At 40.9% G+C, this 72089-nt stretch overlaps 1 protein-coding gene across 1 annotated transcript; it reads right to left on the minus strand.

The window, feature by feature from the left end:
* Nucleotides 1-4643: 4643 nt before the first annotated feature.
* Dsg1 (desmoglein 1) lies at nucleotides 4644-33740 on the minus strand. The gene is made up of 16 exons (XM_050135024.1): nucleotides 33674-33740; nucleotides 32981-33180; nucleotides 24030-24065; nucleotides 23431-23559; nucleotides 22027-22182; nucleotides 20160-20304; nucleotides 18509-18675; nucleotides 17125-17259; nucleotides 16637-16822; nucleotides 14990-15249; nucleotides 14522-14661; nucleotides 12710-13048; nucleotides 10176-10312; nucleotides 9788-9860; nucleotides 7836-8044; nucleotides 4644-6806 (listed from the first exon to the last, which is right to left on the minus strand). The coding sequence occupies exons 2-16, from the start codon at nucleotides 33026-33028 to the stop codon at nucleotides 5721-5723; spliced, it is 3246 nt and encodes a 1081-aa protein (XP_049990981.1). The 5' UTR covers nucleotides 33029-33180; nucleotides 33674-33740; the 3' UTR covers nucleotides 4644-5720.
* Between the last annotated feature and the right edge of the window lie 38349 nt (nucleotides 33741-72089).

Below are 72089 nucleotides of genomic sequence, written 5' to 3' on the forward strand. Positions count from 1 at the left end.
GGCTAGAGATAATGGGCCAGGCAGTGTTTAAAAGAATACAGCTTTTATTTTAAAAGAATAATATGTGTTATTATTTCTGGGGCTAAGCTAGCTGTTCGGGAGCCGGGCAGGACGAAAAGCAGGCCTGCTCGCCTCATCACTACACTAAAAGGACATGATGAGCCCGTGGAATTATTCTCTACATAACTTGTTCACACCCAGAGGTTAGTGCTGTGATAGCTTTGCTCAGAGAATCTCTTCTCTGCAGTGGTCAGTGGTGGCTGCCAAGATTCAGAGCTGGTGAAAGTACTGGGAATAAGGGACTGATGGAGTCTTAGCCGTAAATGGGATGCCTGTATCACTCCCTTCGAGCTCAGGGAACATCACAGAAGAGATGGAAAACATGGAAGAGCAGGAGGGGGCAGGGGTTGGGGAGTGCTATACAACTTCCAGACACAACATAGCCATTGACCTCTTGAACTCCAGCAGCTGTGATTACACTGACAAGATCTGGACAGGACTGGGTCTGTCAACAATCCATCATGGAAGGGGGAGGGACTCACGAGGTCCCCTCCCTACCTCTCCTGAGGATTTATATACACTTGATAGTTGATGGGGGAAGGGAAGATGTTTTCTTCAGAGGTGTAGTCACTGGTAAAGTGTCCACACTCCTGGAAACAAGCCTCACCTGCGCTCATATAGCCAAGCCTAATGAAACACACTGGGACCTCCTCCCACCACACACACCATGAAGTAGAAAGGAGGCAGAGAAGAGGAAGGAGATTGGTGAGAGTGGAACTGGGGCTAGAGAGGGAAATAGGTGGAGGGCTAAATATGATTGAAAAACATTATATATACATATATATATATATATATGCATGAAAGTATCATAATGAAACCCAATATTATATATAATCAGTATAATTTAATAAGAGACATCAAAACCCAAACCAAGCAAACAGATAAGGACAGGCTATGGAGTGAGGTTGCAATGAAAGCATCCTCCTCTATGAGCTGGCCACCAGTCCACCGGGGCAGGGGCAGAATGGTTTGGTTTGAATGTGAAATGTCCCCAGGGATTCGTCACGTTGAGTAAAGCCTGATCATAATTTGAAGATGAGCCAGTGTGAAGGGGAGCTGCCGTTTATCAAAGGGTGTTTTTCACAGAGCTAAGAACATCTGTTCACAGATGGAGACACTGAGGGAAGGAATGAAGTGAGCCTGAGTGGATGACTGGGTCCTCAAAGGAGAACTGTACTCCATGGTCTTTACAACAGCAATAAGTAGGATTTGGGTCATTTATGACATTATTCTCTTAAATGACTGCTAAGGAATTCCAATGAAATCCCGGGGTGGTTTCTGAGGTCCACCTCACAGGCTTGCAGTTGCTGAGGTGAAAGTGCAGACAGAAGGGTTGTAGGAAGCTAGGGTACCTTCACTGTCCACAAGGCTAATAGTCTCATCTGTGAAACTTCCAGAAAACGCCGGGGAGTAAGGGGAGGGTATCAAATAAACTTTGGCCTTAAGCATGGTTTATTGCTGTCGTAACGCTCTTGTTTACAAAAATATTTCCATATAAAAGAAACACTGCCTCTTAAAAAGTTTAAATGCAAGCCTTATTATTGTACTTCTGAGTGTGGGGAGTGTGCTGGTGACGGCTGCTCTGTGTGGTCACCAGGCAGTGTTGGGAAGAAGACGCCTACCAGTAGACACAGAATGAAAGGAAGCTAAAAAAAGAAGAATGAGAAGATATGTAAATATCGTGACAGTAAAATAATGATCTCCCTGAATATGAAATTAAAATAATAACTGGATTTGATACACTCTAATTATTTTTTCTTATCTAAAATCTCCCCAAACATATAATTTCAGGAAGAAATAGAGGCATATTCATCATTTATTGTTGCAAATACAACTGTTCAGGAATTGCAAACTGTCTTAAAATAGTCAACAGATGATGAAGCAAGGAACTAGCACCCATATAATCCCCAAGTGTTTACAGTGAAAGAAAGCACCTTGTCTCCAAACACTGCAAAAGCTGGGCACGAGAATTTAGAAAGCTTGGGAAACAGTGTAAGAAAAATGTGTTAACGTAAGTACATTTTGGTCAGAATGTGTTTGTGTAAATACAGCTAAAAAAAAGGGAATGTAGAGAATTAAAGAAAACAAATTATTCATCATTTTAAAGTATTTGGTGGATGGTTGGATGATCTCCTTGACCTTTGCCCTAACAAATAATGAGCAATCTGGAGGCAGTGGCAGACTGAGCTTCATGGATGTGAGAGCTGTACTGTGCTACCCCGGGGCAATATGCAGTGGGCCTCCAGACACCAGAACTATCCCAAGGGCTGGGGCTTATTAAACACGTGGGGAAGTGTGCTAAGCACTTGGGAGTTTATCTGGATTTTCAATGTTTTTCCAAAAGAGACTGTAATGTTTTTAAGGTTCTACTAAAGTCATGCAAGTTGTACCTTGGTTGTCAACAAAATCTTGGCACGAATTCAGAAATAAATGGTATAAATGAAAACATCTACTCAATATAGAAGTGTGATTTTTGAAGATATATAATTAAAATTCTGTTAGCACATTACAGTGAGTGAAATAGGACAGTAAAGTCTTTATACATAATGTTTAACAGATGTCCAAATGAACTTATATCAAGAATACCAAGAATACTTTTTCTGTAAAATTTTCTGTGCAAACATAGTGCATCCAACAACGTTCATGGAAGAGGTAAACAGCACACAAGGACACTTCTGGAGGTATGTACCAAAATCAACTGAGCGTGTCATTTGGTTCATATTCAACAATAAGGAATTTGTGGCACACCTTTTTCTGTCCCTAGGGGACCACCTTTTCAGAAAGCCAGATGTTGTAGTATGGTTTATTTTCAAACCACACACGAATAGTATTATGTTTCTATTTGCTTCTTTATCCTTTGGTTGAAAAAAAGCATGTTGGTTTAGGATTCAGCCTGGTTTATGAACCTAAAATTTATCTATTTATTTGTGAGAGGATTCCATGTCGTTCCTTTATTGGTGGAATAACATTTGTGATTCAGATTAAATCACTGAAAGAGAGGAGCAAAATCCTTCCCAAAGGCCATTCATGAACAACTGCCTTTCAAAGATGCAATGATTTAAAAAAAAAAAAACTATTGTAGAATGAGGGGCTAAACAAAACACTTGTACAATCCTGAAAGTAGTTTGATCTGAAGTTAAGTTTCCTAGGAAGATGGGAGATAATTTCTCCATTTAAAATTTTATTTTCCCAGGTCTTATATAACTAATGATAGCTAATCACATTTATTAAAGGTGGCCATATTGTCACTTGTTAGACGCCCCCTCCAAAATCTTTGGAATTCAGCAGATACCTAAGTAACGATAGACAGGTATCTTTAACATAACATTAAGACAATGAATACACTTTCTGTAGCCATAGACCTTTCCTTTGGATGAAGTAAATACGTAAGTAAAAATATATTAGTTTTATCTGTTCAAACTTCCAAAGTGAGGTATCCCAATTATATTTCAGCAAATACCTTTTGAGTTTATTTCTTAAAAATGGCATATTGGGAGGAGGGGAGGAAGTAGAAATTGAGATTGGTATGTAAAATGAAAAAAAGATTGCTTAAGAAAAAGAAAGAAAAAGAAAAAAAAATGCCATATCCTCAGTGTATTAACCTAAATGTTAGAAGAAAACGGAAGACTCCCCCTGAGCGACTTTATTTACACCTTTGCATTTTAGCTTACTTCCAGTTAGCAAAATTTTACATGCATTCTACAGCTGAAATTAGACACACTGTAACATTTACAAAAGTCAGTGCACCTGCTCTTATATAGAACAGAGTAAGCTCATGAACAAGCTGGGCTCATCAATCGCTCCTAGGTCTTTGACACGTGCTGGAAGTTATATACAGATGGTGTGTTCTGTAGCAATGAAGAAATGAGTAGCAAAAGAAAAACAAATCTTTAAAAGTTGCATGTAATTCACTACTCCAGGGCCATCGTTTTCTCTCTCTTTATTTTGCCATATCCCATTTCACTTTAGTGCCCTTATTTTTAACATTGAGTTTAAAAACAAGAAAAGATTCCTCTACCTTGCCATAGTAAATGTACCTGTCTCTTAGAAGGCTTTGGTTCTTCTGAGAGATTTTAACTCAGGTAACACCGCATGTCAAACACACAGAAACAACACATCATAAATAGCACACAACCAAATTTCAAAGCTAGAAAAATATATCATACCATAGCTTGTAAACTGTCTTTAAGTCAGAACACTTAGAAGGCAAGAGATTATTGACAGATCAAATGAAGAATTTCTAAGTCGTGTGCACAAAAATCTTAGCTAAGGAGTGGATTTGTCTAGCCACTTTCACTCTTCCCAAAACAGCATCTGCTCTGGGAAAGGGTCCTGTGTGATCACTCCCCGTAACAGCAGAGGACTATCCGAAGTGAAGCACCAGTCTCAATTCTCTCTAATAGTAGGGTATTCCTTTACTGAACAAACAATTCTGCTCTAACATCCCACTCAAGAAAGCTTTTATGTTCCAAAACCAAACAGGTTTCCCCCCCCCTCAGATCCCCTTAAAATATTACCCTAAAGCTTAGACACACTGCAGGCTCCCCTCCCTCCACCCCACCCACAGCTCAGCCTCAGAAAACTATTTTATCTTTGAAACTGTGCACTAAAGAGCTGCACAGGAGCGAGTGTCACTTCCTGCTTAGACTGAAGGTTTAATACAGCCCCATCTGCTTACTGAGGGGGTGACTCAACACCGGTGATGGCAGCCGCATCATGGTCACTTGCTTTGGTCTAAGGTAAACTTGGCAACTTTCCTTTATTATTAATTCACTACAGCGGCAAAGAGAAAAAAATGAGCATTTGGCCTACAACCTCCCCAGTAAGCAACACTCTTCAAAATCATACCCATGAAACACAACTGGAACCTGAGACACACCTGTGAAACACAACCAGAGCCTGAAACACCACACCGTGAAACACAAACGGAAGCTGGGAAGTCCTTGACACCACAGGAGACTTAATGAACTCACTTTGGGCTAAATAAGTCCTCACCCTATTGCTACTGTCTGTGGATTTCCTTCTAGGACATTATTTCTTAATTTGAAAATTACTCCATTAAGTACAGTTTAGATGTGGTCAAGGTAAGGATAACTGGGGTCTTCTACACTTAACTATGTAGTTACAATTTCATTAGCCTTGGCCTGAATCTGTGGGAGGGTTTTTAATTTGGATTACCCGTGAAACAGACAAGGTATATGGGAAGAAAATGTCAGCCTCTCCTCACCTAAGCGAGCACAGCCACTCAGCGAAATCTTTTCGGTTACTTTCTGAACAGCAAGAAGAATTCCTCCAGTTGCCACTTAAAGTCAATGCTTTTACACAGCCACATTTTATTCATGCAACATGCTGGTGATACCCTACAGGGCACACATATTAAACAAATAAACAAACAAAACCAACCCTGTAGACCACATAGCCACAAATAAGACTGTGCCTCAAGTTCACCGTCATTATTTCATCAGTGTTAATCTAAGAAAAGTTTCCCAATGCGAGGGAGCACTCTGCCCCGTGCAATGTTTCCATTACTGTGGCTCCTCACCTCGCTCCACACGTCTCCTATAACCTTCTCTGCAGCATAAATTGCACTCTTAGATGTGGGGGGCAGGAGTTGAATGTCAGTCACCACGATGGTGGTGAACACTACTCTGGGACCCTGACTACTTGGTATACTGTACTGTACTGTACTTTGTGATTCGACTCCGAGCCATGCTAGGGGAGGCAGACCCAACTGTCTGGCTAAAGTGATGGTCGGAAGAGCTCCTCACGTGGCCAATAGTGGCTGTCCCGCCCATGCTGCTCATGCCCCCGCCTCCACTATAGCTGGTCAGCCCGGTGCCTCCACCACCTACTCCAGCGCCACTCAGACCCCCGCCACCAGCACCCATGGTGCTGCTAACCAGGCCGCTGCTGCCTATGCCTCCAACACCAGCTATTCCAGTGGTGCCGCTAATGCCACTTACACCGGCACCGGAAACCACCCTCTCTGTCACAATCACGTTGTGGGCATTTGATAGCTCAGGGCTCATGCTTAGGTTGCCCACCATGCTGGAGGTTGGTTGGATCACCCTTTCTGTCACAACCACATTTGAAGACTCTCTAGGAGCAGGGAGGGTCAGAGAGGTGGGTAGACTCGAGCCTGGGGCTATTACCCTTTCCGTCACTATAACATTGGATCCATCTCTTAAGTCAGGGATCTCCAACATTCCATGCAAATCAGCACCAGAGATGGGGCCCACTACCCTCTCCGTCACGACCACATTTGAAGCCTGTCGGTTATCATGAAAGTGGACAGAGGGCTTCAGAGTGCCAGAGGTGGTATAGGACTCCATCACAGTGACATTACCATAGCCTAGAGGGTCAGGAATCTGCATAGGGTGCTGTACACCAGGGCCGGAGGGGTAGGTGTTCTCAGAAATTACTGTGGTCGTGCCATAATGTGGGGAGATGGGTGGGTGTCCACTAGTATGGGGCTCTGTTTGCTGGGGGCACATGGGCTCAGTGCTCTGAGGAGGCCAAGAAGGTTCGGGATCTGGATATGAGTCTATTTCTTTTCCCAGGCTGATGTCTGCCAGTTTCTTAAACTTGGGCCCCAGGGTATCCAGGAAGCTTTCATCTAAATCTTCTCCGATGAAGCTGCAACAGCCCACGGAGCCTGCGGGGGAGCCTACACCTTCGATGTCGTAGATGAGTAAACAGTCATTGGACGGGCGTCCTTCATCTTCATCAGCATAAGCGTAAGCTTTCTGAATTTGCACAGGAGAGAGAAAATGAAACAAAGAGTAACAACAATTTTAGAGTTGAATGTATCTAAATTCTAATATTCACTAGAATCACTTTAAACATCATTTCCTGGATGCTTGAAAGAGTTCAGGTGGAAGTTGTTTTAGCTACAATTCCAAGACATTTTGATCTATATAAATTTTTCTGTAGATGAACTTGCCTTAAATAGTGCACTTTGAATACAGAAATCACATTCCAATATCCACATGCTTATTTTTATCAATAACTTAAAAGGAGGGACATAAAAATAGGGTGCACAAAAAGTTAGTGGGAGGGACAGTTTTGGTCTAAAGGAATCCTTATAGTTGACGGGTTCACTCGGGATTGCATATTTTTTTCATTTAGGCAAGATGAATGCAATGATTCTGGATGCTAGTTTTGGTATTTTTTGACAAAATGGAACAATTTGATTCTAGATTCAGGTTTTATTGGCAACATCATGAAAATAATTCTTAGGTTGGAATTATAAAAATAGGGGCCATAAACTAACAAACTGTTAGCAATGATAAATTATAAACTGTGTTAAAAAGAGCACAACAAAGTGTGCAATAAAGGTGGATCCTATTCTGGATGAGAGAGTTTACTGCTCAAGACAACAGCAACAATAGCAAAACAACAACAACAAACAAAACACAATAAAAAACAAAAAAGCTACAACAACAACAACAATAACAGCAAGCCAGCATTGCACAGTGGACCGGAATGACCAGAGGCTCAAGGTGAGCAGTTGGCTGTGAACAAGGCAAGTGAGCAGAAGCTGAGGGGTAGATGCTGTTGTGAGGTGGCTCCTGAATCATGAATTAGAAACTCATACTAGGGACAAAATAGAGCCCTTGGCAGGAGAGTAAAATGCTCCGGCAGAGCTTCAGAAACATTCAGCAACAAGAGGGGCTGTCGGGCATGAAGAATAGACTGCTGCCAGGGCTCTCGGGGGAGTCGGTGGAAGTTTGGAAGATGACGGATGGTGAGAAGCTTGGGATTAAAAGCCTTACCTGACAGAAGTAGCTCTCCATGAAGTTCATGTTGAGACCTCCGTCTCTACATTCTCTCATTGAGTTTCTTCTTAATGTTCCAGAATAGTCTTGGCAGATCTCAGGTGCGGCGGATGTTTTAACTCCATCCATCATTTCAAAGCCTGTCGTTCTTTCTCCTCCTCCCAGATCTTGCATTTCTCTGCCGCAATACTCATTTGTATAAACTCCTAAAAACATTGAAAACATCCAATTCATTTTTTCTAGTGTAATGTAAGCTAAAAACTAACTTACTATCATGGATAGCTTCTTCATTCCAGGCTGTACTTGTGAGTGGAGAGATGCAGTGATGCACGAAGGATAGATAATTGTGACATTTAATTCCAAATAATATTAATAAAACCTTAATAGTAATTGGCTTGCTCATTTTAATTATCTGTTGGCAGACTTTTCTATATGATGTGCTGACAGATGGGCAACGAAGTAATAAACATTTGGGGACTGAATAGTTTGATCTCAAATTGAACTAATTTGAGTTAAGTAGCTCTAAACCTATAGTGAAATAACGACCTCAGTGTCCTCCCAATGGGTCCCTGGATGCACGTGGCATCCTGTAGAAGGCACAAGAGCCACTGGGTTTCCAAAAGAGGTTGTAGTTACGATGAGAAGAAAGATTTCTGGAAGTATCTTGGATAAGCTCTTGGGAGTAGAGGGGAAAAGCGTTACATGCTTGAGGGGTGAAATAAAAGGTAACCAGAACCGGGGATGCACACTAGGATCCACGCCCCATGACACAGTACTCAAACTTGAGTTTGGGGGAGACACACTTTTCATATTTCAATTATCCTGATACCTTCCATGCTACTTTAGGAGCTGTGTGAAAATTCAAAGACTTAATGAAAAATCAGTACATAAATAAATATTTGTGATTTTGGTGAACTGATGGGTCCCGGGAACCAACTGGGGACTGGTGGGGTAGATGTGATCCAGTGAGGACATATTGGCAACACTAACAAAAAATGGAGACATCAGGATGAGAAAATGGGACTGGTGATCTATTGTATAGGAGATATATGGCCTATTGAATCCAATTCTACAAAATAGAATCCTTTCTGGTGACTTTTAGAGTGTTCAAAGAAGAAAAGTAATTTTTTAGGGGCTGAGAGATGACTCATTGGTTAAAATGCACTGGCTGCTCTTGCAGAGGACCTGTGTTTGGTTCCTAGCCCCACATAACAGCTCACAGCTGTCCAACTATAGCTGGCCTCTGAGGGCACTACACACATTGTGCAAAGACACACAAGTAGGCCAGCACTCATGCATATAAAATAAAAATAACAAAATCTTTAAAAAGTAATAATTTCTCGAAAGATTAAAAGAAAACTGGTGGAATAAGTAGCATTTACTGTTAAAAATATAAAATAGTAAGACTATGTCTATTGACAGAAGAAGTTATTTTAATTGTTCTTTTTAATTACAGTAGTAGCTTGCTGGTTTCTCCTTGGGAATTAGTCTATAGATGTTTGGTTCAAGATGAGTTGTAGATACCCAGTATTAACTTCATGTAAAGAGGAACTTGCTCATGAGTGCACAACCTTAGCTGAAGACTTTGGAAGGTTTTGAAAGTGTTTTATCTACTTGCTTTCAGTTTAATAAATGAAAAAATTGTTTTATAGGTTAGTGTTTATACTAATGCCAATAATGGACATATTTTCTCTGTAAAAAAAAAAACGAGTAGGTAGCTGGGCAGTGGTAGCACATGCTTTAATCCCAGAACTTGGGAGGCAGATACAGTCAGCCTTCTGAGTTCGAGGCCAGCCTGGTCTACAAAGCAAATTCCAGGACAGCTAGGACTGTTACACAGAGAAACCCTGTCTTGAAAAATAAGGAAAACAAACAAATAAGCAAAAAAAGAGTAGGTAAAGTAAAACAAAACAAAATAAAACAAAGCTGAACCATCCTCTTTTTCTTACCTGAGTTGTCAATACATTCTATAATATTGGCATTGCCAGGTGGCATTTGTGGCACACAGATGGTAGCTATGCCCTAAAAGACAAGAGGCAACATTTTACTATTAATAATGAGTCTTTTCTTTCTCTACTTATGTATTCTTTATTCTAAAATTGTCACAGAATTCCTAAAAGAACACTATTTGGGAAGCTTTTGAATTCTTCTTAAAAGTCAAATTACTTGTTTCTTCACTGGTGATTTTTGCCGAGTTTTGATGGCTTCTCTTCTTCCTTATTCACTACCCAAGAACCAAGACTCATGTAGACTGAATGATTTCCACCATTTTAGGCCATGTCTGGACATTGGGGTCTAGTGAGTCCCCAAGATCCATTCTTACACATAAGCACTTACATCGTGGGGTTCGGGCTGTGGGCCTTCTACTGCCCATGTGTGAATTGCTCCATCAGAACATTCTGGAACAGGCTCAAAGCCAGCTCCACCACCAGGGGCACCTCCGCAATCACAGCAAAGCAACAAGAATGGGACCACTGTGGAAGAGAGAGAAGTAAGGGGTCAGCAGTGGGCTATGTTGAAAGAGAACAATCTGATTTCCAAGCATTAAATGAGAGTATGAGAAATTAATAATAGTCAGACCCCCAGATAAACATGAGCTTGGAAACACCGGACTACAGTGGATTTTAATTTGTTCTATAGTATTAAAATCATAGATAGAATCATATGATTAAAATAGTTGATACTTTTCCCCACCATCCATCAGGAAAACAAGAGAGACTAAATTAAATTCAGGCAGCGCTTTGGAACCTTTGTGCCTGTACTTACTATTCCAATGCACACATTTTTTTTCTCTTTTTTTTAAAGGGAAAATCTCATTCAATTACTCAGTTATCCTCACGAAGGTTATTGCCCCCCCCATGGAGTCCTCTTTTCTTTAAATATTTCTCGCATAAATAGACACTGTCATACTTTGTTTTCAGGATGATTTTGTTTTCAGGATGATGACACTGTCATACTTTGGCAATGTCTTCTCTTTCTAATCTGTTTGAGGTTTCACTCATGTATTCCCTTCTGCCATAGAACCTTGCTAGATCTTTTCGAATGAATGGATACAAAGGAAAGGTGTACAAATGGTAGAAGGGAATAAAGACGGGCATAGGTAAGAGGAGAGGAGAGGAAGAAAGAGAAGGCAAAGAATTTGATGAGTCTTGCTTGTTTAGGATGCCCGTAAAGCTCGGAGAAGCTTCTCGACTCAAAGGCTTATGTATAACATTGAATGTCTTTATTAGTCACCTTATCTGACGTTGGACAGTGATATTAGGGAAACTGAAACTGAAAGTTAGCTATTATTTAGGGTGTCACCACCAGCTCTTTGGCATTTAGTTTGTTTCAGTAAAACAAAGACTGGACTAGAAATTGTGTGGATTATCTCAACTCTTGTCCACTTCACACTCACTCTGCATTCTTACATCTCCCTTTATTTGTTTCATTTTGATGAAAAAAATGTGTTTTTAAACTCATCATCTTTCTCATAAACCTCTTCCTGGTCCTTATTTTTATTTCTATTTATGATGAGCCAATAGCAATGAATTTCTGTTACTTAACACAGAACGATCATTTTATTTTAAATATATTTCAAATTCTAGGGACAGTGCTCAACTTTAAACTTCTCTCTTGGCATGCCCAAATTTCTCTGTGATTTAGGTGGATCTATGTCAATGAAACATTATTTAAAGGCAGAGAAAACCTAGTATCCATTTATAGCTATTCGCGGCTTAAGAGAAAAGAAGAGCAATTAGGGAGGTGGCTCAGCAGCTAAGAACTCTTGCTCTTGCACAGGACCCAGGTTCTGTTACCAGGTTCTGCTCCTCTCAACAGCTTCAGTTCCAAGAGATTTGTGGCACTCTTTATAGCCTCTGCAGGCACCAGGTTCACGTGCTTTATGTTTGCATACGTGTAGGCAAAACAGCCATATGCATAAAATAAGAACAAATATATCTTTTTGAAAGAGAGAAATGATGGCAGAAAAATATTTTAAAATTTTGTATGTGAGTTATCTCAATGAACATTTTGTGAATAACTAGTTAAATAGGTGTGGCATGTTTTACCACCAGTATTTTATGATTCTACACTTGAAAATGGCAATTTTCACATTTTTGTATTTATTTACTTGGAGTTTTGCTGTATATCTTTCATGCTTGTTTCAAACTCATGATCCTCCTGTCTCCACCTCCCAATCGCCTGAATGGCAGATGTGTGTCAGCTCACACAGTTGCAAATGTCAACATTTGCCTTAACTTATATGACAGTGTGTAGGCTTCAAGATAGTACCCTCCTCCCTTTCTACTCCAGCTCCCATCATAATCCAGGGCAATGGTGAAGTCCACCTGGAACATCCAAAGGACTCTGTGTTTGTATTTCTGTCCATAACTAAAGCTACTGTAGTGGCCCCAGGACGTGCCATGGACTTCATGTGTGCCAGCTTTCCATCATCTAGTGGTGCTGTGAGGGAAGTAGCAGTAATTATTTTGCAAGAACAACATCAAAACTCATAACTGTTAGGTAATCCTTGGAAGACATGCTTGTTAAGTTGAACACCTGCCCTGTTTGGTTCTTTTCATTAAACTTTGCCACCTTGCATTGTATGCGATCCTCCAGGATCCAGCCTGGCTTCCTAGATGATCCCTTACCGGCACAACTTTAAAGTCTTCGCCATGGGACTTCTCTATTTTAATGTGAAGCCTTTCATGCTCTTGGCTTTTTATGTAGACCCTCCTGCCCCCAGTAAATTCAATACCAAGCACAGACATCTCTGGATGATTACATACTGTAGGAGGATGTAAATTATATTTTATCAAAGAATGAAAATCCTATTTCTTTCCCCATCCTTTTTGAGAGGCCCACGCCAAAGGAAGTGTTGGAGCACTTACATCCTAGGATTAAGAACCCCATGACGAGCAGCCCGATGCCTGCAGGACCCAAGTGAACATTGTCTCCAGTGATTTGCCTGTCAGTATCACCATCGTAGCTTTCACCACCGCCATTGTTGTTATTGTTCATTGATCCTGTGGTGACTTGTGTTTCTTCAGTGGAAGTATTTTCATTTGTGCCACCTTCAGAACTGCTACCACTTCCGGAAGAGCTACCACTTTCTGTACTACTTCCTGTATTGCTGCTACCACTTGAATTGTCCTGTGTGCCTGTCTCATCATATCCATCGCCACTAAGTTCAATGATGACTGTTCCAGTGCAGGTCCTTTGAAGATTATCTGTAACAAGGTTCACAATGGAATAGCCATCTGTACACAGCCGAGTAATCGTCGAAACACAGAGCCATTTTCTTTTCCCACCTCAACTTGTTTCTGTCTTTACTCCCATCAACTCAGTAACTTCCCTCAGTCGGTGTGGCTGTCATGCTGGGTGTGGCTGGGGGATAATCTCAGGTGTAGAGCCACAAGTGTTACCCACTTCTTGTTTGATTGTACAGGGGTCCTTAGCAGCCTGAAACTCCTGGAGTAAGGCTAGGCTGACTGACTAGCAAAAGACTCAGCTCAAGGGTCACCTCCCCATTGCCACTGAGATTACGAGTGGCAACAGACATGCCCAGCTTTTTGTCCAGGTTCTGGAGACTTCACCAACCGATCTGTCTCCTTTGTCTTTCTACTCAGATTTTAAACTAGTATCGACTAGTATTACTTTAACTAACTTAGTCATTATTACCAGCGATATTGTTTACTGGGTAGTTTATAGTGGTGCTGGTTAGATATTACATCTAAACTGAATAATGCAAAACCACAAGCAGATGTGAGTCGAAACCCATAGCATCAGTACATAAGGATAACTTTGTAGATGCTGTCATGACCAGTTGTCCTTATGATAAATCTCAAGTTGCTTATTTAAGTACATTGCTTGACTTATGGTCCATTCTACTTTGAATGGGATTTGAAGGTTGTTTTATAAACTTTAAGCTGCACACACTCTTTCATGCTTAAGTACTCATTTGATTAACATAATTTCTGATGGGTGCATAATTTTGTATCAAATGGACGACAGTTTCTTTCCTCAGATACTTGTGCATCTTGCTCTCAATAGCACCTGGGGAAGACAGTGCTGTCAGCATCTCCGTGCAACCAGCCTTCTATATTTAGCTTTCCCCAAAGATTACTGGAAGTGGGATCACCAGAGAGGAATCAGGACATGAGTTGGAGTTGGGGTTGTGCAAGTGCAAGGCTATGATATGAGTCTTACTTTCACTGACAGAGCCCCAGAGCCTGGCCCAAAAGCCGGAATGTATTTAGTTAAGACTCAGTCCTTACTTTCTGAAGAAAAGAATTAAATCTCTGGAGATGTGCAGCAGGCATAGTTCTAAGACGATTTATCTGACCTTGAAGGCTATCCCACGAATTCTATGACATTCATGCTATTGTTACATGCGTTGCTATTTTTTTTTATCATTATCTGCATATATTGTTATTGACCCATTTTATAGAAAGCTGGGTGCAGATGGGTGACATGGCTTTGGTAAGATCTAGGAATCAGTAGGTGATGGGACATGACAGCCACCCAGTCTCATCTCAGACTTCAGTCTTAACCTCACGCTATTGACAGTTTGAATACACGTTGCTCAACATGACAACTTATATTGAAAAGGGGATTTCTTTAAAATACAATAGTAATTTTTAAATCATATGAGAATATTTAAGCCTGGCTTACTCTGGAAGGAAGTTAAATTGATTTCTTACCATCTATTGACAGTATTGTTCCCTCATATCTTCCTTTAAGCATGTCGTATTGTTTCTTAGTAACTCTGTTTCTTAAAGTTATTATGCCTGATCTTGAGCCAATAGCCAGCAGGTCGGCCGGGTTATTTCCCATTACATATCTGTATTCAAAAGAATACAATAGAAATTAAAGCTACCATTTAAAAAGAAACTATGTAAAATTAATTTTTAAGGTTAGTATAAAATAACAGGTTTATTGATTGTGTCTTTTCAGAAGTGTGTGTCACACACTTGGTTCTCCTTCATCCTTCTTTCCGCTCCCACTTCACACCCCGCCATCCTCTGACAGTTCCCCTTCCTTCTCCCAACAGCTCTTGCCTTCGTATCACATGCACTCCGTTACCCACCCTTCCCCGACCCCGTAAGGTTGCTTCTTCCCTTCTCACGGTTCCTTAAGATGATAACTTTAGCTGGAAAACACCAGCTTACCTAACATTTGTAGAAATTTGGTTCGTGTCCAGGTCGGTGGCTACAAACTCTCCCACTTTGTAGTTTGCTCCCATCTGGCTGTTGATTACAAATGTCTTTGAGCCTGGCCGGAACACGGAGCCCTCGACTACGTTCCTTACTGCTACAGTGATCATAGTTGCTGTGATTCTGTACTGAGAAATGATGGACTGGTGGAACTCAGCTACGTTTCGAACACCAATACTAAGTTGCAGCTTCTGCATGGCTTCATAATCTAGTGGCTAGAAAAGACAAAAGGAATTAGTTTTCCTGTAAGAATACCCTTCAGAGGACAGAGAAACCCTCTGAGACTAGTCAGAGTCATTTATTGTGCTCTTCTTTCGGTTATAAAATTGAACATAAATCCATTTGATTTACCTAGTATACGTTATTTGTTGGGTATTAAGATTAAGATAGACACATGCGAATGTAGTAAGGGAAAAACCGAGTTGTCTTGGATCTTTTGTTGAAAAGATTAAAAGCACAGGACATGAATCCTAGTCGCTCAACAAAGCAGTTAAATACTTAAATTCAACCTATGATTGAATCCATATATTTGTAGCACAAAGACAATATATGTGAGCTGACAGCATTGCATGTTTCTGAGAAAGTAGCTCTTTTTATAACAAAATATGAGTCAAATATATCAGAGAACTGATCATTTCACTAGTTTTATCCTTGCAGAGTTATTTTTAAAAATCAACTTCAATGTGACTTCAATATGTGTGGGTATATATACATATATATATGTGAAGAAATATTTATTTTCTTCAATATGTTCTAAAAATTATTTCATACTGTAAAATAATCAAGCAATAAGTTTTCTTATGGAAATTGATACCCAAATTCACAATTCATAAAATTTGCCAAATACCTGATGTGTTCCCCATATACCAAATATATTTTTTGAATGTTTATTTTAAATAAAAATATCCATAAACTGAGCTCTCCTATCTAAAATTTTATGTTAAATAATTAGTTTTATTTACAACTTAAAATACCAATTATAGCACATATGTGTGTTCAGCATGAATGCATATATACACACATATATGCACACCATAATTATATTACCTCTCTATAATTATAATAAAGGATTTAAAATATACTATCATATTTGGGAGAACTATCCTAGTTTTTACATAGAGCTATTAAGAAAAAATAAGGTAAGTAATTTTTAGAGTAATATAAAATTGAAGTGAAATAGATTAGAGATTATTTCCCTAGTATCCAGTCCTAGATAATATGGCTATACTCATGTGCACACACCCCATAGAGATATAGGGACACACACATGTAATTAGAAATGAAAAAAATAAATCTTTAAATAAACACAAATAAAACCTTAACTTTAAAGGTTAATCATACTTGGTTGTTTGAAAGCCCCTTGTTTACAAATCTTTGGAGAACTGTATTGAAAAAAGGGTTTCAGATTTTTAATGTTTGTTTTCCTGAAGCAATATAAGCACATACATTCATATTAAAGATATTTTCATTTTATATAACTTTAAAGCACAGCAAATTTATCATTTCACAGACTCATTAATAAAATGTTGATATCATTTTAACTTTGATATTTTGAACAAGAAAAGACCCCAAAGCAAGTTATTTAGGATAATTATGCCATACCTTGACAACCTTCAGAACTCCTACATTTGTTCTTTCGTTCATTTCTATTTCAAACCAGTTTCCCTCATTTCCAGAGATAAAAAAAATGACTGCCTTCCAGTTGTCTGAGAACTCCTCGTCCAAATCAATGACTCTGATCTGCACTAGTTGCGAGTGCAGCGAGTTTTCTTCAATTTCGATGTCATACTGAAACAAGAGGCAGAATATCAGAAATACCCAAATCTCCAAAGCAGGGGAGAGAACCTGTACCCCGCTGTCCACAGCTTGTTAACTATTCAGAAGCAGCAACCTTGCTTATAAGTGCATACTTCATGGTCCAAACCCACTTTTCCTACTGTTGAAACAATTTAAGGAAAGCGTGTGTCTACACCAGTGCTGTAGACAGCCAATGTAGTGAGCACACCTGAAAAACTGAAGGGGTGTCTATAGGAATTGGAATGCAATGGATGTAGAATCATTAAATTTAATTCCTAAGAGCAAATGCTTACTGATGACTGCTCCAAGTATGGGATGTTGTCATTGACGTCCAGGATTTTGATGACACACTCACATTCTGCAGACATGCCATCTGCCCCACCATCACGGTCTGAGCCTCTCACCGCAAGAGAATACTGGCTGTATTGCTGAAAAAGACACATTACAGGCTATGGCACACTAGGCATTGATAGTCTGTCCTATGCAGGGGTCTTTTGAAACACTGGCTCAACATTTACATACATCCACGATAGAAGACAAGGTAACAGAGACGAAAATTGAGACCTCACATCACTCAGTACAGAATTGGTCCCTTCCATTTCCAGTGATTTATCTAGCATAATCTCAAAGAAGCAACAGTTTTGTTAAAGACTGCTTTTCTTGCTCATGGAATGTCCAGAGGAAGGAGAAAGTTCTGAAGGGTGAGACAGGCCAGAATGTTCAAAACGAGAAAGCTATGATGCATCTAGGATACATGTTATGAAAATTTCGCACTATGAACAAAGATTCACTGAGTGCTCAAGGCAAATACGGAGTATCTAGTGACAGGTGAAGAGGGGGGAGATGGAGTCGCTGATGATGTTTCTAGTTTTGGTTCTATTCAGAGGTGCTTCTACACTTAGAAAGTTATGGAGCCTTCCTTAGAGTTGTGCATAAACATACTAATTCCCATTTATGGGTATAACTTCAGAACATCTCTTCATGATCCCAGAATCCCCTGTGATCGTGGAGGGCCATAAAAATCCCCAAAATCCCAGCACCGAGGAGAAGTGGACACAAAGAAGCTATTTACAACTGGGAAAGGAAAGCAGTTTTCTCAGATGGAATGACACTAGACACATCAACTATACACAAAGACATGTCCAGGACTAGCTGATCAACACAAAACAGACACCTATTTTTGTGTGTGTATGTGAATCTTTTATTTTGATACTTATATCTTATTATTTTGTTTTAATTTGCTTTGATCTTTTTTTTCTTTTGAGAGAGAGAGAAAGAATGAAATTGAGAGGGTAGGGAGGTGAAGAATCTAGGAAGATTTGGAGGAGGGAAAAGAATATGATAAAAACATATTGTGCACAAAAACATTTAAATTTAAAATTTGATATAAAAAATAGGACTAGCGAGATGGCTCAGCAGATAAATGTAGTTTCCACAGTGCCTGACAACTTGAGAGCCATCCCGTATGCTGGAAGGAGAGACACAGCCCTGAGAAGTTGTCCTCTGATCTTGACAAGCATGCCACCGCTGGACATGACCACACTCCCCCCAATAAAGAAATAAATATAATACACATATGCAGTATTTGAACACATTCTTTTAGTTGTTTTCCTTAAGTACTTTTACCTTTATTACCATCACCTTTTGAATAAAAATCTTTTAAAGATGAAGAATTACCTCTCTGTCTAGAAAATTATTCATTGTTCGTATTTCTCCAGTTTTTCTGTTGATGATGAACATTGGTGACTCAGAAGGTTCCTGTCTTATGATCTTGAAAGCTATCTGTGAGTTCAAGTTATTTGGCTCATCTGCATCGGTAGCGTCGAGTTTCATGACCAACGTGTCTAGAAATCAAGGGCAATTGCCACAATTGGACAATGAACATTATTATGGTCCAATATGTTATCTGTGATTAGGCAGTGTGCATTCAACTTTCTTTGATTTGTACAACATCAACATACCAATATATTAACTCCTTTCTTTCTTTATGTCCTGATAAAAAAGACCACATTTGAATAGGAACCTAGACATTACTGAAGGGAAATAGAGTCTTTTATTCCGACTCCATTTCTCATTCTAATATAACTTCTTTGAAACAAAACGCTTATGGTGAAATAAAGTAGCATTAAAACTCAGTTAATGTTTTCCCAACTGTGCTATGTGACCTTATTTCTACTGTGTGGTTCTATGCTTACTTCCCATAGTTATAAATGAGAGTTATTGTAACACCACACTCGTGAGAATTCAATAGCAAATGAAGATACTGACTGATGCGTCTACTGAGTAATGCACTTTTGATGAATATTATTGCCCATTTGGGCATTGTTGTTTAGGTTGGAATCGACTCTTGTGTAGGTGCTGTGTATCTAGGAGCTTACATGAAATAATTGTTTAATCACATACACAGCCCTGTCCTTGTCTTCTTTCTTAATCTAATAAAGGGTTCGATGAATGATATTAGTGGGCATGAAAAACTGCAAGCATTCATTTATTAATTGAAATTCTGCTCCACTTTTTAAATTGTTTCCAAAATAATTGCTAAAATTCTAGGGCATCCATCCCTTCCCTTTTCTCCTCTTTCCCCCTCTCACCTCTCCCTCATAGAGCCACACCTCTTGAATAATCTTCAGTGGTGTGCAAATGGCTAATATCCATTGCAGTCATCTAGAAATAATTTAAAACCTATGGAGGCACGTATGTGAGTTATATGCAAACAAGACATCATTTGTAAAAGGATGCAAACTCCATAGATCTCTTTATGTTTAGGGTTCCTGGAGCCAAACCCAATAGATAAGAAACGAAGACTGCATTCATTATGGCATGCAATTATTTCTTGGTTTTTCTTTGTTGTTAATTAAGAAATGTTCTTAGCATCAAAAGAGATGACTTGGAACAGATGTCTTTGAATGACACATGATCCTTGTCTTTCTGTGCCTGGCTTGGCTTGTGTAAAAACAATGACCATTAAAAAGTTCAGTGGGGTGACCAAAGTTACAATGCATGAGCTCTTTGGGGTTTGTTCTTCTTCAGCGTAATAGGGTAATCTATCATATATATCAGAATGATTATGAAAGATGAGCATGGAATCCCTTGATCGTTATTTGATATTACGGATTTTATTGAATAATGTACTCCCCCAAAGAGGTACATTTCTTATGTCTGAGTAAACAACAAATTTGAAGTAAGGGTGATGACCACATGTGAGTGGGATTGTTTTCTACAGTTTCTCTCCCAGTTCATGTTTACCTGGACACAGCTCAGCCTAGTTCCCTAGCAACAGTAACTTAGTTATCAACACATTGTTTCCTTAGTAGTGCAGGTGACTCACTTGCATTAGAATTTTCTTCTATTTGTCCTGTAAATGTAGTCATGGAAAACACGGGAGGGTTGTCATTTATATCCATAATCCTGACTTTAAGCTCCAGTGGGTTCTCCAAATCTTGGCCTTGGGCATTCAGTGCTCGGCAGTAGATCTAGACGTGGAAGAAAGGGATCTCTGGTGAGGTATTGCATTTGTAAGTTCTTACAGAATGAAGAAACTGCCCTAGTACCACATAGGATTAAGGGGCACCATATTATTATTTCTCACTAAAATATAGACATGAGCAAAACATATAACCCATAAGAAAAGGCAAAGAAGAGCATAAGGTGCCAGTTTAAAAAGGTAACTTGATACATTGGGCAGAGGAAATACTACGGATTCTCTGTTTAAAATCAAGAAAAAGAATAGCAGAGAAGGGCTCTGGAGAGTGTGGTCAGGGAGGGTCAGGGGAGTGCTTCCAAAGCACTGTGGCATTCTCAAGTGATGGGGTAACTGTGTGGCTTTTTATTCATCATTGCTACTTCCCTTGTGAAGACGGATAACGAGCATTAGTTCACAGAGGTCATCTGTTCTGTGTCACAATGCACTGTGCCTTAAGCTGGACTGCTTTACTGATTTGCTGGATTTGTAGGGAGACACAGTGCAGGGAAGAAGTCAAGAATACATATTTGGACATGGAGGCTAAGGAATTAAAGTGATTCTAGAAATGCAGATGAGCAGTGTGAATGAAAACAGCAAGGACTAAGGGATATTTGGAGTTAGTTTGGAATATTATTTTTTTTTCAGGGCTGGGAAATGAACCCAGGTTTTCATAAACAATAAGCAAATGCTTGATACAGAGGCTACTTACGTTGCATTCTCAGACCTTTGATGGGATTTTAATAGAAGAGATTAAGACCATTGAAAAGATTGTTTTTATATTATTATTACTGTTTGTTGCTGTTGTTTTTGAGACAGGGTTTCTCTGTGTAGTTCTGGTTGTCCCGGAACTGGCATTGTAGATCAGGCTGGCTTCCACCTTACAAAGCTCTGCCTGATTCCGTGTCCCAGATGCTGAGATTAAGGGCATACATTACCACTGCCCCGCTTATTTTATTTTTTGATCAAGAAGTGTTAACCATGATGACAGATGGAAATGAAGGCAGCCAATGGCTAAAAAGAACACAAGAAGAAAAGTAGCTGATAGGATAATGCTCTTCAAGACACAAGTAGCAACGGGGAGGCAGACATGTCGTGGAGAAAGAGCCAGGAGAACAGAAAGCTGATCATGCTTTCAAACTCAGCGACGAATATGTCTCAGCCAGAAGACAGAGTGCTATGTGTATGTACGGGAGGTGTTGCAATAGGTGGCTTGGTTTGGGGGTGAGCTGCTTAAAGAGAAATGAGGCAGAGCATTAGTTGCTTAAGCTATGTGACAACTTCTACAAGGAGTGTGTGTGTGAGAGAGATTGAGGATGACTGAGTTTCTGAAGTTTCTTTAGAGCTCAGATGATCTTGACCAGTGTAAAGTTATGATGATTTATATTCATATGGAACCAAGAGCCTCGAGGAGCTCCAGGCTCATAACTTGGCAGTGGAGTAAAAAGGAAGCATCAATTTCCACTGATTTTTTTGTTTTAAGATAGAGTAAAAGTTTGCCCTTCTAAAGAAATACTCTAATTTGTCATGGAGCTGATGCTAACTAGCATTTTTGTGAACATATAAGGGAAAAGTTTCTATATTAATTTTTTCTCATTTATTGGGGTATCTGTGAATAAAGAAAGATCTCAGAAAACCTGATTTGAGGACTCTTGAAATCAAGTCTGTTATGGTCTAAGATTTTTCCAAGAATAATTTACACTCGCATACAAATATTGACACAAAGTCCACTTACAATGAAAAAGGGCGTGACTTCACGATCAACGATGGATGTTATATTGATTTCACCGGTTTTTTGATTAATAATGAAGATTCCATAAGGTGGCTGGTCAATCCCGACTCCAGAGATGCGGTATGTCACTTGCTGGTTTGCGGCACAGTCAGAATGAATCTGTACAGAGACACAGGATAAGTCATTACAGTAGCTACGGGGATTTCTACATGTGCTATATGACAACCGTTTTCCCTGAGAACTGTTGAATGTGCTGTCTGTAACATCACTTGAGAAGTTTCGAAAACAGGGAAATATACTTGTGCTAGGTCCATGGTCAGTGTTGTATTATTAATGGCAATTAGCAATGGAATAAAATAATTCCATTTCTATGTCTTTTTTTTTTTTAATTTTCGTTTTTGTTTTTTCGAGATAGGGTTTCTCTGTGTAACAGTCCTGGCTGTCCTTGAACTTGCTTTGTAGACCAGCTGGCCTTGAACTCACAGAGGTCTGTCTGTCTCTGCCTCAAGAAACAAGTATCAACCTAAGAAGTCTTTATAGGTGTCATGCATAGATGCCATAATCATTAAGCATTTATAGTTTTATTTTTGTGTTAGTTTTGAACTCTATGCTAGCTCTTTGTCTACAGTAGGTTATTTCTTACCTTCTTAGAGAATTTTATAATGCTGTTATCACATAATGTTGATCTTTAAATCAAAAAACTACTTTAAAAATACAATGATTCAGAAAAAATATTTAAACAGATTTTTATAGTAACAAATTATTTGAAGGTTTTAATTCTGAAAGCAGTAAAGAAAAGGGAAGAGCCCACTGCAATAAAGGATCAAAGTCTGGCCTTTTGTCCAGATAAATATTGCATGAGCATAAGCAAATCTTACAAAGGCGTTGCCACATCTCTCTGTATGAATGGCTGTGTTTGCATCTGTGTGTCTCTGTATGTCTATGGCTGTGAATCTGTGTGCATGGAGGAAGTAGTTTCCTGAGTTTGTGCTTTTGTGTACGAAGGAAGGAGGGCAGGGAAAATGCTAGATATTTGAGATTATGAATGAGGCATGCTTTGAAGGCTTACACAGACAAGTAGGAGTTAAGCTCTAATAGGTCACAAAGTAGAGAGCACCCACACGCTGAGCAAGTTGAATTCTAAATCTATCTATCTGTAAACTATGGTCTTATGGGAGTCTAGTATAACAAGTGTTCACGCGCATCACTTCTGTTGATGAGATGAAACAATGTCTCTTTACCCAAGTGCCCAACTTCAGTGGTTTAAACCTTTAGGAATTTTTGTTTTCATAGTTTAAATGGGGAGGAGCTGTTAGGTCATAACTTTTCGGTAGTATGTGTGCCCTTTCAGCACTGTGACCCTATCCATTGGGCTGTTTGGATTCATGATTTGGGGTTCACACTTACTTTGGCAATCGGGTTTCTCTTTGAGTTGTCTTCACCTTCCCGACAAGCTGCAGCGAACTTGATCCATTCACGTTTCTGTCTTTTGATGGAGTACCACTTGGTACCATTTTTGACATTATAGTCTCTTGCCTTGAATAGATAGAGTAAAATAAAGTGTCTATTAACAATGCTTTTTTTTTTAAAATTGATATTCCACTGGAGATTTGAGAGAGAGAGTAATCATGTCAGGAAGAAAAGATGGTTAAATGGAAAATTAAGAATTCTGATGATTTTAACATTTGCAATAGTAACATTGCAGTAATTTTATAATTAGAAGAATGCAGTTTTTCTTGAGTATAAGTTGTCATTGCTAATCTGTCTTTCCCTTTGGTCTATTTCCTCTCTCCCTTTCTTCCTTGCTCCTTTTCCTCTTTCTTGATTTTATTTTGTGCTGTGTGTTTGTGATTTCGAGATAGGGTTTCTTCATGTATCTCAGGCTGGCTTCTAATCCACAATCTTCATGCCTCAGCCTTGGGAATTCAAGCATTAGAGTTAAGCGCTACTATACCTGGCCCTTTATTTTTTAGTTTGGAAAAAAAATCGATTTGTTTTTTTCTTACCTGGATTTGAAATTCACTGTTAACTTCAAGCACCACCTGCAAAAAGCAGTCGCAATAGTTTATTTTTAGTGAATGTGTTCAATTCTAGGTTAACCGATAACTAAAAACACATAACAATAAAACCAAATGGTGCATGTGTGAGCTAAGTTAATGGCAGTAGATGCTCCTTAGCTGTTTTATTCCTGACTAGGGAACTTCTCGCTGCAATAACGCATGTACTTTTGAATAGAGCTCTGCTGAAGTTTCAACTTTTGAGTGTTGCACAGAACTTGTGCTGAAGTATCAGGATATATTAAATTATTTTTAACCTAAAAATTGCAGTGATTTCTTAAAACACCAATATTCACATATCAAAGTAATGTGTCTGTATACTTGTTTAAGACATGGAAAATGTATATTTAAAAGTTGAACTTTTTTTGCATTCATTGTTTTAAATTGCATTGAGGATTATTTAATACCAGTGCATGCCTTTAAATTTTGTAACTATCTTTTTACATAAGAGGTATGGAACTTGTAATTGAATTTGTTCATAACAGCAAAGCCTGAAACCCATGCACATGATCAGATGTTAGCACTGGTATTAAAAGCTACAGTATGCATTAAAATATGAATATTAATAATTTTAAACATGGTAATTAGTTTTTCACACCTGGTTTCAGTTTCATCCTTAAGGAAAATATAAATTTCAGTTTCCAAGAAGAAGTTTTGAAAAAAAATGTCAAAACAAAAAAGTTAAACAAACAAATATATGTTTATGGTCAACATGAGTAGTGTGAAGAGAATTTTTACCCATGATACTCTGTCAGTCACTTCAATTGTTACCATTGCTATTAACCTGATGATAACTAAGTGCAAGGCAATGTGGCCAGAGCACTCTGTCTGTCTATCTTCATCACAAACCCAGTAGTGGCCATTATTATTATTACCTTTCTACAGAGGTAACTGAGGCCTGGCAAGTAACTTATGCCAAAATGCAGTTCAGCCTAAATATGTGTTTATTTTACAATCAAGTATAAGATAGCCTGCTTTCTCAAAAAAATATTAAGTAAAACATTACCAAGAATGGATATTATGTCTTTGAGAACTTCAAAGTTACTGTTTTGATCTGGCCTCACAGTATTCTTATGAGTTCCTTTTTTGCTGTTTTTGCTTTTTGTGTGTATTTGTGTCTGTGTGCGTGCACGTGTGGGTATGTGTGTGCATGTGTGTGTGTTTGTGCGAGAGTGTGTGCTTGTACGTGAGTGTGTGCGCACGCGCACACGTGTATGTGCATGTGTGAGAATGTGTGTATGTGTGAGTGTGAGTGTGTGTGTGTGCCTGTGCATGTATATGTGTGTATTTGTGTATGTGCATGTCTGTGTGTATGTGTGTGTGTGTTTGGTGTTGTGCACATGTGTGCACATGTGCAGAGGACAGAGAATGACACTGAGTATTCTGATCCTAATACTCTCAGCCTTATTCTCTTGAATCAGGGCCTCTCAGTGAACCCGGAGAGAGGCTGGTGGCCATCCAGTACCAGCAATCCTGCTGTCCCCATCCCCACAGCAGTAGGGTCATGGGCATTTGTGGTCATGCCAGCTTTTCATGTAGATGCTGGGACCTCAGATCCTCATGGGTGAGTAGCAGCACTACTCTCTCGCCCCGGACCATCTCTCCAGCCTCAATGGTGCTGCTCATATAGAAAGAGCAGCCACAACAACAGTGATACACAGCCACAAAGGAGTCCACGCAGCCTAGTGGTTAGGGTGTCCAACTGCAGTGTTGTCTATGGAGCCGAGCTTGGTACAGAACTCCCCTATTCCAGTGAGTTCTCGCTGCTGTGGGATTTGGGGGCACTATTCTCGAGCTCTTGCTTGTAGGTGGGACAGGGCTTCAGAGCTGACTTATCTCTCTCTATGGAAGCATTTCTTCATAGCTACGGCTCTTGTTTTCTTGTTTACTCATCTGCTATCTGGTATTGCACTTCTTTTCCCGGAGTGAAGCGTCAGTGCCTACTGCTTTGGGTAACTGGCCAGATGACTAAGAACTCTTCACAACTTTATGAAGCCAGGTCATCCTCTTTCCCATGAGAAGCAGCTTAGGCAAAAGACCAAGTAGGTTTCACCACAGTGTCAGACTCACAATTGAATGGGTAATTAAAAAACCGCCTAGTCTGCTTTTTAAATGTGCTGGGTTGATGAGGGTTTTTTTTTTTAAATCAGTCTAGAATAAATTCTGATACAAAATATCAGGCTTTTACAGACAAAACAATGACATGGAAAAATTATTGGATAATCAGAAAAGGATATATATATAGTAATTCTCTGAGTTTTATCTCATTTGAGATGTGTGTGGACTGACCACACACAAACACTTTTCCAGGTGTAATACCAAATCCTTGGGTGCCGTAGAAGGATGCTGAAGAATTTTGGTCATGGGAAAGGGCATGCTGAAATTATAGGTTAGAAAGATTACTTGGACAATAGTCTGTAGGGGCAATGGGAAGACTTAGAAATTACAGGCTGAAGGCTGTTGGGTCTTCTGCACCAATTAAAGCAGAGGTGAGGAAGAGCTAAGTAGATGCAGAGGCAGTGGGAGCCACAGGGAAAGATCAAGGGGGAGATTCTGGAAAGACAGGATCCACAAGGTGAGAGAACAGATGGGATGAGAGATAAAGAGAAGGAGTGATCCCCAGAGCTAGCAGTCCAAAAGAGGCCAGAGGTAGGACAGTGATTGAGGTGCTGGAGGAACGCCCCCGTTGAGAAAAACCTAGCTTGGCTATAATGTTCAGGTGCATCCACTCTGGTAGAGCTGTTGAAATCATGGAAGAATTCCATGCTCGTAAAGCGCAGGATGCAGCTAAGAAACAACCCGTGGGTGCGGGTGGCACAGGGAACTCCTGCCTTTGTTTAACTGGGAATCAGTGGAAAGTAGGGGTGTGGAGAGGTGGGGCGTGGTATGGTGGTGGTGGTTTTGAAGGGTTAAGAAAAGGGGAGAGAGATACAGAGAGAAAAATAGAAAGGAGAGAGGACAGGAAGAAGGGAGAGAGGAAGGGGTAAGGAAGAAAGGCAGGAACGAAAGTGTGCTGTCCGGATCGGAGGAAGTAAAATGATGCACAGATGGACCAGAAGGGGCACTGAAAGACCGATGCGACGTGAATGTCCTGTGATCTTCAAAAACTGAACTGTGTAAAATTTGAGGAAATCCCAGAGTGTCAAGTCCTTTTAGAGAATATTTTCAGCTAGACAAGGCAAAGACTGGCCCTACCAAAAGAAAACATGGGCTGGGGAGGAAAGGAAGATATACAGCTTCTTTCCTAGGAATTTTGTTGATAAAAAGAGAAGAGGAAGACAAAATGAGTTTTAGGTGTGGGAATTAGTGAAATTTTTCTGTCCTAGCTCTGGCACAGGCATGGCTTTTGTGTGTGTGATGACAGGGTAACTTGAGCTCAGAGACACTCTGGATTTTGTGCAGTGTTCACAGCAATGGCGATTCCCCCTAGAGACAGGGCTTGTCACGGTGTTTAAAAAGACCCTGCTCCCTTGCCCACTGGAAACTTAATCTGTCTGTGCCACAGTATTGTCCCAAACATTGAAAACTAAATTATCTTGAAGCCCAAAAGTTTTGTAACAACAGTAAATAAAACTCATCTCAATGATCCGTTCTAGTTACACCTGCTTCATAGCCAATCAAAATGTTTATTTACAAGCCATAGGATGCACATTCGTGACACTTTCCATGATTAGCCAGCTAAAGTGAATCTCAACAAGTCTTTTTGAAGTTAAAATTTTGTCTTTTTCATATCCTAAATTTTGACTTGGAGGGTAATTTTTATGAGGAAAATTTCTTGTATTTAATAATAGTGAACTAGGGGCAATTTGGGAATAAAATGTCTTTGTTAACTATTAGGTACAACACAGGGATAAGCTATAAAGAACATGTAAAATAGAATTTGCTTCTTTACAAAAATAAGCAAAATGACAACAAAAATTCTGTTTTGTCTTTCTTTTGGATTTCTCTGGCAAAGGATGTGATGTTTGGAATGGCCATACCTTCATGGGTTGATTTCTCATATTTATTCATGAGTTGCTCATTTCTTTGACAAATGTCTATTACAAAGTTCTGAGACAGCATGATGGCATTAAAAAAGTGGTTCTAGACCCCTTGGGGTTGAATGACCCTTGAAATGGTCCGTGAACAGAGTTCACATATCTGATATTTTGCATATAAGATATTTAATCACTCATAACAGTAGCAAAGTTACAGTTATGAAGTATCAGTGAAATAATTTTAAGGTGGGGGTCACAACAACATGAGGAGCTGCATTAAAGGAACGTGGCATTAGGAAGGATGAGACCCTGAAAGTTTTGGTGAGCTTAGAATGGAATGTCAAGTGGCTGCAACACTCTGCCCCAAACCATTAGGGAAAAGGCAACATGGTTATTTCCACACTGATTACCTGGAGAAAATAAATTTCAAGTGTGTATAGGGAAAGAATTTCGAGCTCTCCCCAATTTCCCTTTTGGTGTTTCTGTTCTGTGCAGTGAGACACTGTGGATCTGCCTTGCATTGAGTCTCTTGGTTGAGAGAACCGTGAATGATACAAAGGTTCATCTGACATGGAACTTGCCTTCAAATGGCTTCGTGTCAAAGAGTTGCATAAGCAGCAATCAGCTGTTAATTTGTAGGGATATGATTCTAATTAGACAAGTATAAAAGACTGTACTCCGTGCTCGTAGAGCAATTAAGAGCATGGATCGCCAGTCATTGGCATGAGAAAAGTTGGATCTGTCTAGGTCCATTACAAGAGTTTGCACGCCAAGCATAACTAGGATGGGCAGCATGACCCAGCACCCTGGAGGGTGTTAACTCAGCTGAAGGAGCAGAAGGAACCCAACCACAATGCCCAGCAGGTCAGGCTTCCTGCCTGAACATTAGACAATGTCTCTTGTGACACCAGGATGTTCGTCACAGAGTCCTTGTTGACTGCAGAGTAGAGAAGCATCAGAAAGTAAGAGATGTACACAGGGACCCAAGTGTCCTTTGTCTGCATTCTCCTGCTTCTTCCAAGATGCACGTCTTGATTCATCCCCACAGCATGTATGCTTCGCTTCAGCTTTTCTCGTCACAGAAAGGCCGTCTTTCACACTGTGACAGCCTACTTCAGTGGTGATGGGTGTGACTCCTCACTTGTGCAAAGTTGGAAGACAATTTTACTCCTCAATTTTCAGTGAATAAAGAAAGCTTTCACAAATACCACATCTGTAGAGACGAGCCTGCTTAACTTCAGTTTCTCTCACTACCCAGAGGAATAAACACTGATTTCATTCCCTATAAAATATTGGGTTCAAATGCTATCCTCTGCAATACATGACAATTTAAGATATGTATAGAAAAACATCAAAGTTTCTAATGAATTGTCTTCTGTTTGGTCTATACCACCTGTTTAGTACTTTTTTTGGTGTCAGTGAACTTTAATACTTTCTTTTTTGGTTTCCGTGAATGTAAATTGAATAACTTACATTATCAGGTTCAAATAAGCTCATTAACTATGCCATAAATGAGTACCATTTTAACCCCTGCATGTATTCTTAAAAAGTTTAACAAAGCTCAAATTGTAGGGTTAGTTTATTGGATGTTAGCTAATTGAATGAAATAGTAATCCCATAAAATTCTCATAAAAAGAGTAGACCAGAGGCTGGTCTAGTGGTGCATGCCTATAACCCAAGCATTTAGGAGGTTGAGACAGGGAGACATGAAACTTAAGACCAACTTGGGCTACATAGTGAATATGAGCCTAGCCTGGACTGCAGAGTAAGATCCTGAATCAAAAATTTAAAATCAAGCAAAATCCAAAGCTATGATTAGCATTACTTTTGTTAAAAGATAGAAGGAGATTTTTCTCTGTTTTTTTGAGCTTAATCTGCTTCTGTTGCCTCTATAGAAAAGGATGTCTTCTGATTTGTATTCATGTTTAGCAGAGTAATCAGATGTGGCAAATTTGCAGGTGATTTTTCCCACAGTCTCTAGAGTTCTCAGATCTTACTGTCCTCCTTCTCAAGGAGGCTGTGGGTTCCCTTTCATAATTGTCACAACCATCTGCACAGATCTTTTTCTGTTTGGTGCACAGGTGTCACAGTGTTCTCTGGCAGGAAAGGATTATAACTACTCCCTCTATGTAGATAGATAGACAGACAGACAGAAAGATAAATAGATAGATAGATAGATACATGCATACATAAATACATACATACACACATACAGCTAAATGCATATATGCATACATGGATGATAGATAGATGGATGGATGGATGGACAGATGGATAGATGGACAGATAGTTATCTATCTACATATATACATACATACACAGACAGATAGATAGATAGATTCATACATATACACATGGATGGATGGATAGATAGATAGTAGATAGATAGATAGATAGGAGAAGGAAGAGGATGATGAGAAAGGGGTGGAGAAGGAAAAGAGGAGGGAGAAAATCAACCCATGCCTTCATCTTGTAGTACTGTAAGAGATGTGAGCTACCATCTATCCAGGAGACTTCTGAATTGGTAGAAAACTCACGCAGCAGCCTTGGTTCATTTAGGAACAGTTTCTCTGCCTTAGTCTCTCTGGTCTAACTTACTAATTTGGGCAAGGCTTAAAGCATCAACTTCCACATGTGCTGAGCAAGTCATGCAATATACCACCAACACATAGTTGCCAAGTTCTCTAAGTAGCTTTCTATGAAAAGACTACTAATTTAAACATCTTAAATATATTTGCATTTTTTCTAAATGTACTTTAAATATCTAACATGGATTTTGATCTATTTACTTTGAACAGCGAAGAATACAATGACCTTTTTTTCACCTTTTCCTTTGGTAAATACAAACACACTCAGTGAGGCTAGGAACAGAAAGCTGGAATTGCAAAATCATCTTCTAAAATTAGCAGTGAAAACAAGACCTTCAAAGAGTTCAAAAATGAAACATTTTACCAAAAATATCCTATTAACTTGAAAATAAAGCTTTTTAATTAATTATAGTAAAAGTTTCTAAAGATGGGCTGGCAAGATGGCACAGAGGTAAAGGGCATGTACTGCTCTTCCAGAGGACCTGAGTTCAGTTCCTGGCATGTGTGTTCACTGAGTCACCATCCTAGAGCTCCAGCTCCAAGGTACCCACACACTTCTTGCACACATTTACACAGACTCACAAATGTAAGTGAAAATAAAGATACATGTTGTAAGGCACTTGAGAAATTTGTGTTAGATTCCACAGTAAATATAGTCACAGACTCTCCCTCTTCCCAAAATCAATTCATAGGTGTGCATGCATGTGTACACACACACAATCCAAGCTTAGAGAATAAACCACAAATCCTCATAATTTTCTCTCTCCAGACAGACAATTTCATGAGAACTTTGACAGAATGATATATTTTGTTGATAAATGACTAATCAGGAAATAGGTGTTTGGAGGAATTTCGTAAGTTGGGGTTAATTAGAATTAATCACATAAATCAAGAAATAAAGAATTACTTATTAATTCAATGAAAATTAGCACATATGTACTGCATTAGTGAATGGAAGCACTACAATAAGCCTTAAAGAGTCAAATTTATATGAAATTTAAAATTAAAGTATTTCATTATTTAGCAATAGACAGATATTCCTGTGGTCAAATGACATGCTATATAATAATCATCGATCTTTTCCATAGTCCAGGTAGTGACCTCAACTGAACCTAAGAATCCATTTAAAAACTCATTGAATAAAAGTCACATTTGAAGGGCAGCTTAGAACTAAAACTCTTGAGAGTCACTGCTCACCGTCTGCCTGGCCTTTTCTCACTCATTTCTGGGAACTGAACCCAGGACCTCATGCATGCCAGGCAAGTGCTCCACCACTGAGCGACATTCTCATCCCTGTGACCCCTCTTGATAAACTAACTGAAATCCAATTAGCTAGCATATAGCAAACCAAAACTCTTACTTGTTGCAATACGCACCCAACATTCCAGTTCAAAAATTGAGCAAGTAAAAACAAATAAGAAACACATCCTGCCAAAGCTGGAGGGGGATCTACCTGGACTTGCCTTTCAAGCTTCTATTTATCCTCCCGTGAACTTTGAGAGACCTTTATTGTTGAGCATGAAACTGATATATTGGTGTGGCACATTTATCAACTCTAAGAGAAAATGAATGACCTGTGGGGGGGGGCAACAATAAATAATTGCGCTGCATGGTCTGACCATCAGATGCACAACTCTGTGCCATATCCTTATTGAAGGACAAGGGCAGCAACGATTACACTTACCCCTTAATTATGCTCATCCCCTCACCTGCTCTATTAGCTATAAATCTTCTGTACTTGCAGTTTTCGAAATTAGCAATGACATTTTAATTCAAATTGTAAAAAAGATGGGGATTTTGGTGTTAGTTGGATGGAGTCTGACAACATCTGGAAGGGACAAGAGCGCTAGGACGGCGAGGCTCGTCACTCACAGCTGCAATTCTAGTGTATATAAATCCTTTCATGGCTGTAGAACACACAGTCAGTCTGTCAATCAAACTACCCAAAGAAGGGGAAAGTGTTTAGATTGAAACCCACACACCTGGAATGTTTAGTTCCAAAGCCCCATCCCCACCAACAAGAGCTTGAACAAGCAAATACAGCAACTTGAGGACTTTCTTAAGTTTCAATATTCTCCCAGAGTGACCAAGCAGTGTCTGGAATGTCAGAGATGTGATATGATGAGTGGACACTGGGACCTTAATATGATCTGGAGTCCTCAATTAAAAAGAGAAACACCGCTTAAAATCCCAGTTCATAAAAACCACCTTGTCATTAACATAAACTTTTAGTGGTTTAGCACAGAAGTGCCTGCAAATAACCCTCTCTGGCAAGCCCTGTTCGGTTATGCTGGGGCTGGAGGGTGAAGGACGCTTTGCAGGAGAATCAGCTTACCTGGAAAATGAGAAGCACCGCAGCTATTCTGAAGGAGTGCCAGTCCATCGCTGCCACCGGCTTCGGTTACATCCACAACCAAGGGAGTTTTGTTTGTTCTCCTCTGCTCTTTTTCTTTCTCCCACTCAGCTGGTGTCTGATTAAAATAATTTCCCAGTAGATGTTCTTACATGCAGGCTTTGAGGTGTTTCTGCCTTCCACTGGGTGAAGGAGGGAAGGTACGTATAACCAGTCTGGATCCCCACCCTAAAAACTTGGGCTGGTCTCAGTGAAATGCTTGACAAGATCATCATTGCTCCCAGGTAAAAACTCAGGGACACACCCTTCTGCCAGCTAAAAAGCTGCTCTCTATGGGGGTAGGATGTGTCTCTCCTCCACTGAAGGCAGACAGTCAAAGTGAACACAATATGGGGCTACTGTTCATGCTGAGGGCTTCCTGGCTGTTTAGAGGTTAGCTCCTCATCGGATTAATAGGGCAAGTATGTTAGGAGTGTCTGCATCATTCATAGGCTTGTACAGTTTCTGTTCAGAGCCAAACCCTCAGGTCACAATAGAAAATTATAAGCTTTTCATTTTAGTAGATGTTAGGAAAGATGTAGCGATTTCCTAAGTTGTTAAGAGAAAAAAATTGCTAATGATCAGTGAGTTTTTTTTTTTAATAGCATTTCTGAATAGAGAAGACACAACTCTTACCGTCATTTGGTTCTCTGTGACCTGTCTAAGTCCGGGCAGGCCTCCATCTTCCCTCTATGGATTTTTTTACTCACTCCTCAACTTTCTCCTCTTTGAGAGCCTGTCCTCTGAAAACACAGCAAAACAAACTTGAAAATTTAGCCAAGGTAGATTTAAAGGAAACAACCACAGCCCCCAGTCAAAATCCTGCTGAAGTCCAGTGTTGAAATTCTAATGAGAACACGGAAGATGCAGTTCAGGTAGGTGGGTTAAAAGTCAGGCACGACTCCCAAGCACAGGGCCAAGACTCTGCTCAGTGAGCCAATTAGAACACAGGGTACGGCTGCCCACACATGCAGAGCTGCAAGAGCCCTAGCTTAGCCATGACCCATACAAGGCAACGTTCAAAAACTCTCTTGGGAAATCTTCACTTAAATACTGTCTCGGGAACCCTGTTGGAGCTGGATATCTTCGGGGTTTGCTATGGCACTCTGAAGCAAGACCTGTGTGATAATATGTAGATTATTGTCAGAACATGCTAAACATGTCTCAGAAAAGAGAATGCTCTCTGGGGATCCAGTCTACAGAATGCTGTCATTTTGCTCTTGGTGTGTGGCAACAGTTACTTGATGGTGGTTTGAAGTGTCACCTGGCTCACTGTAGCACTCAGAGGTGTGGATAAAGGGGTTCTGTGTTTGCAGTGAGTAAAGAGGTTTGTGGTAGGGATTGGTTGGTGTGAATAAAGAACATAGGAGAGGCGCCGACCACATTCCTCATTAGCAAATGAGAATGAGTCCATCGGTGACACTCTAAACTGTGACTTAGTTTGAATAAGGCGTTAGGAGGTGGATCATGTGGCTGGGGTGACAGAACCCTCACTGGGCACGCAGGACAGGAGGCCTGGCTCTAGGAGGTTGTCGGTGACAAGGGCATGTTCTTCCACCTGGAATTCTGGGCTCGATGCCAGAGAGTGCACGGACCTTCTTCATCCCTTGAATTATCTTTCCCTGAGCCCATCCCAGGCTCCACCTTAACTTAAGGCCCTAGTCCAACAATGCCAACCAACCAGATGGTTTGGGGGACAGCAACTTATCTAGCAGCTTTCTGGGGAGGAGGTAGGGTGGAGCCCCAATCTTTCTGAGTAGTGGCAGTCTGAACAGGAGAGCTAGCTACATCAAGCAGAGTGGGGAGAGCGCTTATGAGTCATCACTTCTCTTCCTTTGCCTCTTTCCTTTTCTTTTTAGCTTTCTATGATGTCTAAGTTTCTACAATGCAGAGCTCTTCTCCGCTCTGTACAATACAGCAGCTACGGACTGTTAACTGCCTACTGAGTGTTTGAAATGGGACCAGTACAAGAGAGAAAGTGCATTGATTTACTTAGTACATGGTGTAGATAAGCATTTGTACCTGTGTTCTACTTTTGTTCCTTTTCCAACTAGTAAAGCTTCTTTACGTAGCCCAAGATGGCCTTGAACTTAGTGTCTCCTTGCCACAGCTTCCCTTTGCAGCTGTGTTCCACCATATCTGCTTACTTTTTGGTTGCCTTTCCTTTCAGGAATTCATGAATCGGGGGCCCAGGCCCCTTTCCTGACTGTGTACTGCTCCCGTGTCCTGAGGTGGAGGAGAGAAAATATCTTGAAGCAGACTGTGTAGTTCTTTCGTCTCTTTATGTGTTTCCAGTTCCCTCAGACAGCCCCTTCTCTGCAGCCCCTTCCTCACTGTGGTGGAACCCTTATTAAGTTGAACCTGTCCTCCACACACTCCAAATTTCCACTCAATATTGGTGACTATGTAGGAGTATTTCATTTCACAGAAATTTTAGAAAATTTGGCAGGGGTAGAGGGTATTTTTGAGTTGGAGTTTCCCAAATGAGCTGACCAAGTTCATCAATGGTATCAGAATTTTGGAGAAGGGATTTCCCTTTTTCTTGATAACACACTGTAAACCTTAGAATGCCACCTCAAGGGACAACATTTCTGCATTTTCTCAGCAAAGTTGGGATAGCATAACCCTTTCTTGGAACACACATGCACACGCGTGCATACACACACACAAATCCTTAAGGATAATAGAGTTTAATGAGTGAGCTTGAAATCCGTTGGCATAACTAATGGAATCCCCTGCTTCTCTAACCTCGTTTTCAGAGTGCCCACAGCAGGCATCACATTCAGAGAAACCTTTAGAATTTGCTATTTTGACATATGTAAACCTCTAGCTTCAATATGTGTCAAAATTACCCTGCCCAGCCCTACACATTGTCTTAAATAAGATGGCAGATGAGGGGATTTCAACCACAGTGCTATGAACACAGCCAGTGGTGGAGGCCTGTCCTTCTGAGACTCAGGAGGGACAATCAGGACAGATGTTCTGTCATCCTCAGCTACACAGTGAATTTGAGGCCCATTCATAGGATTTGATTTACATCTGTCCCAACATTCTAGTGATAATAGTGTTTCACAGTTCTCACAATGAGATGATCCCTTAATGAGTTAGCGTCACACACAAAGCTGTCTGAGATAGGCGTCTCTACCGTAGATGAAAAGGACTTCATACATATGTAAAAAATAAAGTGAAATTTTATGCTTCATTAGATTACTGGTTCAACAGAGCAGCTTTGGTAGTCGCTATGGGAACGTTGAGGGAAGTTTAAACAGGATTAGTAGAGAAATAGTATAAGGGTTATTAGGGTAGGTCACGTTACAGATTTATTTATACACCCATGTATATATCATATACGCTTAGTTATGAAAGCAACTCTTGTGATAATGTAAATTCCTTCTGGTCATTCAACAATTAAAGTAGATAAAATAAATACAGAAAAATCTTAGCAACTCTTAATGCTCAATGATAGCATAAGATATTCTCTGTTATTTTTGTTTATTTGAAACTTTTCATAGTAAGATAAAAGTAGTAGAGTAGGCATGAAAACTTATAAACTTAGATCAAATCTGGCTCTCTGCCCGTTTTGTCCATAATTGGAATGCACCAGACTCACGGAGTCTTCCATAGGGTCGATGGTAGTATCATTCTGCACAGGCGGAATGAGTTTGGTAGGGATCAAATAGTCTGAGAAACTTAAAAATTACCATCTAATCTTTATAGACAGTGGTGAGTGATGCTTGCCTAGAATACTGTCATTAAGGGCTTGAGGACAGTCCGTGAACAGGTAAATGATTTACTGCAGAAATTGTTGCCTTTGCTGTGTTTTTAAAACTCAGTTCCCACAGCATTTCTTCAGGATTTCAGTGGTTGTGGGGGAGATAAATACAGAACACAGAACTTCCCATTTATTTACCATTGGTTAGAGTGTGAACTGGTGCCACTTCTATTGAAATTGGGGTAGAGGTTTATCGAAAACCTAGAAGTAGATGAACTGTGTGACCCATTTATACCATTTCTGTGCATATCCCCAAGGGATTCTTTACCAGCTATGGAGCTGCTTCTCATTCATGTTTATTGCTGCTCTATTCCCAACAACCAGGAAATAGCCTAGGTGTCCATCAGCTGATAAATGCATAATGAAAATGTGGTACATAAACACAATGGAATCTTACTCAGCTGTAATAAAAATTTTAAATTGTGAAATTTGTAGCTAGATGGATGGAGCTGGAAATATCATTCAGAGTGAAGTAATCTAGACCCCGAAAGACAAAAACCCCATGTTCTTTCTCATACATGGATGCCAGCTTTGACTCTTTAGATATGTGTGTTTAAATTGGAGTACATATGAAGTCAGGAAATTAGTGAGGCCCGTGGGAGGTGGATTTTGTGGGAGAGGGCTAGAACACAGGTACTATGAAGTGGAAACGGGAATAATAGACAAGGAAGGCCTAAATGGAGTGGGGGTGGAAGGGCAGGTTAGAGGATGGAGTTTGGGAAAGTCTTAACACTTAAAACCTTTGAAAAATTCATATGGAAATCTACTGTTTTGGAAACTTCACAAAATATAGATCTATAATGAGGGATCTTTAACTAAGACAGTGACAGACCACTTTATTACTGGATTTAAAATTTACTCCATAAGATGGGACTCATGTTGGTACCATTAACTGAACCAAAAACCTCTGACTGGCAAGGTCCATAGGTCATAAAACCTAATGCTATAATTCTGCTAAATGGTTATAGTAATAAACCGTCCCTCTAAGTTCTTACCTTAATACACATTTATTAGTGCATCTCTCTCAGCCTTCATCAAAGTATCTTCCTTTTACAGTAGATGGCCTTTAGCATAGAGACACAGAATTGGTCACGTGTTGAGAATAAGAAACTGTGGAGTGCTCATCTCTAACGGGAACATTTATATCACATCCCTCTTCCCAAGTTGTTGAGGGCCCAGCATGAAGGTCCTTGAGCTCACAGATCTCCAGAGAAACAAAGATGCTAAACACACAGGATTGTCTTTCCAACAGGAAAGGTGAAAACTGTGTTTTTCTACCCAGATATCTGGGAATGGGAAGTGGTTAATAGCCTGATGATCTGTGTTATTTGTTGGGCCAGGCCTTATTAAGCCTTTCCAACCAAGACTGGAAGTGGCTAGTAACCTAAATGTCCCTTACAGTAAGGGATTCCCCAAGGTCCCACAGGCAGGGCTGGGGATGGCTAATAAGCCCAAATGACCTCTATACAGTCTGTAGGATTGAGACCAGACCAGACCCTTAGGCTTTTAAGCTAGTACAGTTATCCTATCTCTAGAACCCATCTTCTTGGAAGAAAGGACATGTACCCTGAGTTGAATTTCAATGAATTAGACTTGTTTGTGCATCAGGGATTACAGAGTACACCAGGAAACTTAACTTTCTCTATTTATTTATTTATTTATTTATTTATTTTGAGACAGGGTTTCTCTGTGTAGCTTTGGTGCCTGTTCTGGAACTAGCTCTTGCAGACCACGCTGGCCTTGAACTCACAGAGATCAGCCTTTCTCTGCCTCCCGAGTGCTGGGCTTAAAAGCACGTACCACCACCAGCGGGCTCTGACACAGGTTTTCATTCTCATTTCTTTGCTGTTTACTTCTTTACTTGACACCTGCAGGGACCCCCGTCACCAAGTCACAGAAATTATCAAGGAAAAAGGAGTAGAAATGTAAGATCCAGAGGTAGTAGACGTCTTCAGTGAAACAGTGTCTTCCAGACATTACAGGGCTTATTGTACACATCAACTTCTGGTGGTTATGACTGCAAGACCTGAAATGATCAAGCCGCCACAGTCCCGGCATGGGTGGGGATGGGCTCACGAAGTCCCACCCCAGGCTGAGGACGTATTGACAGCTGATGACTGCTACAGAAGGGAAGAATCTGCTTTCTCCTACAACACAGGCCCAGGGAGCTGCCTATGCTCAAGTAGAGGGCCTTATACTCATGAACACATAGGAAGCACCAAGTGGACTCAGTGGATTAAAAAACAAAACAAAATGAAAATATAAGAAGCTAGCAGAGATAAGTGATACAAATAATAGAGGAGGAATTGGAAGGGAGAGAAGTGTTGGGGGCTTGATGAAAACGTTCTAAGCATGTATGAAATTCTCAAACAATAAAAACAAATTTACAAGGTTCTCATCACAAAGATGGTGATAATTTGTCTGTAGATCTGAAGAGGTCGAGGGGCATAGTTTCCACATGAAGGAAACTAGCTGAAGAAATTTGCAGGGGAGATTTGGGGTTTTCCATGATGACCGCACACTCGCAACAAATGGAGAACAAAGGCAGAAAGAAATGTTATTTTCCAGGCTGCAAATTATGAGAGGTAGCAGGGACCAACTCTGAAGGGATTGACGGCCCTGCTAAGGAACGTGCGTGATAGTCTACGGCATGGCGAGCCACTGTGGGGTGTTAGCCTGGCAACATTATGTTTTATGAGCTTGTCCAGGAAGCGTTGTGAGGAACAGTTAGGAAAGGGACACTAGGGAGCAACATTGGAAGCAATCATAACAGTTAAGGCAATGAACCTGAGCTAGGAAAGGATGCAGGAGACGTGATGGAGTTGATACAGATGGTCCAAATGGAGCTTCCATGGGAGTAGAGGAGAAGGGAAATGAGGGCATGGGGGAACACTTTTGTTCTTTAGAAATTAGATTGAAAGGGAAGATAAGTGATTTTAAGTATATTAACATTTTGTCCTGTTAGTCTTTCTGTCTGCCTGTCTCTTTCTCCATGTATATATTTCTTGTTTTGATTTTGTTAAAAGATTTGAATATAAGTTGAGGGTAGCATGTTACTTTAATTCCAAGTGCTATACTTTTTTTTATCTTTTAATAACAGACTTTTGCTGCATAATAATAGCCTAAGTGTCTTTGATGCAAGAAGTATCAAATGAAAAATGATGCTTATCACCCCTGGTACATTGACTGAAAAAAGAAGTCGCAAGATCTATGAGCTCGTAGGGCTCCTTGGATGAAAGTGGTGAAGGAAAGTGAGCTCTCACTCAGAGATTACTGTCGGCTGAGAAAGACAGGGAGAACAGACTTAGAAAACTTTGACATTGTTCTTCATTTTAATATGAAAAGCTGGAGTATAAATAAATAGTATGGTCAGCAAACTAAAACTTTTGCATCATAAAAGCAACATCGCTAGTGTCACATTATTCAAGTGGAGAGAGAATTCAGTTATGATACAGTGTATAAGGAAAGAAATACATGCCACCGAAGGACCAATTGGAAGAGCAACCTGCTTCATGGGGAAGCTAAGAAGAGTGGGGAGCTCACGTAATAAAACTTGAAAATCTCCTCAGGTACATGGAGGCAACATAAGTTTTAAAAACTTGCTTTGATGCAGAGAAACTCAACATTGCAAGCAGACCCCAGGTGTGTGTGTGTGCATGTGGTGTGTGTGTTAAGAAATGATCTCCTGTCTAAAACAAGGATGACTAGTTAGTGCTGAGAAGCATGGTGGGGCTCTTAGAAGGAAATTAGGTTACTCCTTATACTTCCCTGTGGAAGCTCAAGCCAGACTAAGTCCCAGCAGGGAGAGGGGAGGTGGCCACGAGGTCTCCCTCATAGCTGAGGAGGTATTGACAACTGGCAGCAGCTGGAGGCAGAGAGTTGGGTTTCTTTTCCTGTCTGGTCCCAGGGAAGCTGCTGCACTCTGTGGTGGCACAAGTTTGTACTTGAGGGGTAGAAAGACATACAAAATAGGAGGATATAATGTTGAGTGGGTAGGAAAATGGGGTGGATATAGGGGAAGTTAGGGGAGGGCTGAGTATGCTGAAGACATACAAAGTTATCAAAGAATTAATAATGGTTTTTTAGAAACCTACTGTAGAGAAAATAACTGAGTGAAGATGTAAGTACTTTGGAATGAGGATTGTCGTGCAAACCCAGAACCCGTAAAGTAAAAGGCTGGTGATTTTCACCAACATAAAAGTTGAAAGTCTGTCTGGAAAGTAAACATTAAAACAGAAGAAAAGTAGTAAGTTAGGGCAAGATCATATACATGTGTAAAATACAAAGGTACCACTTCCATAAAACAAAACGAGCATTTGCAAGCCACCAAGGAAGTCGACGATGCAATCACAGGCAGGAGATGTAACCAGAGATGCCACTCAGCAGGATGCACAATGAGTAACAGGCAAAAGGAAAGATATTTGACCTCAGTCAGAAACATAAAATAACACCGACACCAAAACAAATAAGAAGTGTCTCACCAATCAGAGGAGCCTTTAGCATCAAAACATTAGACAATACCTTTGCGGAAGAGGATAGGAAACCCGGGAAGTACCTCTCTGCACGTGAGAATTAGTGTTGGCTTAATGTGTTGGGCTGGAAATTTGACAGTCTAACAAAAATTAAAAGTGCAAACTCTTTGTTGCAATAAGCTTTCAAGTTAGATTTTAATGTTTTTTTTTTCTCTCTGTGTGTGTAAACGTGCACCGAAACCAAAGTATCAGATACCCCTGAAGCTGCTCAATGTGGGTCCTGATAACCAAACTGAGGTCTCCTGATGCAGCAATTTTCATGCTCTGAATTTACCCACAGGTGTAGCAATTCACAGATTATAAATCACATATGAGAACATCGCTGCATTGCTGATAGAATAGTAAAAAAATTATAACAACTTACATGCCAATCATAACAGAGCTGGCAAAATAAACTGTTGTATTTTTGCATAATGGAAAGAACTAGAAGACATATCTAGTTACCAACAGAGAAAGATGTTCATGTCATAGTAAGTTTGGAAACTGAGACAAGATGGAAATGAGAAATATGTTATGGTACATATTTATATATGCTCAAAACTTTTCTGGAACTTTTCACATAAATCTCCATATAGGACAAAGGAATGCTTAATTTTATAACCTTTCAAGCTATTTTAACACTTGACAACACTCTTATTTTATAATAAATGATTGAAGTATTTTATATTTCATGGTTATCATTCTAGTGTGGTGCAAGCAGACAGTCATGTGGAATGCCCATCTGCCACAGAGAAGTCTTAGAAGAGTGTCAGTTGAAACATGTTAGTGAAATTGCATAGAGGAAGAAACCATCAAAAGAGGACCTAGAGAGAGGCAGAAGGTGGTACCTGAGGGGAAACTCCTGCTTACATTTGCCTAGAGAAAAAGTCAGCAAAGAAGACAGAAAAGCTGCTGCAAAGGAGTGCTCACCAGCTTTGTGCAGCCTAATTTAAATCTCAGGACTATAACAATGGTTTCTAGAAGAGTTCAGAAAATCAGAGAACCATGAGAATGGAGCTGCTCCCGTGTGTGTGTGTGTGTGTGTGTGTGTGTGTGTGTGTGTGTGTGTGCACGTGTGTATGTGTGTGTGCACCTGTGCAAGCTGCATGTGTTGGGAAGGAGGCCGGAGATCCACATCCATTTTCTCCTGCTGCCCTTCTCCCTATTGTTTGAGACAGGATCACCCACTGAGCTAGAACTCATGTTTACTCTACTGACTGGCTCAGGAGGCCCAGGAATCTATGTGTCTGCTCCCTGCACCATCCCCAACACAGGGATGATGGGACTGGGCCACTACACTATGATTTTGTGTGGTTGCTAGGAATGGAACTTGGACGGTCATGTTTGCACCACCACCATTTTATCCCCTGAGCCCTCTACGCAGGCCCTCAAGCATGAGCATTTTCCTTCTGAACTCTAGCTGTTAACTTTTTGTTTCTCTGCTCTTATATTTTCTGTTAACCAAACATCCAATGTGTCCTCTAAGGGTTGGTTCTCTCTCCACTTATAGTTTTCCCTAAAAGTGATCTCACACAATACCAACCTGCAGGAGCTGCATTCAGAGCAGGCCTTTCCCCACACATCAAACTGCTACATTTACAAGCCTCCTTGATAATTCTCTTAGAATTTGCAAATATAATTTGAACTCAGTGGGTCCAAAACTCAGGTTTTCATCGTCACCACTGGGCAGATGGGGGGTGAAGAGTGCCATCCAACTATTTGTTTAAGTCAGAAGCTTAGAAATCATGAATATTTTTTTTCCTTATCCTTTCATTTTGATCCATTACCAAGGTCTACTGATTTTTCATCTAAAACATCTCAAGTCATAACCCTTCTCTCCAGCTTGGTGTCTTAACTAAGTGATTGTGTTCCCACCTCTGGGTTGTTGATATAACACACTGCTTCTGTTGTGTTAAGTCTGATCTGTTCAACCATACTAGTGACTGCAAGCAATGTCAAAGAGTAACCCTGAGACTGCCATTGAAGAAACTAGCAATTTAAAAAACTCACAGACCTTTAGAATAAAGGAAAACAAGAGATTTTGTTTGAGGTATGTGGTGCGTGATTGTCTAGCACCTTCCTGACTTCCAGGCTCAATTTATACTTCATCTTTATTCCAAGTAAGAGTGACCATGGCCTTGGTACAGTTTTTTTGCAATTAACATATCAAATAACATAATTATATGTGTGATTTCTTAGTGTCTCTGGTTGCTACTGAAGATTCATGAATAAAACTTGTGCATTTCAAATTTTATTGAGAAATATAAGCAGGTGAAATTAAGTACCTAGAAGCAACAAATGAATTTAGCCAGTTCTAGAATCATCTCGAATAATAAGAGGGTGGGCTTTGGAAAGGTACCCCACAGCTGGCCTAAGGGCTGCTCTGGAAGGCTAAGAAAATGGAGGTGTGATCAGTCTGATGAGTGTTGATTAAGAAGCAGAAGACATGAGGTCTCCACGGGTAAAAAGAGACATCAGAAGTGAATGAGACTCTAGGACAGCAGACTGCAGCCCCCAAACCTTCACTTAGAGCTTACATGCTTAGAAGTCAGACCTCAAAAGGTATAGGGTGTGATTCTGAGAACAGGTGTTTATGGAGGCATGAATTATGTTCTGGACCAGTGTGTGTGTTCCCTGAAGTGACAAGGTCCTCGGAGAAGCTCCTTCCTTCCCTTGACTTGTCTTGCTTGTATGCGAATCCAGTAAGTGTGCAAAACATATCAGTTAAATTAAGTCCCATATTTTAGAAATTGATATCATGTTCTTGTAGTATTTACTTCAACTCTGCCTCGTGGTAACCTCTATACAAATTTAACCTCATTACAGTTTCTTGAATGAATAAATGAATAACTGGTGTTTATTAAATCATCTGCTTTCTCATTACTTGGTCTCAAACAACAAGATGGGTGTATATAATGTGTATATATGCGTTAGTATTATGTATAACTTTTCTACTATTGATGACTTGAAGGATTCAGTTGTACTTGCAGCACGTGAGCAGGGAGTAGAGTCTGGCAATTATGACAAGGGTTATAGCAAGAAATCAGAGAACAGGTTTTAAAACATGTTTCTGGCTTGGCAGAAGTTTTTTTTTTTTTCCGACTCAAGCTACTGCAAACATCATCAAAATTCCACGATACCATCAGCAAAGCGCTTTGAAACGCTGATGACTCACCTCTGCAAACTCACATGCAAGCCACCCAGCTTGTATATTCTGAGTCACAGAGTGGTGGAACCCAGGCAGTGGGAAGACACCCAGTGGAATCTGCATATGGTCAGAGGCCTTGACGGTGGGACAGCAACGCCCAAGTCTATCCGAACCTTGGGTCTGTGTTTGCCATCAGCTGTAACTCAAACCAAACTTTAGCCAAATTCAAGCTATACTTATCACTGGAGATACAGTAATAAATGCGTTGTATAAAAAGCACATAGTAATTGCTTCTGAAAATATACTGAAAATGCGGATTTTGGGGTGGGAGTAGATTTTACATCATTCAATCCGTATTTTGAGAGAGTGGGGCTGAAAAACTATTTAGATAAACTTTCCATAAAGAAATATATATCTTTCAAATTTGAAGACCTTTGATGTGGGAACAGGGTTGATAGTAAGATGTGCACCACGATGTCCTGGTTTATCAGAAATATGAGAAAAATGATCAGAGACCGCTGATGCTGGGAAAGTCTCTATGTGAGCTGCTCTGGTCAGTTTACAGGATTTTCCACAGTGTGGCTGCCGCTGCTATTAGAGGAAATCATCAGGTTCAGAGGAAAAACTGAAAGTTTGAAACTCTGTGAGGCTTTGGACAAATCAATGGATGCATCAGGGTTTCCTTATTTGAAAAGTGGACATTAATACCATGTTTAGAAGGCAAGCGAGGACTCACGGGGATTAGAGGAGGGGGTGAGAAACCATAATGAATGTGGGTAGCTTTTCACAGTCTGTTGAGCTGAACTGAAACATGAAAGGAAGTGGGAAGAGGGAAGCCCCTAGATGTGGTTATGATTGCCTTTAGAGCCAAAGGGACGCCTTGAACTTGATGATAGGTTCCCAAATCCCAAAGTGCTCTCATGCTCTTTATCTTACTAGAGCTTTCCAGAGCTACGCTGTGTCCTTAAACAAACTCAGCCCCGTTTAACCTTAGCCTCGTCATCTGAGAATCTAGAAAAGGAGGCAGCAGCAGAGGAGGAGGGGGCTAGGGAAGGAGGAGAATCATAGATGGGGAACGAGTTGGAACAGTAAAGGTTGCCACTGACCGCCTGAGCGCTACCAGCGAAGGGTGCCTGGGGTCACTGTACTTCATGGAGCAGTATGTGTGATCTGCTACTTATAAAACACACTGAGCTAAGGATCAAAGTGAGGCTCGTGGACTCATTCACACAATCTGTTGGGGGAAATACATGGGAGTCAAAGAGAATTAAAATGTTATGTGGCAGATTTTGTTTCTTGTTTTTGTTGTTGTTTTCAAGACTGGGTCTCACTATGCATCTCTGGCTTCCCTGGAAGTCACTCTGTAGACCAGGCTGGCATTGGACTCTCAGAGATCCACCTGTCTTTGCCTCCCGAGTACCGGGAATAAGGGTGTGTTGGCACTATGCCCGGCAAATTCCGTGATAGAAGTTTGCATAGAATTATATAGGAAAAGGCAAGGGGGCCACTAACCAGGGAGAAAGCCTCCCTGCCTCCCCAGAGGACTGGATGTTTGAGCCATGTCAAGAGGGAAGGGGAGAGGTTTCTGTCGATGGATCTGAATGGGAGGAGGAGAATGTGTCACCCTGGAGAGAACAGTTGTACCAAGCCTGGCTAATTGGGAGAGACAGACTGGATGCTTGTTGGGATTAACCTTGCTGTAAACGGCCCTGCCTTCTTTGTTCCACTGACACTCACAAGTGAACTTCCTTTTCCAGGCAGAGAGTGGGCTGCAGAAGCCTCACTGGGATGGCATGCCGCGCGTGGGCTGCATTCTTTTCTCTACCCATTTCCTCACCAGATCCGTCCCTACAGGTGGCTTTGCAATCACCAGCAACCTGCTCACTGCAGCCCACATCAGTTAGCTTTCTGAAGGCCAAGTATAACTTTCCTGATGCTTGTTCAACAGTTGCTCTTTGTTCATTCGCTAGGCATCTTGGGACTCTCTATGACGATCATTTCCTCTTTAGCTCCGGTTGAGAGTGACAGTCCTAATGATGAGCTTTCATGTCCCTTTTGTTTACACAACTAGAATCCAAAATGCACTCTTTCTCTTTTGTTTATTTTTTATACTCTTATTTTTTAATTGAGCTATACATTTTCCACACTCCTTTCCCTTCTTCCTTCCCACTCTTTCCTTCCCACTCTTCCCCCAATTCCCCATGCCCAAAATGAACTTTTAAAACCAAGAATTCTTTCCCAAATATTTGCTTAAAGTTCATTACTATTTCTTTTAGTCATGAATGTTCTGCTGGGGGTGGGGTGGGCATCTTCTCAACCTGTGTGTGTGTGTGTGTGTGTGTGTGTGTGTGTGTGTGCATATATGTTTTTGGTGTGTTATGTGAAGCTCAGTGTGTTAAATACTCATTCTCCTTTCATAAATATCTTTTGTTCATTATTAAGACTTTGAGATGAAACCAGGTGTGATGGCAAATGCCCTTAATCTCTCAGTGTTCAAGAGGTAGAGGCAGCAGATTTCTGGGAATCTGAGGGCAGTCTGGTCTACATAACAAATTCCAGGGCAGTCAGAATACATAATAGAGAGAGCATTTTTTTTTTAAAAAAAAAAACACCAATAAAACTTTGGAACCAAGAAAGTTTTTTATGGAGTGACATATTTCTTGTGAAATGTCTACATTTTTCCCCCTGATTCTAGAAATAATGTTCTTTTGGCCTTGGATTCGACCTTACCAATAACAGGTCTTTTTAGATCAAGATTCTAAAAATCTTGGTAAGAATCAGTTTGACCTTGAGGGATGTGTTACTTCTTTAAAACTAAGCCATTTCTAAACCCACCCCTTTACCTGTAAATTTCAATTTTCTTTACAGCTGAATAATATTCCATTGTCTGTATGTACCATTGTCATTACATTGGTTGGTTGATGGGTATCTATGTAGTCCCATTTGCTATTATACATGGAACAGCAATAACCACAGAAGAGCAAGTGTCTATGTGAAAGGTTAGGGAGACCTTAGGGCATCGCTCAGGAACATCTGGGTCAGATAGTTCTCATTTTATTATTTTGAGAAACCTCTTCATATTCTCATGTGCAGATCATAAGCCTATGAAGCATCCATGTGTATGTTTAAATAGATGTGAGTGTGGATAGAGCCTAAAAATTTGGAAAGGAGACCAAGAGAGAGTTAAAACAGCTTATGAGGAAGGATGTGGCTTGGGCAAAGGGATACGTGGAAAGAGAAAAAGACAATTGGAGGCTATAAGTCGGGATCAGGGATGGCATAGAATGGGTGAGATTCGGGAAAGAAGAGTCATCAAAACACTGAGAATGTCACAATGATATCGAATGCCTTGCACATAGTTTTTAAAAAAAAATTTAAAAGAGAATGTTGCTGCTGTGGGCTCAGCGGTGCAGACAGAGGAGGTGCCTCTTGTTGTGAGGGGCAGCACAGGTACTGTGTCCGCTTCGGAGTGAAGGCAGGTGCTCACCATCACTCTCTGCCCTCGGGAACGTGCACTTGGAGCAAGAATCTTCGTAGATTCCTGAAACGCTAAGGAGAACTTAAGAGCAGAGTAGTTTGAGGAAGTGGTAGGTTTGTAGACTTGCCAGTGTTTGTGAAACTGACCATTTATTGTAGACTTGCCAGTGTTTGTGAAACCGGTCATTTATTGATTCAGGAAGAAGCTAAATTCCTATTGTCAGGTGCCATGCTCTGTTCTGGGATTCAGTGTACTTATGAGGAATTCACAATCTAGACAGCATTGTTTCATATTTATATTGGTATCATTTGTTTAATAAGGTTTATAAATCTAATCATTAAGCTGGAAATTTGATGGACTGAATTGATTGTAAGGAGCCTCTGCTATCTTATGCTGCTCCATCATCAGAATCTAAATCATTGTTAGATGCAGATCTGAACATCGCCAGCTCGCGATGTGGAATAAAACATCTTAGAAATACTGCCAAGTATTTTCAGAGTGTGCCTTCCTTGTAAAGTCCTGTAAAATCAATAAAATACTAATTAAATCAATTAGTTAAAACTTTAGTCGTTGAGAATTTGCTTGACAGATGTTATTGTAATTTGTGCTACCATAAAAACTTTTATAAAACTATAATGTCTATAATAATTATAAGAGAATTTTTATACATTAAAATGTGCAACTTCCTGAGAACCAATAGCCCCAGAACTTTGAAAGCAAATGGAGGAAACACATGGATTTAAGTCAGTTGGTGAGGGCTGGGGATGCAGTTCAGAGGGTAAGTGACTCCCCAGCCCACACAATTTCCTGGATTTGACCACATACACAACATAAACTGACTGTAGGGCTTGTAATCTCAGCAGGAGGAGGAGCAAGTTAAAGTCATCTTTGGCTACATAATGAGTTTGAAGCTAGCCTGGGATACATAACACTATGTGTCAATTAAAAATAATAAGAATTATTTTATTATTTAAATTAACAATCAAGGGTGAGTAACTCATTATTATTATATTTATTCATCCCATGGATATTAGTTTGATACCTAAACCCCAATGCTCACTTAGTGCAGAATACTCTACGGAAATTGATGTATATGAGAGTAAATGAGTAATTTAACAAAATACACAAATAAATTAATTTCTCCACAATGAATTTATTGTCTCCTTCATTTTAGACAAAGTTGTAAGTATTGAACTAAAATGTTATCAGTTGAGGTAGATAATATGATCACTTAAGAGTTTGGGAAACAGTGGCTGAAGCACCAGTGTTTTTGTTGAGAAAGACTGGAAGTTTAGATTTCCTCTGATCTTCTCTTCACTTGATGTCTTAACTACCCTTTCCTATCACAACCATTTTGGGAAATTATAAAACTATTAAGCTTTCCAGTATGGGACACCTTTCCTATATAAGTGTGGCTTACAGTCCTCATCACCAAAGCTTTACCCCAATGGAGAGCAGCCCAGAAAATCACAACTGAACATGGCACGGTGATCAAGGGATTGTGGGGACCCCCGCCTCAGTAGACGCGATCGCACCATAACTACTGTATCGGGGGACGTCGCAGAAGAGGAACAGAAAGATGGTAAGAGCCAGAATACGGGGAAGTCTGCTGTGGAACAGATGTCCCAGAAATGCTGCGTAAACAAGACCAGGACAACGGCAACATCAACAGACATGCTAGTGTGGAAGGGGGAGATCTCATGTGGTCCCACCTCCAATAAAGAACTGTAGATGCCCAATGACTGCTGGGAAAAGAGCCTTTTCCAGGCATGAGGACTAGTTGTTCAGTACAGAGTGGTCAGCCTTGGAACCATATACACACAAACAACAAAAATTGACTCAGTAACTTACACTTATAAATACATATTTGTGCAGATGCATACGTATATATATGCAACAAATAACAATGAAAAAATTGACTCTTAGTTTGAAAGAGAGGGTATAAGATGGGTTTGAGGGAGGGAAGTGGGGAATGATATAATTCTTTTTCAGTTAAACTTGCTTTAATTTAAAAAACGGAAAAATCATCAAACTTTCAAAATTAAAAAAATCCACAAATATGTTGAAAATTACTTAATATCATTGTTTTATATCTAAAATAAATACATGTTCTGAAAGAGTATAAAATCATTAATATATCACATGTATTTTCCTGCCTAACGACACGTTCAGTCCTTTGGTGACAGCTCTCAGGTAGGACCACAAGGGCAAAGCAGACACCTCCCACTGGCATAATGGTGCATGTTCGTGTTGAAGTGGAACAAGCCTTGCATAACTCAGGAGGTTTTCCCACTGTTTTACAGCCGTTGGTATCTTATCCTACTGGCTACAACAGTTGCTTACATTAATATTACTATTATTTTTCTAAATTAATAGGTCTGGCTCAGGGTGTGCTCAACAAGAACGTGTTAGACTTGTTTTTTTCTTTGCGTGGGTGTGCCCTGCTCACGGAGCTTCACACTTTACCTGCTCTCTCTTGAGCAACTGTGAGGCACACATGAAACAGTTTGGTCGATGAAGGGTTGCAAACGTTTACACACAGAAGCATTAAGAAGCTAAGCCAAATTTTTCTCAGTCTCACAGTATTGTGGCATTAAGGAGCAGAGATTTTTCTTGGTGATCTTTAAGAGACTTGTGGTTAATTTTTATCAAGCCTCCCTGCCTTTTATCTTAAAATAAATTATGCTTAAGTTTTATCGACCCATCTCTAGATTGCAGAGTTCTTTCCTCCAAAGCGAATTGTTTTATTGTACAAAGTAGGGCTGCTCCTAGCCATAGCAATGTGAGAGTCTAGGAAAGAAGTGCCCATGATAAGTACATTTTCTTCTAAGTTTCAGAGAAAAAAAAAACCAAAACATTGGAATTGTGTTAATCGGTGTGGCTCTTAACACAATCATTTATTACCTGGTGCTTTTTTGCATGCTGAAAATCTTGGTCTGGCATAAGAGCAATTCTTGCTTTTATAAACACTAGTGAGCTTGTTCGACCCAGTGTGTATTCTGAATATTTGAAAAAGAATTAAATCTGGGCTTAGGAACAGCTGTTGCTTTAGTGTAGTGCTGCCCCTTTACAGAAGACACTTAGGGACTTGATGGGACAAGAAAGACTGGTCCTAGGTTGACTGAAGTCCCTTGACTCCCGTCATGCATGCTGCCACACGGGGTCCATCTCTCAATTCACTATTTCATAGATATGGCACTTTGGCTTGGGAAAGTGTAATTCAGACATAGTGAGACTGATATCAGTGCTTCCTAACGATGGTCAGAATGATGAACCCACTTGTGGGCACCCTCCAAAGGAATAGAGACCAAGATATAACTGTTAGCTTCACAGTTAGACTAGGGAAACCCACAATTAATAGTTAAAATTGAGGACAAAATTTACAGAATTGGAGTTTTATTGTTTTTCTTAACATGTGGAAAACATTTCTGTTCAGTTTGCTAATCCTCTTGATTTTTGTTAATCTTCTCGAATTTTAAAAATGCTTTTAACTTTTAAGAATTTCATACAAATATCTTGATAGTATTCTTTCCTCCCCCTTAGTTCCTTTCTTTTTTTATTAAAAATTTTATCAAAAATTTCCACCTCCCCTCCTCCCACTTCTCTCCCCTTTCCCCACCCCCTCCCCCTCCCTATCCAGTTCAAAGAGCAGTCAGGGTTCCCTTGCCCTGTGGGAAGTCCAAGGTTTTTCCCCCTCCATCTTAGTTCCTTTCTGATGCTTCCCCATGTCTACACTCCCAAACTTATGCTCTTTCTCTCAATAATATTAATAATAATAGACGAAAATACACCCCAAACAAAATAAAACTGAGCAAACTAACAAAAGATATATTATGGCTTGTGTGGCCCACAATGCTTGAGCATGGGGTGTGGTTGATAAGCCCAGCGTCACCCCATTGAATAAACAGATGTTCCCCCTACCCGTAGCTATCAATTTTAAAGAGGTTCTTAGAGGGGGTGTGGATAAGGCTCTTGACTTTAAGATTTCAGGAAAATGGGTAAAGCCTCATTTTTAGGAAATTTTTATTGCCATTCAAGTTACAGCAATTTTACTAATACCTACCTTTTCCCCTTTAAAGAGTAACAGAAAGATAACTGCAGGCTTAGCTTAGAGTCTTTTGGGTTCTACTTGTAAAACCCATCTGTCCAATCAGCTAGATATGTGATTAACTAAAAATGTGTTTTATAGTTAACAGGAAATTGCTATAGCAATTTGTTGTATGAAGGTGATTACATCATTTCAAAATTTTACAAGAAAATGTCAACAAGAGTATTCCCTGTGAGTAGGGCATTGACTCAGAAGAGTTTCAATCATAAAAACTGTGAAAACCCTCAAATTACCCGAAATAACAATAGATTTCATTATATGAGCTAATCTTAGGCAGTGTTGTCAGTCCGCCCATGTCTGATACCAGGTCCAGGGCTCCAGCTGAAGACTGTGTCAGTGTGGGTTCAGATCCCGCGCCAACCGCTTCCCACCTGTGTGGCTATGCTGTGTAATCTCTGTTTCTCAGGTTCTAGTAGAAAACAGAGCAAATACTCGTGCTTCCTTCATACCTGAGAAGATTGTGCAATTCAGCACGTTCTCCCGACTCAAGCAAGTGCTGGGCCGAATGTTACTATTGCAGCACACAATTTTGATTTCTGTTGTTTTAAAACATGTAGTTGAGTTAGTTGGAGTTAATTTCGTGTATGTACTATTATGTACATTCAGTTATTTCTTCTATGTGTTGCTTTTTTGTTTTATTTTTCTGTCTCTCTGTCTCTGTCTGTCTGTCTGTCTGTCTCTCTCTCTCTCTCGCTCTCTCTGTCTCTCTCACTCCCCCTTTCCCCCGTGTGTGTGTGTGTGTGTGTGTGTGTGTGTGTGTGTGAGTATGAGTGTGCGCGCATGCACACTGGGACAGAGTGGAAAGGATCAAAATGGAAAAGGTTATTTCTTGAGAAGGGCTATAGAGAAGAAGAACAGAACTGAAGGCTGCTGTTCTAAGAACGCCAGCTCCTCCGGGACTCAGCCCCTCCGGAGGGAGGGACTGAGTGATCCTCAGTGGTTTCCACCCTCTGGTGAATAATGAGCAGTAAAACTTGCTGGGGGTGGGTGGGGAGGGCAGTGACTAGCTCGGGAGGGCAGGTGAGCACCTCTGGGTGTAGGTGGGGGTGGCGGGTGGAGAGAGATGGCAGGGTGTGGCTGGAGAAGATCCCAGAACAAGCGGCGGCCTGCTCTCAGACTCTGGGCTGGGCTTGGGATTTACTGAGGGCTGGGGAGGCTTTGCTGAGATTAGGCATGTTTGGGCCTCACAAGGATGGGATGGTGGCTGAGAGAAAGGAGAAAAACACGGGAAAGTTTGCCAAAACTCGCAGGGTAGAGGACGCAGTTCTGTGGAGGGTGCTGTGGTAGGGAAAAGGGAGGGACGGGGCGGGGCGGATGGTGAGACTGAAGGGATAAACTGAGGAAAGGTTGGCACCAACTGAATAAAACTGTAGAGGCTGCAGACTCCTCATGACTCAAGGCAGAGCATTAGACTGGGCTCTTAAAGCTTATTAAGAGCTGAGTGGAACAATAGCCACCAATGCCATGCTGCTGTGTATGATTTGACTGGATCAGAGACGCCGGCGAGAAGACGGCTGCTGCCTGCAATCACAAAAGTCTGAATTTGGTTTCTGTACGGATGATGAGTTGAATCTCACTGTAGAGTTCATAACGAACTCAAGCCGAAGCTTAGTGTTCCAATTTTTGATGGGATCTGTTTAGGAGATATTGAGTCACATAGGAAGCTTGCTAAGGATTTATGTATCTACTTATTAAAAATGATAAAATGGGGCTAGCAAGATGACTCCATGAATAAAAAGCAAACAAACAAATAATGTAAGGAAAATTGTAAGCTGTAGAAAATCAGGAAATCGTGATTTGTGAGTGAAGGGTGAGCAAATTGCTCTGGCACTTCTGTTACGGGAGAGGGAGTACTCCAGACTGGCACAATGACCACCCTTTAACACCCTGTCCAACCATGTCTGGAGGACTTCATGTAAGTGATCACCAGCAGAGCTAGCTGGCCTGAAGCCATACATTGGATAGATGGCCCTTCCCCAGACACTGGTCCTTCTGCTATTGGGAAAACAGCCAAGAGAAAGCTGTCTGATTTTATTGTATGAAGAATCTCAGGTTATTGGTGTGTTATAATAGCTTCTGAAAATGAAGGGTTATGGCCAAGTGTGGTGATCCATGCCCTTACTTCCAGTATTTGAGAGGCAGGGACTGGTGGATCTCTACCAGTCTGAGGCTAGCCTAGTCTACACAGATTAGTCAGCTAGGGCTATGGAGTGAGATCCTGTCTTATGTAAATAAATAATATTTTTTTTAAAAATGAAGGGGTTGGAGCACTGTCTACCCAAATCTCAGGCATAAGTGGAGCAGGAGGTGCTCTATTGTTGTCCAATACTGTGTGCTCAGTGGGCTCCATCCTCTCAGAATCCAGACTCTGCTGCTGGACCGAGCTCTGCCTATCTCTCCCCTTAGGATGAGGCCTCTGCCTGACTTCACAGCCGCATGCTGGTTATTTGACCTCTTGACTATAACTTCACCTAACTTAAAAAAAAATGTCAGAAAACTTCAGTGTTTCAGAGCTAGAGAGGAAGAAACAAGTACTCATTATTTCATTTTAGAGATGCTAAAGTAGAGAGAGTTCTTTCGGTACTCAATCACATAAAATGTATTCTGTGTGTGTGTCCTGTTGACTTGTGAGATATAAGAACATTCATACCAGAAAGCCTCTTTTTCTGCTACCCAGCTGTGTACCTCTGGGTTCAGTGAGGGTTGGCAAGAACTAACATGCATGCCAGGCACTGATGAGCTACATGAGAAAATCCTGTTTGGGAAAAGAGTGTGGAAAAAATTATTCAATAAAACAGAAATTGTTTATATCTGTACCCCATTTTAAAATTGGATTATTTGATTTGTTGATGCTTAGTTTCTTGAGTTCTTTATATATTTTGGATATTAGCCCTCTGTCAGATGTGGGGCTGGTGAAGATCTTTTCCCATTCTGTAGGCTGTCATTTTGTCCTCTTGACAGTACCTGTTGCCTTACAGAAACTTTTCAGTTTCATGAGATTTCCCTTATTAATTGCCGACCTTAGTGCTTGTGTTATTGGTGTTTTATTCAGGAAGTTGTCTCCTGTAACAATGTGGTCAAGGCGATTTTCCACTTTCCTACCAGGCTCAGTGTGTATGGATTTATGTTGAGGTCTTTGATCCATTTGGACTTGAGCTTTCTATAGGGTGATAGAATCTATTTGAATTTTTCTATATGCCGATACCAAGTTAGACGAGCACTATTAGTTGAAGGTGCTTTCCTTTTGCCATTTTTTATTTTGTCTTCTTTGTCAAAAATGGGTGCATGCCTCTCAGTTGGTTTCTCCTCTCTGCAGTGTTTCCTGACTCTGCGAAGAGGTCATGGTACCCAGCATTCCCTGCTGATTAATTGGCTGCTTATTTGTCATTCATACAGGGCTGCATTTGATTTTCTTCCCCAGAACTGGAGGCTGAGTGCAGGGCTCTCAATGAGTGTTCTGCCTCTGTGTGATGTCCCCAGTCCTAGACTGTATTCTACTTTCCAAAGATGGGCCAGTGCTTACGCGAAGGGCTTTTGTATCCTTGACTGACTAAAAGAGAAAATGCAAGAATCAATTAAAAATATTTGTATTCTCTAATTCTTGCCTAACATTTTTTTGGGGGGGGGGGAGATTTTTGAGACAGGGTTTCTCTGTAGCTTTTTGGTTCCTGTCCTGGAACTAGCTCTTGTAGACCAGGCTGGCCTTGAACTCACAGAGATCTGCCTGCCTCTGCCTCCCGAGTGCTGGGATTAAAGGCGTGCGCCACCACCGCCCGGCTTGCCTAACATTTAGAACAGGGGCATTGACTCTATTTTTTTTAATAGTATTTCCTCTAGGGCTTGAAATGATGAGTCAGGGAAATTTGGTAAGACATTTCAAATAGAAATAAATGAAATTTATACTTAAATGAAAAAGGAGTTACTTTTTTTCTCTCCCTATAATTCTAAACCATTGAGTAAAAGCTTTTATAAGTAGATTCTTGGCCACATGGCCAACTGAAGACCAAGAATTGTTTTCCAGTGTAGATTCTACAGTTGCCAAGCAGAACATGGCTGCTTTTTAGATAACATTGTTTTGATTATTATTAAAGTATCTAGTTTGCTTCTAATTTCCAGGAGGATCTATATATTTTTTTCTTTGGGTTCACCTTGTTATTTGGCTTCTCTAGGCTTGTGAACTATAGGCTTAATGTCCTTTGTTTATGTCTAGAGTTCTCTAACGAGTGAGTACATACCATATTCATCTTTTTTGGGTCTGGGTTATCTCATGCAGAATAGTGTTTTCTATTTCCATCCATTTGCATGCAAAATTCAAAATATCATTATTTTTTACCGCTGAGCAGTACTCTAATGTGTATATATTCCACACTTTCTTTATCCATTCTTCCATTGAGGGGCATCTAGGTTGTTTCCAGGTTCTGGCTATTACAAATAATGCTGCTATGAACATAGTTGAACAAATGCTTTTGTAGTATGATTGGGCATCTCTTGAGTATATTTCCAAGAGTGGTATTGCTGGATCCTGAGGTAGATTGATTCCCAATTTTCTGAGAAACTGCCACACTGATTTCCAAAGTGGTTGCACAAGTTTGCATTCCCACCAGCAATGGATGAGTGTTCCCATTACTCCACATCCTCTCCAGCATAGGATATCATTGGTGTTTTTGATTTTAGCCATTCTGACAGGTGTAAGATGGTATTTCAAGGTTGTTTTGATTTGCATTTCCCTGATTGCTAAGGAGGTTGAACATGACCGTAAGTGTCTTTTGGCCATTTGAACTTCGTCTGATGAGAATTCTCTTTTCATTTCAGTACCCCATTTTTTAATTGGTTAATTAGAATTTTCATGTCCAGTTTCTTGAGTTCTTTATATATTTTGGAGATCAGACCTTTGTCTGATGCAGGGTTAGTAAAGATCTTCTCCCATTCAGTAGGATGCCTTTTTGTCTTAATTACAATTACCTTTGCTTTACAGAAGCTTCTCGGGTTCAGGAGGTACCATTTATTCATTGTTGCTCTTGTTGTCTATGCTACTGGGGTTATACGTAGGAAGGTGAACCCAAAGAAAAACATATATAGATCCTCTTGGAAACTGGAAGCAAACAAGATTGACAGGCAAAAGTTGGAAGCATGGGGGTGGGGATAGGGGTGAGGTGGGGTTGAGGGAAGGGGAGAGGGGGAGAGAGAAGGGAGAAGGGAAAAAGTGGTGAGACCTTGGGGCAGTGGGAGGGTGGAGATGGAGGAAGGGCAGATATAGGAGCAGGGAAGAAGATATCTACATTAAGGGAGCCATTTTAGGGCTGGCAAGAGACTTGGCTCTAGAGGGGATCCCAGGTGTCCACGAGGATGTCCCCAGCTAGGTTCTTGGGCAGCAGAGCAGAGGGTGCCTGAACTGGCCACGCCCCACTATCAAACTGATGATTATCTCGATTATCACCATAGAATGTTCGTCTGGTGATGGAGGGAGATAGAGACAGAGACCCTCATCAGAGCAATGGACTGAGCTCCCAAGGTTCAGTTGAAGAGCAGAAAAAGGGAGAAGATGAACAAGGAAGTCTGGACTACGAGGGGTTGGTCCAACCACTAAGACAGTGTGCCTGTTCTAATGGGAGCTCACCATATCCAGCTGGACTGAATGAGCAGGCGATCAAACCAGACTCTTTGAATGTGGCTGACAATGGGGGCAGACTGAGAAGCCATTGATAAAGGCACTGGGACTTGTTTCTACTGCATGCACTGGCTTTTTGGGACCCTAGTCTATTTGGATGCAAAGATTCCTAGGCCTGGATGTAGGGGGGAGGGCCTTGAACTTCCCACAGGACAGGGTTCCCTGCCCTCTCTTAAGAAGGGAGGAGGGTGAGTAGGGGATTGGGAGGGGAATGGGAGGAGGGGAGGAAGTGTAAATTTTTGAATGGAAAAAAATTTATTAATTAAAAAAATAAAGTATCTAAAGCCATTATGGTTGAATGGTGTGGAGAATTAGACTAATGAGTGTGTGTGTGTGTGTGTGTGTGTGTGTGTGTGTGTGTGTGCGCGCGCGTGCACGCGCTGGGGAAGAGGTGGGGGGTAGTTTAATGCACCTTGACACAAACTAGAGTCATTCTGGAAGAGGGAACCTCAACTGAGAAAATGCTCCCAATGTACCAGCATGTGGCACACTTTCTTGACTGATGATTGCCTTGGGAGAGACCAGCTTGCTGTGAGTGGTGCCATCCCTAGTCTGGTGGTCCTGGTTGCTATAAGAAAGGAGGCTGAACTAGCCATGAGGAGCAAGCAAGCCAGTAAGCAGCACTCCTCCATGGCCTCCACATCAATTTTTACCTTAAATTCCTCCATAGGCTGGAGATATGTAAGATGGAATAAATCCTTTCCTTCCTAGGAGCTTTTGGTCATGGTGTTTTCTTATGGAAATAGAAACCTTAACTAAGACATGGGCTACATATATTTCTGAAATCTTCTAGGAGAATTATTCGTTCCCTATTCATTATACATGTGGCCCAGAGGAGTCTGATCCTCTTCCTGGTTCAGTATTGGGGCCAGAGAGAGTACCTGCTTGAATGATGTCAACAGCAGCGATAAACAAAGGGTTAAAATATATATGGGAAGATGATGAAGCGGGGAGAAAAAACAAAAGGAGAAGAAAGAGAGATTGATCATATACTGATGGCATCATTGGACATCCTTGGATAGACTCAAATTAACTCATAGATATTTCTTACTATAAGTCTAAAAATTTTATTCACAATAACCCAGTCTTTAAGTTAATTTAAGGTAATTTGTGTTGTTTCATAATCTAAATCTCCTATTCAATATGTTTACAAATTTTAAATGTAAATTAGAGTCAAGAATCTTATAGCCTGTCTATGGACAGCCAGTGAGTGAGCTAGAGTAAGCTAGATATTCTCTGTGAGTTTGTATCTTTAATTAGAAGGAGAGAGAGATGTCAATAATTCACTTTCTCTATTTTTCCTTTTCCCACACTAGTTTCCCTTAAAACACCTTAACTAACCCCTCCCACACAAACATACACATGGGTGGGGGGGAGGTGGAGGGAGAGAGAAATCAAGGCAAAAGGAAACCAAAGCAAAGAACTCTGAAAAACAGGAATCATTTATTTAGAAGTGGCACATTTTAAATATTTGTTCTAAATCCATGGGGTTATAAAACGTGTCTTTGAATGTATAAATGAACATGGAGTTACAAACTTTGATACTTTGCAAGTTTTGGGCAATTAAAGAAAGGAACATGAGTCTCGCAACTGTAAAGAAATTCTGCGGTCATTAAATTGAGATCTACACTGCTGCTCTCTGCATGCAGTGGACCTAGAGAAGAGAAATGACTCGCTTATCTTGGCATCAAAATTGAGAGAGTGTTATCTTACTCTTTCAAGTACTCTATTCATTACTCCATAGATCATTTCAGAAGCGAATTACCCACAAGATATGATATGTAGCTAGACACTTGACTTTTTAAGCAATCTCAAATACATTATTAATTACAAGTACATAATATGAATGCTAGATAGAAAATCCTTCTTGCAATCAATGTTAGGAATTGCTGTGTTAGGTGTGGGGCATCATTCACTGGAGAAAGAGAAGCACTGCCTAGGTACTTGACTTAAATACTCTCTGCACATTATAAATGATTTCTTAGACTCCTAATATCACTACCATGTTTAGCCAAGGAGGCTGAATTAGAGAAATTAAGTTCCATAGGAACAGAAAACTTGGCTCTTAGTTTATTACTTTAGTTGAACAAACACAGCAGAATTGTCTTAAAATATTTAAGTATTTGTTGAATAATAAAGTAGTGTATGTGGCATTGAAATCAAATTATAAGATTGGTTTCAACATGCATGCCTCATGGCCTCTGATCTCTGATTTGAACAAAGGTTGCTAGCAATGAACTGACCTGTGCACCGCATGCTGTCTCTGAGAAGCAAGCCCTCCTGTAAGCCTTCTCTTGACAGGGAAACTAGTGGTGCTTTAGTCAAATACAAATTTCTGCTGTCAAGAACTCATACTATAAATTGAATCATCAATAAAAATTGAGAAATAATATATCGTTTTGCTACTCCTCTACAAAATAGCCCCCCTGTAAGTAGATGTTGTCCTATGCCAACCACCTGGTCCCAAATAAATACACGAGGCATATATATGAATAGAAATGCTTGGTCAATACCTCAGGCTTATTAATAACTAACTCTTACATTTAAATAAACCCATTTCTTTTAATCTATGTATGGCTCATGGTTTTAACTGTCTTCTAGCATCTTGCTTTTGGGGTGATTTGCTGGCAACTCTCTTGACTCTACCTTTCTTCATGTCAGACCTCAGTTTGATTGTCCCACCTAACTTTATGCTGCCTTGTTATAGGCCAATCAGCTTTATTATTAACCAATGAGAGTAATACATAGTCACAGCATAGAGAATGATTATCCCACAGCAGCTCACCTTCCAAATAAAAAAAATGTTTTTAAAATAACTGAGTGCTGAAGATATTTAGGGATACTAACATAAAATCATTCTAGAGCCAAGGATGAGGTTTGGTAGTTGTCATTATCTCTAGTTTGGTGTATAGTTCCTTTGACAGTACTAGGGTATATCACTTTCTCATTGCAGAATAAAACCCCCAAATGTCCCCAGAAGATGCCAAATGCTTGCTGCCAGTTATAAGAGAAGACCAAGACAAAACGTCTTCTGTTCTTTTGAACTACAGACTTAGAGTATAGTGTGGGATGTGAAACCCACAGCTGGAGGTGTTACGCTATACATAAATTTATAAGGGTAATGCATACCTGTAATTGCAGCATAGAGAGGTGGAGGCAGGAAGATCAGGGGTTCAAGCTCTTTCTCAGGTACACAGAAAATTCAAGGGCAGACACCCTGTCTAAAGATAACAATAACAGCAGCAGTAGTACCATCAAGAGCAGAGCCTAAATCTGACAGGACGTCTGCAAGGCAGGTAAGAGGTTGTCCAAGTAAGCAAGCAACTGGTCACTTGCGTGATACTGCTGTCAGAGGTCAGACCTATTCACCACAAAAGGGCTCAAACTTATTGCTTTTCTTTCTACCGTAAACTATTTTTAGATTTTTGGATATCATAAATAAAGTTGCAATTGTGTGATAAACATTGAAGCCTAATTTGGGGTTTAAAAGTAGACATGGAGCAATAAACTGTGCAAACCCTGAAGTGTAAGGAAGGCAACCATTCTCAGATTTATTCATTCAGCATCTGACCATCAGCTTCCACCATGTGCAAAGAACCATTGCAGGCCTTTGGAATGTAAGGAAAATATCCCTGCATCCATGAGTTACTGGAGCTTATTATGGTCTTGTGGAGGGAAACAAACAAATATAATAAAATAAATAGTTTGACAGGTAAGAATGTGTGAATCACTTTGGGAAAAAGTAAATTGAGCAAGGGGAATATAAAAGTGGAACTTCTTATGGTTAAATAAGGGGACTAAGTTAGGTTGTATTGAGCCCATGATTGTTGAGTGGAACTTTTAATAAAAATGGGGCTGTCCATGGAGGTACCTGGGAAATACATATTTCACCTGGATGAAAGAGTCAAACAATTATCTTTGTTCTTTTCTTTTTTTAAGACAGTGTCTTCTACATCCTAAGCTAGTTCCAAACCTACTATGTAGTCTCCACCACCCAGTCCTAGGATTACAGAATACTGCTGGAAGTGAGGTCCAGAGGACTCGCTGGTGTGTAGAACATGGACACAGAAGGAAAGGAGAAATGTATGATGTTGTCACCAATCATGACGGAGAGATGGAGTTGCAAATAATGACTGTATTATTCCTTTGTGGAAAACTCTAAATGCAGTAGTTTCATGACAAATGAGTGCATGTGTAAAGAATTTAGTTGAAATGTTAAGCTTGATAAAGTTTCTTTTTTTCTTTCTTTCCTTTCTTTCTTTCTTTCTTTTCTTTCTTTCTTTCTTTTTTTTTTTTTTTTTTGATTTTCGAGACAGGGTTTCTCCGGAGCTTTTGGTTCCTGTCCTGGAACTAGCTCTTGTAGACCAGGCTGGCCTCGAACTCACAGAGATCCGCCTGCCTCTGCCTCCCGAGTGCTGGGATTAAAGGCATGCACCACCACTGCTCGGCTTCTGATAAAGTTTCTAAGAGAAGATATCAAATTCTCAGTTGGATAAATCCATTTAAACTCCAAAAGACTGAGCTGGATATAAAACCCTGGTAGTCACTGCTGTCTACACAACTTTTCAGACCTTGAGTCAAGGGGAGAATGCCTATAGCGTGTAAGGAGAAAGAAGAGAAACAGGACTGGGTTGAGTGAGTTCAACAAACAAACAAACGAAAAACCTAAGAGTTTAGGAAGGGGAGGCAGAGCTAGGCAATGAGCGTAGAATTGGTAAACAAATAAGGAGGAAACAGGAAGTGTGCACACTAGGACCACACACTTCCTATATTGAACACTATTGCATTATACTGAACATGAGAAAGTAACTATTAGTTGGTTTCAATTTTTGAGAAATGGAGGGATGGGAAGTTGGATGGAACAGGGTTTAAGGGGAAACAGGAATGAGAGAGAATACAGAGAACTAACTCTTCAGTTCATTTTGCCTAAAACTAAAGGATGACAGAGAGAGGCTGAGAATGTGGCTCAGCTGGTAGAGTGCTTGAATACAGCATGAAAAGAGTTCCAGGACTCGTGTTTAGCAACAGCGTAAACCATGGCACACACCTATACACTCTCTGAGCTGTGGAGGTGGAGGCAGGAGGATGAAAGTTTAAGGTCAACTTCACCTACGTAGTTGCAGTTATCCTGGGCTACACATGTACATAGGACCTTATCTCCTACCACAAAAACCCCAACATTTTTGGGGTTTGATAAAGGAATATTCATTTGTGTGATCAGGGAAATGATTTGGTTTAGAAAGTTTTTAAAATATTTATTTTTATTTTACATGTATAAGTGTTTGACTTCATGTATATGCACCATGTGCATACAGTACCCTTGAAGGCCAGAAGAGGGCGTTGGATTCCCAAGACCTGGAGTTACAGATATTTATGAGCAACAATGTGTGTTCTGGGAACTAAATCCTTGTATTTTGCAAGAGCTTTTTAACCATTGAACCACTTTTCCAACTATGTATGCATGTATGTATGTATGTATGTATGTATGTATGTATGTATGTATGTATGTGTGTATATCTCATTTGAGACCAGTCTGTACAATGCCTTCCCATCACATGAAAGGAGATTCAAGATAAATATTAGGAACAGCCTCTTGGCCATCTGGTGGTGAGACCAGCATACACAGTCATAGGAAATTACCTAAGTTATCCACCGATGATCAAAAGATAAGATTGCAACACAACAGATGACTTTGAATGTTTCCAGTGCCAAGTGAGCTACCAAACCCACAATGGTTAGAGACACTCAGGCTTTTGTTTGCAGGATGTCTTCATAGAAGACTGGCTACGAGTCTGTACCCTGTGGCCAGGCTGGCTGGTGTAGGTGCAGCTCTGCTGCAGGACTTATTAGCTATGCGGTCAGCAGCAGGCTACTGAACTCTCTCTGTCCAAGTTTACATAGCTGTAAAATGATAACAAAGTGTTCCCTCTGCCAGCTCTGAGAACTAAAGAGAACAGGGTAGCTGGACAATGTGTGCTACAGAGCAAGTGTTCTCTGTAGATCTTTATGAGCAGCGATGACTCCTGTCTTGTGTGTGCCTGTTTAATTCAGATAGGCCTAGAGCAGCAGGGCAGTCATGAAAAGACCTGACTTATTTATTTAGTACTTCAAACATTTTTATTACATGTAGTTATTTTGTGAGTGTATATTTATAGGTGACAGTCTGTGGAATATTATTTTAACTTGGCAAAGATGTGTTACATCTGTTTATGCTGCAGAATATTACTTTAACCATGTAAAAGTGTGTTGGATTTGTTTACACCGAATTTGTTTAGTGTTATAAAGATGTGTGTTTAATTATGTAAAGATGTGCTGCTTTTGTTTCACCTTGACTGCCTAAGGCGCCTGATTGGTCTGGTCAAAAGCTGACCAGCCAATAGCTAGGCAGGAGATAGATATGTAGGGCTGCCAGACAGAAAGAATAAATAGGAGGAGAAAGAAAAGAAGAATGAGAGAAGAAGGAGGAAGAAAAAACTAGGAACACACTGTGGCAAGAAGTCAGGCAGACACAGAGAAGCAGTACAAATAAGATATACAGAAGTAAGAACAGTGATAAATCCCTAGGCAAAAGGTAAATAAAGAGAAACAGGTTAGTTTAAATTAAAAGAGCTAGCCAGAAAAGAGCTAAGCCAGGCCGAGCATTCAAAACTAAGGATAAGTCTCTGTGTCATGATTTGGGTGCTGGTTGATAGCCCAAAAGAAAAAGCCTGGGGCCAGGTGTGGTGGCCCATGCTTTTAATCCCAGCATTCACTTAGGAGGCACAGATAGGAGGATCTCTGTAAGTTCAAGGCCAGCCTTGTCTACAGAGCATGTTCCAGGACAGCCAGGACCATTGCACAGAGAAACCCTGTCTCAAACAACAACAACAACAAGAACAACAACAAGAACCTGGAAGCCTGGGAGCATGGGACATGCAGGGTGTTTGTATACCATGATGGGGATGTGGAGGTCAGAGGTCACCTTTTAGGAAAGAATTCTCTCAGTTAAGTGAGTCCCAGGGATTGAACTAGGGTTATCTGGCTTGGCTACAACGACTGCAAGGGCCTTTAGAGTTGTTTATTTTCATGTTGGGATTATCACTAGCTGCAGAGTGTTGTCATAGAAGACATATTTAAAGGAACCCACAGAAAGTGTCAGACTTGGCCCACTGAAGCTGAACAGAGAGTCTGTAAGGAAAGGCCAGGGTTTGCAAGTGCACCATGGCAGCTCCCAAGTGGAGCTGGAGTTGTCTGGGCTGGTGTTGAATTGGTGGCTGGAAACAGAGTCCTGCGCTGGGTCTTACACTTGCTCTTTCTGCAGGGAGCCATGGCAGTGTTCAGACTCACTGGACCTTGTAAAACCCGAGTCAGCACGTGTTGAAATAGGAGCTGCGGCGGGGCTGCATCCCCAACACCCCGGCCGCTTGGCTAGCTCATGCCCGAAATAACAACACAGAAACTGTATTCATTTAAGAACTGCTTGGCCCATGAACTCTAGCCCTTACAGGCTAATTCTCGCACCTGGACTAGCCCATTTCTAATGATGTGTGTAAGCACCCCAAGGTGCGCTTACCGGGAAGATTCTAGCCTACGTCCATCGTGGGTCTCAGCTTCATGCATCTGCCTCAGAGGGCAGAGCTATCGCATCTACCCGGGAGAGCTGAGCATGGCGTCTCTGCTCCAGCAGAGCTGTCCGGTCTCTCCGGAAGCAGAGCAGAGTCTGACCTCACTTCCTCTTCCGCCCAGAATTCTATTCTGTTTACTCCTCCCATCTATGTTCCAAGCCATGAGGCCAAGCAGCTGGTTTATTATAACTTAACCAATGAAATCAACAGATTGATATATGACACTCCCACATCAAGCACGGAGCCCCTCCAGCCTCACTCACATGCCAATGGGAAGATGACATCCTTTCCCGCATTGCCATGGGTTCATCCCACTCCACCTCTGCTTTCTCCCTTCCTGGTACACCCGTCAATCAGCTGCAGAGTCTCACTTTTGCATTGTCTCCTTGCTTTTGTTACTTCTGCTTCTTGTCCTCAGGGCCAGTTTGAGCCAAGGTCTGGGGAATTCCTTGATTTTTAGGTAGGCAGTATGGCATTCCCAGGCCCTCCGATGTGCTCTAGGTTCTCCCAAGGAAACTTTTATCCGGCTTTCTTTCTTTTTTAGTTTTTAGTACACAACGAGAAGGAAGATAACCCGCAGTACCAGGAATGCTTATGAAATGTCTTAAATTCTCCCACAATTCCTGGATAGCATATGGCTATCACATATGCTGAAAACCGATAATTGAAAGTATTAACGTTTTTTAATTATGCAGAAAGCAAGCTATCAAGCCTGTCATGGTGTCGTATGCCTGTGGTCCCAGCATTTAGAACGTGGAGGCAGGAACATTTAAGATTATCCTCAGCTATAATCCACCCCCCTAAAAATAAAACCTTAAAAGTTATACATTTGTTAAAGATTGCAAAATGCCTATTGCCTGATTAAAACGTCATTGATCACGAAGAAGTGGAAAGTTTCGGGCTCAGGGTTATTTATCTTGTCTTATCTTTAGCTTCCGAAATAGATATTTATTAACCACCCCTGTGTTTGACTTAATATCCTTGTGATTTTTCAGTTAGAAATCTCCTTTTCTGGAATGCATAAACAGATGCGCTCACTTCCAGCAACCCGAAGGCTGAGAACACTATCAGATAACATTTGAGGCTGTAGCAGAAGCCTCTGCTTTGCCCTCACTTCACTCCCCCATCTTTCTCCCACTGAACTTTGACTCCACCAATGACTTGGCTCCTAACTTTCTTTGTTCTACTTCTATAAAACCTTTTGAAATGGCTGCTGCATTGGAACAAACCGCTGCTTCATTGGAACGAACATGCCATTTGGGCAGCCTGGACCGGGCTTCTGGTGCACGGGCACTGCTCTTCCTCGCCAGGATGATTGATCTCTTCTTCCATTTAAAATGGGAGCTGTGTTTTGTATAAACAAAACCTTCCTGGATGTTTGAGACTGGCTTCATTAAAGAAAGAAAGGAAGATGAAAAGTGGCCAGTAAACGAGAAGAAGGTGGTATTGAAAAGCTGTAAAATGGTTTGAGGAGAAGGCCTCAGGGCTCACCAAAGAGTCAGTTCCTGGGCCATCATCTTATGTTCTCTGAATTCATTGTTAGCTATTTTAAACTTTGATTAATTTTTATTATATTTACTGATTAAATAAATGAATATTTGAAAGCATATGAACACAAAGGCTCAAACCGAGACCCAGATACCATATTCGTCAGATCTGAAGTAAACGTTAACTTTCAACATGGGAGAAGAGCGCTCGCTCGAGAGGCTGGCCTCTTTCCTACAGACGCAATCCTTCTTATGAGGGACCATGTGCATCCTAGGACACACTTGACATGACGTGTGAGCACTATGTCAGCCCTGGGAGACAGGCAGGAGGCTGGTCATTTCCTTCATGGACAGTAGCCCCACCCTTTGTCCTAATCTCAGCTTCTGCAGAGAGCACCTCCTCTACTCTGCCCATCAAAGTGCCACCAGTACCCACCCATGGGGAAGATGTCGCCATCCATGTACCTTTTGGATATGGTCTTATAATCTTACAAACCTCCTCCTCATTCTGACCTGGGTTGCTGATGGAGGAAGGTCATTGTTTAATTATAATAAACCAACTGCTTGGCCTCATAGCTTAGAACATAGATGGGAGGAGTAAACAGAATAGAATTCTGGGCGGAAGAGGAAGTGAGGTCAGACTCTGCTCTGCTCCAGGACAGACCCGACAGCTCTGCTCTCTGGAGCAGAGATGCCATGCTCAGCTCTCCCAGGCAACTCCAACCCAGGATGGACATAGGCTAGAATCTTCCCGGTAAGTGCACCTTGGGGTGCTTACACACATCATTAGAAATGGGCTAGTCCAGGTGTGAGAATTAGCCTGTAAGGGCTAGAGTTCATGGGCCAAGCAGTTCTTAAATGAATACAGTTTGTGTATTGTTATTTCGGGCATGAGCTAGCCAAGCGGCCGGGGTGTTGGGGATGCAGCCCCGCCGCCGCCTCCTATTTCAACAGGTTGCAGTTGATTGTTTATGTAATGCCCCTGCTTGCTTACTGTGCTCCATTACATATACACTCACCCCCAAAGACACCTCACCCCTACTCCACACACCCATCCCCATACTCACACATACCCTGCACCTATCCACACACATACTCACCCCTCCATACTCCACATCCACAACCAGACACACACACACACTCACAAACAGACACACAGACACACCTACACACATACACACACTCAAACACACACCCACCCACAGATACCCCACATCTACCCACACACATACTCACCCATCCATACCCCACATCCACACCCAGCCACACAAACATACTCACACCCAGCCACACAGCCACAACTACACACATACACACACTCCCACGCACCCAAACACCCAGACACACACACACACACACACACACATACCCCATACCTACCCACACACACACTCACTCCTCCATACCCCACATCCACAACCAGTCTCACACACACCCACTCACACACTCACATCCAGCCACACAGCCACATCTATACACATACACATGCTCATACCCACCCACACTCTCACACCTACCTACACACACACACACACACACACACTTATACCCACTCACCCACTCATACCCACCCACACTACACACATGCACACACTCACACCCAGCCATACACTCACACCCACCCACACCAAAGACAAACACATACACACATACACTCTCATACCCAGCCACACGGCCACACCTACACACACTTACACCCAGCCATACACACTCACACCCAGACACACAGCCAGCCACACATACACACACTCACACCCAGCCACGTAGCCACACATATTCACACTCACATTGAGCCACACACCCAGGCACGCACACACACACACTCTCACACCCAGCCACACACCCACATTACACACTCCATATAACCTCCCATAAGACAGGTCATGTACCTGTCTCAGGTTTCACAGGGCCTTTCCCCTGTACTTGCTGTTCGAAGGAGGGAGAAATCCATTTGGGAGAATAAATAAACAAAAGTGCTGTGAAAATGCCCCTTGACCATTCCACATAGCAAAGAGCTACACACAAGAAAGAAAGAAAGAAAGAAAGAAAGAAAGAAAGAAAGAAAGAACGTTCAAGTGAAAGAAAGAAACCCTGAGGACTTAGGACATCCTGCTTACCTTGTATTAAAGGGGGCAATTAAGTGGCACCATTTCTAAAGCCTTTAATTGAGGTGTGAGAAAGGAACGCTTATATGTCCCTTTTAATAAAGCATTGACTTCAAGAAGGGCATGAAACAAAGGAAGGAAAGAGAATGTGGTTGCAGAATCTGTTCTGTGGTTTTAGAGGCTGTAGCTGAGCTGCTGCCTCTATAAACCGGGCGTGTTGCAGGAGACCTGGCGAGGCGCAAGCTTGAACTTGCTGAATTCTGTGGGAAATAAAATAGAAACATACTGGTGTGGCTGCGATCTTGATGCAGCATAAGAAAGGGTACAGATACTTAGTTTCTTTTTAATATAACATTTTCAACATCTTTTTACCGCATTCCCCCCTCCATTTCTCCCCTACTCCTCTCACATCTATCTTACCCTTCTCAATCTTCTGTCTTTTTTTCTTTATAGCCCAGAAAGTACCTTTTGGGCTGGCTGTAGATCTGTGCATGTCGGGCTACCCCCTAGAGCTTGTTCAACCATGGGCCACAGCATTCAAGAAAAGCGACTATCGCTGCCCCAAAAGCCATCCGCTGTCCAGAGCTGTCAGTGAGGGCTGGGAGCTCATGAGCCCCTTCTTCCGCCAGGCTGGAATGTGGACTGTTTTGCTCTTGTGCAGGCAACCCCAACAGCCATGAGCACGTGAAGGGAGCAGCCCGATCATGTCTCGAAGACACTGTCTCAGCCGTGTCTTCTCCACCGACTGGATCCTCCACCGTTCTGTCCCTTCCTCCATGATGGTACCTGGGTCTAGCTGGAGGGGATGTGACCGTGTGATATGGGTTTCTGTATTTGATGAGCTGTAAGATTCTGTGTTCTGCCTTCCCCTACACAACAAAACTTCTACGATGAGATTGGAGATCTGCAGAGACCTGATTTTTTTAACTGTCTTTTTATAAAACGTGGGGTATTCTCAGAGAAGGAGGGCCAGGTGTTTACTACTTTTCTGATCTAGATGTCAGCTAGTGGGTATGAGCAGGCAGGCATCTAGGCAGCAACATTGTGCCCCGCCTCTGAGAGAATATGAACAGCATTGCTGTTTCCTTATGTTTTCGCTTAACTCATGATTGCCATGGCTGACAAAGCTATTCCCTTTCAGGATGTGAACTTTCAGACCCTTGTGGAAGATGGGGATGATTTCAAACTTCTGCTTATGATTAACTCCTAAAGTCATCTTCTTGGTGCTTACTGTTCACTGAAGTTCTGCATCCAAGCCACTCAGTGGCTGAACACCCAGCACACCCATCACTCCTATAGCTGAGGGGCTGGAGAGAAAAAAGCTCAGTGGCTAAGAGAACCGACTTTTTCCAGACCTGGGTTTGACTTCCAGAACCTTCATAGTGGCTCACAATCACTTGTAACTCCAGTCCCAAGGAATCTGGCTTCTCTTGACCACTTAGGCACTGCATACACACGATGTACATCCATCCATCCAGACAAAACACCCATACATATAAAACTGAAAAACATCCCACTGTGAAAATCCTCCTCTATTGTTAGCAAGATCTCTATTGTTAGCAAGTGAGTCTGAAGTCTCCATGGGGTGCTCTTCCATCCCACACTGCAGCGATCTCTCTGAGGTGAGTGGAGGCCCCATCACCAAAAGCAGCGTGGGGACTTCCTGGGCACAGGTTTAGTGAGGAAATGGGGACTCTAGAACCTTTCCTTTGTGTCCTCATTGTTCCACGAAAAGCTCCCCATCTTACTTTAAAATATCAATATGCTCATGAAAACATCCCACTGCCTTTTTTATGAGGGCCCAGGTGACACTGTCCTAAAATGAACAGATCATCTACACAGATGCTTTCTTCAGGTGTTTTGGGAAGTTCAGACAATCATCCAGGCCAAAGATAATACATAATTCTGAACTTCTATGTCCAAAAGGGCAATAAACTATGCAAAAAGTTCAGTGCCACGATTTCAGGATTTCTTTTCTGAAACTATTGTATGGATATTTACCCCCAAGAAGAAAGAGCTGGCAGAAAAACCCGTAATGCAGAACAGCAGAAATATGATTGCACCAGAAAATGTATACTTTAATTTTGGAAGGGTAGAGATAAAAAAAAAAAACAGAAATGGACTGAAAATAGAATTTCATGTGGCAAATAACACAACTTTTTGAAGCTAACAATAAAGATAATAAGTTCCAATGAGGATGCTATTTATGGGGAATAAAAAGCATAATAGCATCTCATATTCGACTGTGTTGACTTGAACCAACAAGCAGCTCCTCATTTAAAGACGCACACTAAGTGAAAAGTCCGATTCGGCGGCTGGCTCACTGGAAGGATTATTCTTTGACTCGGTTCTTAGCAGGGTGTGGAAAGATAATTTTCTCTGATGGCTGGATGCTTGACCAAGAGCCAAAATGAGCACCCATAAGCACCCAAAACAATTAGAAAGGGACTCATTCGGAGTCAGCAGGTGTCTGTGAATAGGAGGATTTGTTAATCTGTCCTGATTAAAATGTTTAAAACACAGGCCTGGAACTGGAAAAGCCACTGAGCAGGGGAGAACACAGTCAGAGTCAACTAGATGTCCAGGTACTGAGAGTGCAGATAGCCACAGGAATTGTAGTTCAGTAATACCTCATGGCTTTTTTATTTTACCACTTTAAGAGAAAAGTTTGAGTGGTGAAATTTTCTGATTGACAACTTTTCAATTTGAAGTAAAATCTAGTTACATCATTTCTCCACTTCCCTTTCCTTCTTCCAGCTCCTCCCATGGCCTCCGTCCCCCTTGATTATTATTGTTATCTATATGTAAGCACATAGATATACAAATTCAACCTGGTGAGTCCTTTTGGCAAACATGATTTCAGGGCTGGCCACTTTGTGCTGGATAACCAGGTAGGGTATCCCTGGCAGAGGCTAACTCTTCTTCTGTAAAGTTATTAGTTGTCGGTAGTTCTTTGTCTGGGATTGTGACTCCTGAGATTCCCCTTCTGCGCTAGTGTTTCCACTGATGGGTTCGTTGTTGGTGTACCCATGTTGTCAAGGTATCTTTTATCACACAAACTTGACTTTGTAAAACTACAGAAAAAAAATACTTAAGTCTATTTGATATTCTGCCTGCCTTTTTCTTAAGGCACATTCTTCAGTTTCCAATTTGGCCTGAAAAACCAAATAA

This window comes from Alexandromys fortis, unplaced genomic scaffold (genome assembly GCF_014885135.2).
Source record: "Alexandromys fortis isolate MF-2015 unplaced genomic scaffold, M_Fortis_MF-2015_v1.1 scaffold_25, whole genome shotgun sequence".
Classification (NCBI taxonomy): Eukaryota; Metazoa; Chordata; class Mammalia; order Rodentia; family Cricetidae; genus Alexandromys; species Alexandromys fortis.

Excerpts from the sequence above, each read along its gene's own strand:
- Dsg1 (XM_050135024.1), bottom strand. The coding sequence starts at position 33,028 with ATGGACTGGCACTCCTTCAGAATAGCTGCGGTGCTTCTCATTTTCCAG. Across the intron at positions 17,260-18,508 it reads ATAATTTTCTAGACAGAGAG|CAATACAGCCAGTATTCTCT; the intron begins GTAATTCTTCAT and ends TGTCTTTTTCAG. Across the intron at positions 15,250-16,636 it reads GAGTTCTGAAGGTTGTCAAG|CCACTAGATTATGAAGCCAT; the intron begins GTATGGCATAAT and ends TGTCTTTTCTAG.